At 49.3% G+C, this 72,089-nt stretch overlaps 1 pseudogene; it reads left to right on the top strand.

The window, feature by feature from the left end:
* Positions 1 to 28,728: 28,728 nt before the first annotated feature.
* Positions 28,729 to 38,855, top strand: LOC103628334 (uncharacterized; annotated as a pseudogene).
* The last annotated feature ends 33,234 nt before the right edge of the window (positions 38,856 to 72,089 follow it).

Raw genomic sequence — 72,089 nt, 5'->3', positions numbered from 1 at the left:
TAGTCCATGTGTTTTTGTTGGTTGTCAACCACCAAAATTAATTATGGGAAATGGTTAACCCAATTTTCCTTTCAATATTCTATATATGTGACTTTCATATAGTAAAAATAGGATATTTTATAATTATTTTTTATATTCATATAGTACTCATGAGATGTATTATAATGTATTATAGTTAGATTAGTCAAATAGTATTTATGTGATGTTCTTCTTAGTTTTCCTCTATTTCATGTTTTTTATTTCCATTACGCTTTATTATATCTTTTATTATGTTTATTTATTTATGTTTTTTATCTCTTTCTATGTGTCATCATGGTATGACATTAAGGAACCCTAAGTACCGAGAAAGAAAAAGTTTATGAATTATGGAAGGAGCACATGTTAGAGGGACGTTGATATATAAGTGCACCCTAGTTACCAGCACACAGACATTTTATAGAGGTTGGGGTCACAAGATGTATAATACCCTACATCTTCTTTGAGTGTGCTAGTTTAATGAATATAAAGGTGAACAAGATTACAAGCTTGTATATTAATTGAGCATCACTAAAAGGATCAAGATACCTCTAGGTGAATTGAGCTTTTCTAAAAAAATCATGATTTAAAACTTATAATCAAGTCCAACTTCACACTTTGTGTCTAATAATGTGGTAAAGAGTTTGGTACCCTAAGTTCCAATTCTATGCTAGCATGGCACTTGTAGCAATATAAACCTTTGAAAGAAATTGTTCAAATGTAAATGCGTAAAGTACAGATAGGATTAGGAACTCTCCGATATATAGTCGAGGTATCAGAGAGTCACCATTGTCTACTAGTTCTCGTTGGAGCACCCACGCAAGGGTGTTTACTCCTCTTGATCTGCGTAAGGACCAAGTGCTCACTACAAGCTAGTATTTCGCTGCACCAGCACGATGAACCACTCATAAGCATGTACAAGATCGAGTTCGATTACACATAGGCTTTTTGTATGATCATTGTACTCTCACTTCCTACCAAACTAACTAGATGATACTGATCGCCAAGAATAACAAGCAAAAACTTATTACTTGACCTAACCAAGGCTAATGAGACATTGGTGTACACTAGCTACTCTCAATGTGCCAACAAGGTCGCTAACCAAGTGGTTATCAATTCTCAAGTTCTTCATTAGGCAAAGATTCTTTCTCACAGGCAAATGTATTTTCTTTAGCTATTAGAATGTGCAAGAGAGCTAGAATGGATAAGTTATGGTGTAATTAAAACCCGCAACCAACCAATTATCCATTATAGTAACTCTAGGCAAAATCAGTGGAAGTCGATGGAGCTCTCTTTCCACATTCTATGAGAGGACTCATGGTATACTTTTTATTTAGAATATTTTTATAAGGTATAATATATTTAATCGTACTTAAGCCCCGCTTGGTTCAGTTGTAAATTTCTTAAAATCTTAGTCTAGTTTAAAATTATGAGGAAGTTGCTCTAAGATGGCAGCATGACACCTTGATAGGAGAGGCATCATGGCTTCTCAGGAGAGCCTATTTGACAATGTGCTATCACTGATGAGGGGTGATACGTCGTGTCATGGAGCTCTACTCCCACAGCGCTAGATCCAAACATCGTGGTTGTAGTCACACCCACTCTAGTGTGTGTATGGCACCCTACATGAGTAACACGTATGACAGTGACAACAACTAAAGTGATAGTTGTTGCATCATGGTATTCTATGGGGATGCAACTTTGTCGTCACCAAACACTAGAGTATATGTAGAGGGTGCTAAAAGGACAACATCAGACGAGAACATGAGGAGTGGATATTGGACGATGAGCTACGCTGAAAGATTAATGGGAAAGAGATGTGGTTGTCTAGGGGTGACTGAGCCATATCGCAAGTCGTTTAGAGTCAGGTGCAAAAAGATTGTGGTTGTCGGGGACCATAATTAGGGGTACCCCCAAGACTCCTAAACTCGGCTGGTAACCACCATCAGCACATGCTGCAAAGGCCTGATGGGTGCAATACAAGTCAAGGCTCCGTCCACTCAAGGGACACAATCTCGCCTCACCCGAACCCAGCCTCGGGCAGGAACAGTAGACCCAGGTGGATTCACGCCTCGCCCGAAGGCCTCCTCAAGCAACGGGCGCACCTTCGACTCGCCCGAGGCCCAGCTTGGGCAGGCTTCGCGGAGAAGCAACCTTGGCCAGATAGTCTCGCCAACCGATCGTATCGCAGGAGCATTCAATGCAAGGATCGCCTGACACCTTATCCTGACGCACGTTCTTCAGTCGACAGGGCCGAAGTGACCGCAGTCATTTCGCCCCTCCACTGACTGACCTGACAGGAAAACAGCGCCACCTGCCCTGCTCCGACTGTTGTGCCACCCGCCAGGGTGAGGCTGACAGCAGCCAAGCCCAGCCTCAGGCGCCATAGGAAGCTCCGCCTCGCCCGACCCTAGGGCTTGGCCCCCGCCTCGACCTCGGACGACGGACTCCGCCTCGCCCGACCCCAGGGCTCAGACTCAACCTCGACCTCGGAAGACGGTCTCTGCCTCGCCCGACCCCAGGGCTCGGACTCAGCCTCGACCTCGGAGGAGTCACCGCCTCGCCCCACCTTGGGCTCGGACCGACCACGTTACAAGGGGGCCCATCATTACCCTACCCCTAGCTAGCTCAGGCTACAGGGAACAAGACCGGCGTCCCATCTGGCTCGCCTCGGTAAACAGGTAATGATGGCACCCCGCGTGCTCTCATGATGACGGCGGTTCTCAGCCCCTTACGGAAGCAAGGAGACGTCAGTAAGGACCCGACAGCCCCGACAACTGTGCTTCTACAGGGCTCAAGCGCTCCTCCGACGACCACGACATCACATGAACAGCGCACCAACACCTCTCCAACAGCCACGTCGGCATGTACATAAGGCTCTGGCTCCTCTCTGCTAAACACGTTAGCACATTGCTACACTCCCCATTGTACACCTGGACCCTCTCCTTACATCTATAAAAGGAAGGTCCAGGGCCCTCGTACGTAAGGTGGCCGCGCGGGAGGACGGGCTGACGAACGAGGCTCTCTCCCTCTCTCGCGAACGCTTGTAACCCCCTATTGCAAGCGCATCCGCCCTGGGCGCAGGATAACACGAAGCCGCAGTTTTCCCCCTTGTGTTCCATCTCGCGCTGACCCATCTGGGCTGGGACACGCAGCGACAATTTACTCGTCGGTCCAGGGACCCCCGGGGTCGAAACGACGACAGTTGGCGCGCCAGGTAGGGGCCTGCAGCGTGTTGACGAACAGCTTCCCGTCAAGCTCCAGATGGGTAGTCTCCAGCAACCTCTCCAGCCCGGGACGCTGCTCCGTTTTGGGAGTCTCGAGTTCATGTCCCTCGACGGCAGCTATGACATGGTACTCCTTCCTCCGCCGCGCGACAACGACAATGGCGGCCGTCAGCCCGCCCGCCGGCGGCGGAATCGACGACGTCTTTCCCCCATGGCGGAAGAACAGAATCCAGGCCTGTCCCATCACCTTCCCCGCCGCAGGAGGAGGAGGCGGAGCAACCATGGCCAAGCAGGAGGCGGCACCTCGTCGGCTGTCGAGCGAGTCGACGACGTCGGCGCCCCAGCGGGGGACACGTCGGGCGTTGACCTCGCGTCTGAGTCAAATATGAGTGTCGTTTCCCCGCAACACGCCAACCCCAAGCGGACGGATGACGCCAGCACGCTCGTGAAGGACTTGCTAGGCGTTAGCCTCGTACCTGAGATCACGGTGCAGTCTGTCCTAGACGCGACTTCGTCACCATCCGTCGATCAAGAGGTACCGTCCGTTTTCCACCCTGTGCCTTTTAGATTCAGCTTCGACCCACCAAGCGACCCCGCTTCGGTGGACGCTTTCATAAAGGCATATCCTAACCTTCCGGGGTACCATATGTGGTCAACCTGGGACCGACTGACGGCCGTCTCGACCTACGGGCCCCCGGGTTCCGAGGAAGATGACGAGCCCGACTCTGGTTGGGATTTCTCCGGGCTCGGTAACCCTAGTGCCATGTGAGACTTCATGGCCGCATGTGACTACTGCCTCTCCGATTACTCCGATGATGGCCACAGCCTTGACGACGAGGACTGTGGTCCAAGTCGCGAATGTTTCCACGTCGATCTAGGGGGTCTCGACGAAGGCAACCACCTTGGTATGCCGGAGGACGGCGATCCCCCTAGGCCTGCGCCTCGCGTTGACATCCTTCGGGAGCTAGCTGTGGTCCCAGTCCCTATGGGGGGTCAGGACACACAGCTCGAGCAAATCCCGAGATGCAGGCCAGGCTCGATGAGGAAGCAGGACAACTTGTGCAGCTCCGGCAGAACATCGGCCAGGAGTGGGCAGGTCGAGCACCAGCCGAAGAAGCGCGTCATCTGGCCCAGGACGTCCAGCACCGCATCACCGACGATGCCAGGGCAAGGCTGCCCCCGGCTTCCAGTGGGGTCAGCCAGAACCTGGCTGCAGCAGCAATACTACTTCGAGCGATGCTGGAGCCATCCACCACCGAGGGGCGGCATATCCAGGGAGAGCTCAAGAATCTCCTGGAGGATGCCGCGGTCCGGCGGGCCGAAAGCTCTGCCTCCCGAAGGCAAGGGTACCCCCGAAGCATCACGTCGCGACTTCCCCATTCATGCGGGAAGCCTCGGTCCACACCGGGCGCACGCGGGACGCAACGCCTGCAGCCCCGGGTCGCTTCGGCAACGAGCACCACCGCCGCAACCGTCGAGCCCACCTCGACGAGAAGGTGCGTCGAAGCTACCACCCCAGGCGTGGGGGACGCTACGACAGCGGGGAGGATCGGAGCCCCTCGCCCGAACCACCCGGTCCACAAGCTTTCAACCGGGCCATACGACGGGCGTCGTTCCCGACCCGGTTCCGAACCCCGAGTACCATCACCAAGTATTCGGGGGAAACAAGGTCGGAACTGTGGCTCACGAACTACCGACTGGCCTGCCAGCTGGGTGGAACGGACGATGGTAACCTCATCATCCGCAACCCCCCTGTTCCTCTCCGACGCCGCCCGAGCCTAGCTGGAGCATCTGCCTCCTGTGCAGATCTCCAACTGGGACGACCTGGTCAAAGCCTTCGCCGGCAACTTCCAGGGCACATTCGTGTGCCCTAGGAACTCCTGGGATCTCCGAAGCTGCCGCCAGTAGCCGGGAGAATCCCTGCGGGACTACATCCGGTGATTTTCGAAACAGCGCACCGAGCTGCCCAACATCACCGACTCAGATGTCATCGGCGCGTTCCTCGCCGGCACCACTTGCCGCGACCTGGTGAGCAAGCTGGGTCGCAAGACTCCCACCAGGGTGAGCGAGCTGATGGACATCGCCACCAAGTTCACCTCTGGTCAGGAGGCGGTCGAGGCCATCTTCCGGAAGGACAAGCAGCCTCAGGGTCGCCAGCAAGAAGACGTCCCCGAGGCGTCCGCTCAGCGCGGCACCAAGAAGAAGGGCAAGAAGAAGTCGCAAGCGAAACGCGACACCGCCGACGCAGACCTTGTCGCCGCCGCTGAGCACAGGAACCTTCGGAAGCCTCCCGGAGGCGCCAACCTGTTCGACAAGATGCTCAAGAAGTTGTGCCCCTATCATCAGGGTCCTGTCAAGCACACCCTTGAGGAGTGCGTCATGCTTCGGCGCTACTTCACAAGGTCGGGCCCCCGGCGGAAGGTGGCAGAGGCCACGACAACGGCAAGAAGGAGGGCCACAAGGCAGAGGAGTTCCCCGAGGTCCACGACTGCTTCATGATCTACGGTGGGCAAGTGGCGAACGCCTCGGCTCGGCACCGCAAGCAAGAGCGCCGGGAGGTCTGCTCGGTGAAAGTGGCGGCGCCAGTCTTCCTAGACTGGTCCGACAAGCCCATCACCTTCGACCAAGGCGACCACCCCGACCGCGTGCCGAGCCCGGGGAAGTACCCGCTCGTTGTCGATCCCGTCATCGGCAACATCAGGCTTACCAAGGTCCTCATGGACGGAGGCAGCAGCCTCAACATCATCTACGCTGATACCCTCGGGCTCTTGCAGATCGATCTGTCCGCGATCCAGGCCGGTGCGGCGCCCTTTCACGGAATCATCCCCGAGAAGCGCGTCCAACCCCTTGGGCAACTCGATCTGCCCGTCTGCTTCGGGACTCCCTCCAACTTCCGAAAGGAAACCCTCACGTTCGAGATGGTCGGGTTCCAAGGAACCTACCATGCAGTACTAGGGAGACCATGCTACGCCAAGTTCATGGTCGTCCCTAACTACACCTACCTCAAGCTCAAGATGTCGGGCCCCAACGGGGTCATCACCATCGGATCCACGTACCGACACGCGTACGAATGCGACGTGGAGTGCATGGAGTACGCTGAGGCCCTCGCCGAATCCGAGGCCCTCATCGCCGACCTGGAGAGCCTCTCCAAGGAGGTGCCAGATGCGAAGCGCCACACCGGCAACTTCAAGCCAGCTGAGGCGGTTAAGTCCGTCCCTCTCGACCCCAGCAACAACACCTCCAAGCAAGTCCGGATCGGCTCCGAGCTCGACCCCAAATAGGAAGCAGTGCTCGTCGACCTTCTCTGCGCGAATGCCGAGGTTTTTGCGTGGAGTCCCTCGGACATGCCTAGCATACCGAGGGATGTCGCCGAGCACTCGCTGGATATCCGAGCTGGAGCCCGACCCGTGAAGCAGCCTCTGCGCCGATTCGACGAAGAAAAGCGCAGAGCCATAGGCGAGGAAATCCATAAGCTGATGGCTGCAGGGTTCATCAAAGAGGTATTCCATCCCGAATGGCTAGCCAACCCTGTGCTTGTGAAAAAGAAAGGTGGGAAATGGAGGATGTGTGTAGACTACACTGGTCTAAACAAAGCATGTCCGAAGGTTCCCTACCCTCTGCCTCGCATCGATCAAATCGTGGATTCCACTGCTGGGTGCAAAACCCTGTCGTTCCTCGATGTTTACTCAGGGTATCACCAAATCAGGATGAAAGAGTCCGACCAGCTTGCGACTTCTTTCATCACACCCTTTGGCATGTACTGCTATATTACTATGCCATTCGGTTTGAGGAATGTGGGTGCGACATACCAAAGGTGCATGAACCACGTGTTCGGAGAGCACATTGGTCGAACAGTCGAGGCTTACGTCGATGACATCGTAGTCAAGACGAGGAAGGCCTCCGACCTCCTCTCTGACCTTGAAATGACATTCAAGTGTCTGAAGGCGAAAGGCGTAAAACTCAATCCCGAGAAGTGTGTCTTCGGAGTCCCCCGAGGCATGCTCCTGGGGTTCATCGTCTCCGAGCGGGGCATCAAGGCCAACCCGGAGAAAATCGCGGCCATCACCAACATGGGGCCTATCAAGGACTTGAAAGGAGTACAGAGGGTCATGGGATGCCTTGCGGCTCTGAGCCGCTTCATCTCGCGCCTCGGCGCAAGAGGCCTACCCCTGTACCGCCTCTTAAGGAAGACCGAGCGCTTCACTTGGACCCCCAAGGCCGAGGAAGCCCTCTGGAACCTAAAGGCGCTCCTTACAAGCGCGCCCATCCTAGTGCCCCCCGCTGCCGGAGAAGCCGTCTTGATCTACGTAGCCGCAACCACTCAGGTGGTCAGCGCCGCGATCGTAGTTGAGAGACGAGAAGAAAGGCATGCATTGCTCGTCCAGAGGCCGGTCTACTTCATCAGTGAGGTACTGTCCGAAACCAAAATCCGCTACCCGCAAATTCAGAAGCTACTGTACGCGGTAATTCTGACGTGGCGAAAGTTGCGACACTACTTCGAGTCTCATCCGGTGACTGTGGTGTCATCCTTCCCCCTGGGGGAGATCATCCAGTCCCGAGAGGCCTCGGGTAGGATTGCAAAGTGGGCGGTGGAGATCATGGGCGAGACAATCTCGTTCGCTCCTCGGAAGGCCATCAAGTCCCAAGTCTTGGCGGACTTTGTGGCTCAATGGGTCGACACCTAGCTTCCAGCAGCTCCGATCCAACCGGAACTCTAGACCATGTTTTTTGACGAGTTGCTGATGAAAACAGGAGCGGGCGTGGGCCTGCTCTTCATCTCACCCCTCAGGAAGCACCTCCGCTACGTACTGCGCCTCCATTTCCCGGCGTCCAACAACATGGCCGAGTACGAGGCCCTGGTTAACGGGTTGCGCATCGCCATCGAGCTAGGGGTCCGGCGCCTCGACGCTCGTGGCGACTCGTAGCTTGTCATCAACCAGGTCATGAAGAACTCCCATTGCCGCGACCCGAAGATGGAAGCCTACTGCGACGAGGTTCGGCGCCTGAAAGACAAGTTTTACGGGCTCGAGCTCAACCACGTCGCTCGACGATACAACGAGACTGCGGACGAGCTGGCTAAAATAGCCTCGGGGCGGACAACGGTTCCCCCGGACGTCTTCTCTCGAGACCTACATCAACCCTCCGTCAAGACCGACGACACGCCCGAGCCCGGGGAGTCCTCGGCCCAGCCCGAGGCACCCTCGGCCCCCGAGGGTGAGGCTTTGCGCGTCGAGGAAGAGTGGAATGGGGTCGCGCCTAATCGAAACTGGCATACCCCGTACCTGTAATATCTCCACCGAGGAGAGCTACCCCTCGACAGAGCCGAAGCTCGGCGACTGGCGCGACACGCCAGGTCGTTTGTCTTGCTGGGTGAAGAAAAGGAGCTCTACCACCGTAGCCTCTCAGGCATCCTCCAGTGATTGTAAGTGCAATCAACCCCAAGTGAGGGTTTTGGTGATTTAATGACAAAACAAAAAAGGGTACTAACAGTTTTTGTTCTCAGTGTTTGATTAGAAGGAAACAGGAACTTAAGGAAGCACCAAGGACTTCATGCAACAGACGTATAAAATTTATGTAAAATCTTGTGTTGCATGATGTAATTCTTCCTTGTTCTTTTCCGCACAGGTACAGGTGTTTGCTATAGCTCAAGTCCTCTAATTCAAAAGCTATTTTTGAAAACCAAAAATCACTTTAACATTATTTGGTTGACCATGGTTTGGGTTGAGAAACCTAGAGTGTTCTTGCTGAAAAGCAGCTAAACTTCTTCAACTGCAGCTGAGCTTTCCAGCTGAACTTAACTTCAGCTGTGATGAGCTTCTTCAGCTGCAGCTGAGCTTTTCAGCTGAGCTAGACTTCAGCTGAACTCCAGCTGAACTTCAACTTCAGCTATGGACCTCTCTGACCATACCCAGCTGAACTTGCCCTCGGGCAGCTGAGCTGGGGTTTTCTCTCCAAAACTCTCTGGTCTAGACCAGCTGAACTGGTCCTGGGGGGCAGCTCAACTGGTCTCTGACCCTCTGACTTCTGATCTGCAGTCTGCCAGTCAGACTGGCAGTCAGGTCGCCAGGGGTGTCAGGGGGCGGTTCAACCGGTCCTGGCCTGTCTGACCCGCCTGCAGGTCAGTCTGCCAGTCAGTCTGGCAGTCAGACTGGCAGACAGACTGCTGACCTGTCAGGGGGTGGTTCAACCGCCCTAGGGGGCGGTTCAACCGGTTTTCAGAGGGTTTTTGGTCAAACGGCTAGTTTTTGAGCCGTGACTATAAATAGACCCTCCTCTCTCTCTCTTCTTCAAGACGGCTGAACACTCACTCATTTATTGCTCACCTAACTTGAGACAAAGCACTCATCTCTCCATCTCTCTCACACTTAAATCTTCCTCAAGATTCAACCTTGTTGGAGGAGCTCTTGGGTGTGAGGTTTCTGCTTGTGCTCACGATTTGGTTTTCCTCTCCCATCTTTTTTACAAAGACTTGAGCTTGTGCAAACCCCTCTTGTGCGTTCTTGGTGTTCTTGAAACCCTAGGTTTCAAGATCTTTTGAGGTTGCTTGGGAGTCTCCAAATTTGTGGACGACCCTAAGAAGTTTGTATCACCCGCTCTTTGAGCTAAGATAAGAAGAGATTGCCTTGACCTTTGTGGTCGGCTTTTGGAGGATTAGGGTAGAAAAAGACCCGGTCCTTTGTGGACTCCTCAACGGGGAGTAGGACACCTTTGTGGTGTGGCCGAACCTCGGATTAAATCTTGTGTCTTGTGTTCTTGCTTGTTTTAACTTGAGATATTTTTACTTGCAAGGTTGACATAAAGATTTTTCCGTAGAGTTTATCTAGAAGTAAAATAGCCTTTACATATTCATCTTTTCATCCTCACTTAGCTATATCTTACTTCTCTCAAGAACTTGCGAAATACTTTTTCGAGTAGATTTTAGTCTAAAGTTTATAAAACAGTTGGATTGGTTCAGAGTGGTTCAACTTGCGCACGTAGCTGTTGAACCGGCCTGCACCAGTCGAACTGTGTATCTAACAATCTTTCGAAGTTTGTTGTGAAAATTTTCAGATTAGCCTATTCACCCCCCCTCTAGGCTACTTTCAATTGGTATCAAAGCTTCGTACCTCGTTTTACGCTTAACCGCGTGAGGAAACGATCATGTCTACTCAACGGGACCATGTGGATCCTCTCCTCGAGGAAATCCCCATCACATCTTCCGGTGAGGAAGTGGACCCCAAGGTCCTCGACCTTGCCATGAAGATTGCCGAGAGAATGTTCCTCAAAATGAAAGAGGAAGATGCTAAGAAAAAGGCCGAAGAAGAAGAATCAAGAAGAAAGGCCGAAGAAGATAAAGGTAAGGGAACATTTGATTACAATGACGATCTAGTGGATCTTTTGGTGTCTAAGGTATTGAGAAAGGTAAGTCTCAACACCGAAGGATCATCTACCAAAAGCAAAGGTAACAAATTTAGCAAAGTTCAATTCGATTACTCTAGGAATTATATTCCCAACTTCTCTTCCGCCCCACTTGGAAAGTTACCAACTCTCAGTGAGTTGAACTATGACGAGTGGGCCGACAAGATGAAGTCGCATTTAATCGGTGTGCATCCTAGTCTTTGGGAGATTGTTAATGTAGGTATGTATAAGCCCGCCCAAGGAGAAGAGATGACTCCGGAAATGATGCAAGAGGTTCATCGCAATGCTCAAGGAAGTCTTTGTCCGGAAGAATACCGGAAAGTTCAAGGAAGAGAAGATGCCCGTGACATTTGGAATATTCTTAAAATGTCACATGAAGGAGATCCCAAAGCTAAGAGACATAGAGTTGAAGCTTTGGAAAGTGAGCTTGCAAGATATGATTGGACAAAGGGTGAGTCGCTTCAATCACTCTTTGATCGGTTGATGGTGTTGGTCAACAAAATAAGAGTACTTGGGAGTGAAGATTGGAGTGACTCCAAGGTCACAAGATTATTCATGAGAGCATATAAAGAAAAGGATAAGAGTCTTGCAAGGATGATTAGGGATCGTGATGACTATGAGGATATGACGCCTCATCAATTATTTGCAAAGATTCAACAACACGAGTCCGAAGAAGCCCCTATCAAGTCAAGGGACTCTCATGCCTTGATCACTAATGAACAAGACAACCCCAAGAAGAACAAAGACCACAAAGCAAAGAAAGTGGTCGAGACCTCAAGTGATGAAGATAGCTCAAGTGATGAAGACACAGCTCTGTTCATCAAAACATTCAAGAAATTTGTAAGGAAAAATGACAAGTTCCAAAGGAAAGGAAAGAAGAGGGCATGCTATGAATGTGGCCAAACCGGTCATTTCATAGCGGATTGTCCTAACAAGAAGGAACAAGAAGCTAAGAAGGAATACAAGAAGGACAAGTTCAAAAAGGGAGGCAAGACCAAGGGATACTTCAAGAAGAAGAAATATGGTCAAGCCCATATTGGTGAAGAATGGAACTCCGATGAAGAGAGTTCTAGCTCCGAGGAAGAGGAAGTGGTGGCAAACGTGGCCATCCAATCTACATCAAGCTCGCAACTCTTCACCAACCTACAAGACGACTCCTGCACTCCAACTTGCCTCATGGCAAAAGGAGATAAGGTAACCTTATTTAGTAATGATTTTCCAAATGATGATGATGATGAACAAATTGCCATGAAAAATAAAATGATTAAAGAATTTGGCTTGAATGGATACAATGTTATCACCAAATTAATGGAGAAGCTAGATAAAAGAAAAGCAACTCTTGATGCTCAAGAAGACTTGCTTATCCTTGAAAAGGAAAGAAACCTAGAGCTTCAAGAATTGCTTCACAATAAAGATGAAATGCTAGATGTCTTGACTAAGGAAGTATCTTTAGTCAAGATAACTATAGAGAATAAAGATAAAGAAGTAATTAATATGAAAACCTCAATAGCTAATCTTGCAAATGAAAAGAATGCACTTGAAACAAGCATGTTAAGCTTGAATGTTCAAAATCAAGAACTTCAAGTGCAACTTGAAAATTGCAAGAACATCAATGCCTCATCTTTAGTGATTGAATCTAAGTCTAGCTCCTTAAATGATAATTTTTGCAAACATTGTGCCAAATATCATGCTTCTTGTTGTCTAACTAACCATGCAAGGAAGAATAGCCCACAGGTGAAGGTCAAAGGAATTTTGAAAAGATGCTCTAGCAATGATGGGTTAAAGAAAGTTGAACCCAAGTTCAAGTCCCTAAAGCCCAACAATGGAAGAAGGGGGCTTGGGTTCAACTCATCCAAGGAAAACCCTAGCACAGTGCATAAGGGGTGGAGATCCCCCAAGTTCATAGAGGGAACCACCCTATATGATGCCTTGGGGAGGATTCACTCCTCAAATGACAAGTCACCTCAAGTAAAGGTAAACTTGAGTTTCACAAAGAGTAAGATGAAGGAAGTGGGATCCTCAAGTGGACAACAATTTAATGCTCCCATTTCTCACTCTTATCTTTATGATTATATGTTGACTTGGGATTTAGGGAAATTGGTTGTCAAATATGTGGGTGCCTACACTAAAAGAAAAGTCATGAAAAGAAGTGTATGGGTACCCAAAGCTATAACTAACACTGTAGGACCCAATTCAATTTGGGTACCTAAAAGCATAGCCTAAACTTGTTTTGCAGGTCTACTCCTCTGGTGGGTCAAGTTGGGTGCTTGATAGTGGATGTACAAATCACATGACCGGGGAGAAAGACATGTTTCATTCATTGCAACTAACTCAAGAAGCACAAGAAATTGTGTTTGGAGATAGTGGCAAGAGTAAGGTGATTGGTATTGGTAAAATTCCTATCTCTGACCAACAATCACTTTCAAATGTTTTATTGGTAGATTCTTTAAGCTATAATTTGTTGTCCGTTTCACAACTTTGTGGAATGGGTTATAATTGTTTATTTTCTGATTGGATGTGAAGATCCTTAGAAGGGAGGACTCCTTAGTTGCCTTTACTGGTCGCTTGAAGGGCAAGCTTTATCTTGTTGATTTCACAACAAGTAAAGTGATGCCTGAGACTTGTTTAGTGGCAAAGTCCGACAAGGGTTGGCTATGGCATCGCCAGCTAGCCCATGTCAGTATGAGGAATTTGGCCAAACTTCAAAAGGATAATCACATCATTGGACTAACAAATGTTGTATTTGAGAAAGATAGGGTTTGTGGCGCATGCCAAGGAGGAAAGCAACATGGAGTCCCACATCAATCAAAGAATGTGGCACAACAAAGAGGCCATTGGAGCTTCTTCACATGGACCTCTTCGGACCTGTGGCCTACATTAGTATTGGTGGTAGTAAGTATGGTTTAGTCATTGTTGATGATTTTTCTCGATTCACCTGGGTTTTCTTTTTGAGTGATAAAGGTGAAACTCAAGAAATATTGAAGAAATTCATGAGGAGAGCTCAAAATGAATTTGAGCTCAAAATCAAGAAAGTGAGAAGTGATAATGGGACGGAATTCAAGAACACAGGTGTCGAAGAATTCTTAGGCGAAGAAGGAATCAAACATGAGTTCTCGGTTCCTTACACTCCACAACAAAATGGTGTTGTGGAAAGAAAGAACCGAACTCTAATTGAAGCTGCAAGAACCATGTTGGATGAGTACAAGACACCTGACAATTTTTGGGCAGAGGCGGTCAACACCGCCTGTCATGCAATCAACCGTCTCTATCTTCATAAGATCTACAAAAAGACTGCTTATGAGCTTCTCACCGGTAACAAACCTAAAGTTGATTATTTTAGAGTATTTGGTTGTAAGTGTTTTATTCTTAACAAGAAAGTCAAGAGCTCAAAGTTTGCTCCTAGAGTGGACGAGGGCTTCTTGCTTGGTTATGCATCAAATGCGCATGGATGTCGTGTTTTCAACAATACCACCGGTCTTGTTGAAATAGCGATAGACGTGACATTTGATGAGTCTAATGGCTCGCAAGGGCATGTTTCTAATGTCACTGCAGGAAATGAAGAACTACCTTGTGAAGCCATAAAGAAACTTGCAATAGGTGAAGTGAGACCTCAAGAAAAGGATGATGAGGAAGGAACTTTCTGGATGACCAATGAGGGTGTTGATGTGGGTGCAAAGGTGGTGAGTGACAAAGTCTCCACCCAAGCAAACCCATCAACCTCAAGTCATCCAAGCCATGAAGAAAATCATCAAAGGATGCCAACAGTGGTAGAAGATGAACACGAAAGTATTGATGATGAAGTGCCTCTTGATCAAGTGAATGATGAGGAGGAGCAAATACAAAGACAACCATCAGTGCCTCATCCTAGAGTCCATCATACAATTCAAAGGGATCATCCGGTGGACAACATCCTGGGTAGCATCAGGAGAGGGGTAACAACTCGATCTCGTTTAGCTAATTTTTGTGAATTTTACTCGTTTGTTTCCTCTCTTGAAACACTTAAGGTTGAAGAAGCATTGGGTGATCCAAATTTGGATAATTGCCATGCAAGAGGAGTTGAACAACTTCACCCGGAATGAAGTCTGGTCCTTAGTCCAAAGGCCCAAACAAAATGTGATTGGGACTAAATGGGTCTTTAGGAACAAACAAGATGAACATGGTGTGGTTACAAGAAACAAGGCACGGTTGGTTGCCCAAGGCTATACTCAAGTGGAAGGACTTGATTTTGGTGAAACATATGCGCCGGTAGCAAGGTTAGAATCAATTAGAATATTAATTGCATATGCTACTAACCATGATTTCAAGCTATATCAAATGGATGTCAAGAGCGCATTTCTAAATGGACCACTACAAGAGAGAGTATATGTGGAGCAACCACCGGGTTTTGAAGATCCAAAGAAGCCAAATCATGTTTATCTACTTCACAAGGCACTCTACGGGCTTAAACAAGCCCCTAGAGCTTGGTATGACTGTCTTAAAGATTTTTTAATTAAGAATGGGTTTACAATAGGAAAAGCTGACTCTACCTTATTTACTAGAAAAGTTGACAATGAATTATTTGTGTGCCAAATATATGTTGATGACTTTATATTTGGTAGTACTAATGAAAAATTTTGTGAAGAGTTTAGCAAAGTAATGACGAACAGGTTTGAGATGTCTATGATGGGCGAGCTTAAATACTTCCTGGGATTTCAAGTCAAACAGCTCAAGGAAGGTACTTTTCTATGCCAAACCAAATATACACAAGATATGCTCAAGAAGTTTGGCATGGAAAAGGCAAAACACGCCAAGACTCCAATGTCATCAAATGGACATCTCGACCTAAATGAGGAAGGTAAACCTGTAGATCAAAAATTATATAGATCAATGATAGGATCACTGCTTTACTTATGTGCATCTAGACCTGATATAATGTTGAGTGTTTGCATGTGTGCACGTTTTCAAGCAAACCCTAAAGATTGCCCTCTTGTAGCAGTTAAGAGAATTCTAAGATACTTAGTTCACACCCAAAACCTAGGATTATGGTATCCCAAAGGCTCCCTTTTCGATTTACTTGGCTATTCTGACTCAGATTATGCCGGTTGCAAAGTAGATCGAAAAAGCACTACTGGGACCTGCCAATTCCTTGGGCGATCCTTAGTATCATGGAGTTCCAAGAAACAAAATTGTGTTGCACTTTCCACTGCAGAAGCTGAGTACATAGCAGCTGGGGCATGTTGTGCACAGTTGTTATGGATGAAGCAAACCCTTAGAGACTTTGGTTGTGAGTTTAACAAAATTCCACTTTTGTGTGACAATGAGAGTGCCATAAAACTTGCAAACAACCCTGTGCAACACTCTAGAACTAAACATATTGACATCAGACACCATTTCTTGAGAGACCACGAAGCCAAAGGAGATATCGAATTGTTTCATGTGAGCACCGAAAATCAACTAGCCGATATCTTCACAAAACCCCTCAATGAGACTAGGTTTTGCTTTCTTAGGAGTGAATTAAATATCTTGGATTCTCGTAACTTAACTTGAAAACGGACACACAGATTGTTTGATTCACTATTTTTGATTGATAGTCTTAAAGCTTTGTGATGATCTTTCAAAAACTTGGTGGAAATGTTAAAATTTGAATGAATTTTAGTGCTAAGATTTTTTTTAAGGGCTCAACTGGCTTGACCAGCTGAACTTTCTAGTTCAGCTGGAGGAGGCTAGCTGAACTTCGGAGCTGAACTTCAGCTCAGCTGTTTTTAACCAGATTTCACCAGGACCATCCTGGTCAAAACCGGTTGAACCGGCGTTGTGGACCGGTTGAACCGGTCTCTGACCGGTCAGTGCAGTTCTGTCCGCGCAGGTCTGTGAGCTGCAGCTTTTTCAGTCGCGCAGTATTTTTCTTTGTTTTTCAGCGCAGCATGCCATGCAGACTCTTTTCTTTTGTCCGGTCCAATCCACTATGCATGACGCGCAGCATTTTTTTTTACCGGTCACTTCCACTCTGCTGGGCGCGCAGATTACTATTTTTTTTCCGCTCGCTGCCGCTCAGCAGCGTCTGTGCGCGCAACTTTTTTTATCCGGTCAGCAGCTCTTTTTTTTTATTTCATCCAGCAGTGCATGAAATGTCAGGGCGCGCGCAGAACCTTTTTTTGGACGCTTCTGCACAGCGTTGTCAGCCCGCGCGCCAGAAATTTTTATTTGGGGCTGTCCGGTCAGCAGCTGCTGCGCATGCAGAAACTTTTTTTTTCTCTGTCCGGTCGCTTCAACTCTGCAGGGGAGCCAGTGATTCTTTTATTTTTTTTCCTCTGTCCGGTCGCTTCAACTCTGCAGGGGAGCCAGCGATTCTTTTATTTTTTTTTCCTCTGTCCGGTCGCTTCAACTCTGCAGGGGAGCCAGCGATTCTTTTTTTTTGCCCAAGTCGCTTCCGGTCAACAGCTGCTGCGCGCACAGATTTTTTTGACCGGTCACAGCCACACTCTACTGTCGAGCCATGCTGATTTTTGTTTTTTATCCACAGCCATGCTCAAATGCAGGGCGCGCAGAACTTTTCTTTTGCGCAGTTTTTTTCTTTTGCCGTCCGGTCTCATCTGCTCAGACACTTTGTTTTGATTTTTTGTGGCGCATGGAATCTCTGCAGTACACTTTTTCAGAATCCAGCGTCAGAAATTTGAATTTTTGGCGTCTTCCCTCTGCTGTTTCTGGCTCTCTGACCACACTGGTCAGAACCAGTTGAACTGGCCCATGGGGGCGGTTGAACCGGTCCTGAGGACCAGCTCATCTGCCTATATATATTTGACACTCCCCTTCTCTTCTCCCACTTCATCCACTCTCGCCTTAGTCGCTTCACAACATTTAGAGCCTCTCTTTCACACACCTCAACCGGTTCACAGTTTCACCACCTTTTCAATCATGGTGCGTCGTCGCAACCCTTCAGTGATTGAGTTTAGCAGCGACTCGGACGAGATTCAGGAGGAATCTCCCGTCCCCTCTCCTCCGCCTCGTCGCTCCCTCTCTAAGAGAGGACATGGCTCTGGTCGGATGGATGGTGAGGGCTCTTCCATGCCCTCGCAGCCGACTCGCGGGAGACGCCAAAAGGTTGGCGCCTCTCGTCCTCGTCGTAGCACGTCTTCCTCTGGGTATGCTCCCTGCCAGGAGGAGGATGGGGCTTTCGACGACTTCGTCGACCTTCCGGCGCCTCATGCTCTCTACGTCACCGGACTGCACATGCATCCGGCGAACGTCACCCGCGGTCCGCATGAACCTCCCGTCGACTTCTCTCTGAAGGGAATAGACACCTTTCAGCGCCTGAGGTTCACCAACCCTACTCTCACTCCTCGTCATCCTAGTGTCCAGGACCCTCGGTTCTGGAATCTTTTACAGGCTGACTTCTACAATTCTGACATTCTTTCCAAGAAACACCCAGTCGTCAGACATAGGTTTATTGACTGGGAGGGTTGTGAGAATATGGGAGATGCTGACATGACGTCAGCTCTCGAAAACTTAGAGAGAAAGGGGTTACGAAACATTATGACCATGGAATACCCCTGGAACGACGAGGTGGTAGCTCAGTTCTATGCCACCCTCTGGATAAACAAAGTAGATGAGGAAGCCGATGGGTATGATTACCCAGTCATGTATTTCTTCATCCAGGGTAACTGGCACAAAGTCAGTTATCGTCGTTTTGCCCATATTCTGGGCTTCTCTGATGCAGATATTTAGGGCAGCAACATGCGAGTGCATGACATTCGGCTGCCCATGCGGGAAGAGACGGAATTTATTCATGTCTCTAATGAGCGGGAGTTCTGGACGACCGCTAACATGCATAGGTACTACAGGTACCTTAATTCTTTGTCCCGGATGACCGTTCTCCCGAAGGGCGGAAATCAAATGAACGTCCTTGGGGAGAGTCGCGTCTTCCTCCTCCTCCTTGCTCCAAACAGTCTCGCCCGCATCAATGTGTTTGACATGATCTAGGAAGAGATCGTCTGTGCTTCCTGGTCTCCTCTCAGAGGGTGTCTTCATGCACCCTTTATCATGAAGATGATCGAAGTGGTCACCCAGACCCACTTCGAAAAACCCGTCAAACACTCCCGCTACGTACCCTACTGGGTTGATTCCTCCAACCTAGCTGCTCGTACGAAGCGGGCTCCCTCACGGTCTGGAGGCCCTGCCTCCTCCACTGAGCCACCTTCCTAGCCTCCCCATCATCCATCTTCCTCTCACCCCGCTGCTGCCTCGCATCCCTCTCCTGGCCGCGGATCTCCCATGCCACGTGCTCGTGGTCGTGGTCGAGGTCGTGGCCGAGGGATGGGTGCTCGCTTGGTCCATGGGTTTGCGGCATTTTTCTCCATGTGCCGCAACATTTCTGCTGATGTCCATGAGGTGGCACGTTGTGAGAGGGAGACTGACGACAATCTTCGTCGTCAAGCTTCCACCATGGGCATGCCTTTTGTCCCTCGTTCGCCTGATGTGCCTCTCCATCCTCCTCCCCCGGAGATCAATGAGTGGCACCAGCAGGCCTACGGGGTGCCTTTTATGTCTGCAGACGATGACGAAGAAGAAGCCTATGTTGATGATCGCGAGGAGTTTGCCCCGCCTCCCTACCATGGGGATCCGAGTCAATCATCCTCCCACCCTCCGCTTCCTTACCCGGGTCCGGGACCCATTCCTGGTGACCCTAGGCCATCCGGCTCTAGTTACCACCACCACCCTCCACCTCCTCCTGATCATCGTACATCTTCGGCATCTGTTTTTTCTGCGGCTGATGAGCCACCTCGGGACTCCACTTTTGAGGAGGACGCGATGAGGACCTTCTTCCCTGACTACACTTCATATCCTCCATCATATCCTCCGTCATATCCTCCTCCTGGAGGATATTGATTCTTGTATCCTTGTCTCTCTCTCCGTTTTTGGTACTTGTTGCCAAAAAGGGGGAGAAAATCTAACCTCTAGTTTGTGGTTCTTTCTAGTTTGTGGTTCTTTCGGTTTTCTTTTGGATTATTTTTGTTTTTGGCCACTGTTGTGGCTTGTACCCTTTTTACCATTGTATGAAATAAAACTGTTGGATTGTTATTCAAAGTAATATGATGGTCTTCTGGCCATCATCTTTTGTCCTATCAGTTTGTAATGACTACTCTGCTATGAAGTAAAAATAATGTGTTTTTAGAGATAGTCATGTGCATCACAACTCCTGTTATGACACTCTTGCACCCCTCGGATGATTGTATTTAGTATGGTTTTTGTCACTATCTCTAAATGTGTTGCTCACATGACATATTATGTCAAAACGTTGGATTCACAATCGTGCACACATTTAGGGGGAGCCATCTACATACAATCATTCAAAAGAAATTTTCTATTGCAAATATATATCTTTTTGACCTTAATTGTTTTGGCATCAATCACCAAAAAGGGGGAGATTGTAAGTGCAATCAACCCCAGGTGAGGGTTTTGGTGATTTAATGACAAAACAAATAAGGGTACTAACAGTTTTTGTTCTCAGTGTTTGATTAGAAGGAAACAGGAACTTAAGGAAGCACCAAGGACTTCATGCAACGGACGTATAAAATTTATGTAAAATCTTGTGTTGCATGATGTAATTCTTCCTTGTTCTTTTCCGCACAGGTACAGGTGTTTGCTATAGCTCAAGTCCTCTAATTCAAAAGCTATTTTTGAAAACCAAAAATCACTTTAACATTATTTGGTTGACCATGGTTTGGGTTGAGAAACCTAGAGTGTTCTTGCTGAAAAGCAGCTAAACTTCTTCAACTGCAGCTGAGCTTTCCAGCTGAACTTAACTTCAGCTGTGATGAGCTTCTTCAGCTGCAGCTGAGCTTTTCAGCTGAGCTGGACTTCAGCTGAGTTGAACTTTCAACTCCAGCTGAACTTCAACTTCAGCTATGGACCTCTCTGACCATACCCAGCTGAACTTGCCCTCGGGCAGCTGAGCTGGGGTTTTCTCTCCAAAACTCTCTGGTCTAGACCAGCTGAACTGGTCCTGGGGGGCAGCTCAACTGGTCTCTGACCCTCTGACTTCTGATCTACAGTCTGCCAGTCAGACTGGCAGTCAGGTCGCCAGGGGTGTCAGGGGGCGGTTCAACCGGTCCTGGCCTGTCTGACCCGCCTGCAGGTCAGTCTGTCAGTCAGTCTGGCAGTCAGACTGGCAGACAGACTGCTGACCTGTCAGGGGGCGGTTCAACCGGTTTTCAGCGAGGTTTTTGGTCAAACGGCTAGTTTTTGAGCCGTGACTATAAATAGACCCCCCTCTCTCTCTCTTCTTCAAGACGGCTGAACACTCACTCATTTATTGCTCACCTAACTTGAGACAAAGCACTCATCTCTCCATCTCTCTCACACTTAAATCTTCCTCAAGATTCAACCTTGTTGGAGGAGCTCTTGGGTGTGAGGTTTGTGCTTGTGCTCACGATTTGGTTTTCCTCTCCCATCTCTTTTACAAAGACTTGAGCTTGTGCAAACCCCTCTTGTGCGTTCTTGGTGTTCTTGAAACCCTAGGTTTCAAGATCTTTTGAGGTTGCTTGGGAGTCTCCAAATTTGTGGACGACCCTAAGAAGTTTGTATCACCCGCTCTTTGAGCTAAGATAAGAAGAGATTGCCTTGACCTTTGTGGTCGGCTTTTGGAGGATTAGGGTTGAAAAAGACCCGGCCCTTTGTGGGCTCCTCAACGGGGAGTAGGACACCTTTGTGGTGTGGCCGAACCTCAGATTAAATCTTGTGTCTTGTGTTCTTGCTTGTTTTAACTTGAGATATTTTTACTTGCAAGGTTGACATAAAGATTTTTCCGTAGAGTTTATCTAGAAGTAAAATAGCCTTTACATATTCATCTTTTCATCCTCACTTAGCTATATCTTACTTCTCTCAAGAACTTGCGAAATACTTTTTCGAGTAGATTTTAGTCTAAAGTTTATAAAACAGTTGGATTGGTTCAGAGTGGTTCAACTTGCGCACGTAGCTGTTGAACCGGCCTGCACCAGTCGAACTGTGTATCTAACAATCTTTCGAAGTTTGTTGTGAAATTTTTCAGATTAGCCTATTCACCCCCCCCCCTCTAGGCTACTTTCAGTGATGCATATCCATCGCCGAAGGTCAGGAGCTATTACAAGAAATACACTCGGGGGCTTGCGGTCATCACGCAGCACCTCGAGCCCTCGTTGGAAACGCCTTCCGACAAGGTTTCTACTGGCCAACCGCGATGGCCGACGCCACTAGGATTGTACGCACCTGCCAAGGGTGTCAATTCTACGCAAGGCAGACACACCTGCCCGCTCAGGCCTTGCAAACAATACCCATCACCTGGTCGTTTGCTGTGTGGGGTCTGGACCTCGTCGGTCCCTTGCAGAAGGCACCCGGGGGCTTCACGCACCTGCTGGTCGCTATCGACAAATTCTCCAAGTGGATTGAGGTCCGACCCCTAAACAGCATCAGGTCCGAACAGGCGGTGGCGTTCTTCACCAACATCATCCATCGCTTTGGGGTCCCGAACTCCATCATCACCGAAAATGGCACCCAGTTCACTGGCAGGAAGTTCCTGGACTTCTGTGAGGACCACCACATCCAGGTGGACTGGGCCGCCGTAGCTCACCCCATGACGAATGGGCAGGTAGAGCGTGCCAACGGCATGATTTTGCAGGGACTCAAGCCGAGGATCTACAATGACCTCAACAAGTTCAGTAGGTGATGGATGAAGGAACTCCCCTCGGTGGTCTAGAATCTGAGGACGACGCCAAGCCGAGCCACGGGCTTCACGCCGTTCTTTCTAGTCTATGGGGTCGAGGCTATCTTGCCCACAGACTTAGAATGCGGTTCCCCGAGGACAAGGGCGTACGACGACCGAAGCAACCAGACCAGCCGAGAAGACTCACTGGACTAGCTAGAAGAGGCTCGGGAAATGGCCTTACTACACTCGGCACGGTATCAGCAGTCTCTGCGACGCTACCACGCCCGAGGGGTTCGGTCCCGAGACCTCCAGGTGGGGGACTTGGTGCTTCGGCTATGACAAGACGCCCGAGGGCGCCACAAGCTCACACCTCCCTGGGAAGGGTCGTTCATCATCGCCAAGATTTTGAAGCCCAGAACATACAAGCTGGCCAACAGTCAAGGCGGGGTCTACAGCAACGCTTGGAACATCCGACAGCTACGTCGCTTTTACCCTTAAGATGTTTTCAAGTCGTTCATATACCTCGTTCTCTTTACATACGCAAAAAGAGTCTAACCGTCAAGGAAGGGTCAGTCTTGCCTCGGCAAAGCCCGACCCTCCCTCGGGGGCTAGAAGGGGGGAACCACCTCTAAGTCAAAATTTTCCTCGAAAAAAGTCTTTCTGTCAGAACATCTTTCGCGCTTTTCGACTACTTTGATAGTGGAATCCTGAAAACAACGGAGCACACGTAAGCGGCAAGGCCGACCGAGCCGAGGGACTCCTACGCCTCCAGGATACGGATACCTCACTCATCACCTTCTGCGATAAGTAACTCTCGCTCGGATAAGCGATTCTGCTGCCGAACAAGTTTTAACGCTCAAAAACCTTCCTGGCAGAATGATTTTTCGTGCCTTCTCGACTGTATCGATAACAGAATCCTACGGACGAGTAAGAGTACACGTAAGCGGCAAGGCCGACCGAGCCGAGGAACTCCTATGCCTCCGGGATACGAATACCTCACTCATCACCTTCCGTGAAAAGTAACTCTCGCTTGGATAAACGATTCTGCTACCGACGAACAAGTCCTGATACTCGAAACAAGGCGAAAAGAAACGTAACTCTATAACACGACGATGATATGTTTGGGCCTCGGCGGCCACAAAAAACATACGCACACTACAGATAAACTGATCGTGCAGGTTCAGACATCAATAGGGGGGCAACAACACCCTCGGCATCGACTCCACCCTCGGCGGAATCCGACCCGGCCTCGACAAGCAACACGGTCGGAGGATCTCCACCTCGAAGGAAGATGTCAGCACCGTGCCTGGGCGATCGCCGCCAGGGTCTCCTCCAGGAACCCGGCCCGAGCAGACGGCTCGACCGGCCGTTCCGTAGCCTCAGCCAGTTGACCCCCGAGGACATCAGCCCGGCTCATGGCCTCGGCAGCCCGACTCCAGGGTTGGTCCCGCCAGTGGACGACCTGGCCAGGTTCCAGCCGCCACTGCTACGCCTCCTCGGCCTGGGAAGTCCCCTGCTCTTGGGCCGACGAAGTTTCTTCTCCAGCCGACTCCGCCTCTGTCCACGCTGACACCGCTGCCTTCGGCTCCGGCTCATCGCAAAGCGGCCGAGGGTTTTCTTTAATTGAGCAAGAGAAGCCTCGGGCGGCAAGGCCGGTCGAGCCAAGGGACTCCTACGCCTCCGGGATACGGATACCTCACTTGTCACCTTCCGCACGGGGCAACCCACACTTGGTTAAGCGGTTTAGCTAGCCGACAGGTGAGACCTGGTGCTCGAAATGAGGAAGAAACACGGTATTGCACCCAAAATACCTAGATGTTCAGGCCCCGACAGCCACAATGAACATACACCGGCACTCAAAATGCCATTACAAATGGAACTCCGGTTCCACTCCCGCGGGTATGAACAACCTCCACATCGGAGAGCCTGCGGGACGACAAGCTCCGGGTGGCTCGCCGGCGACCTCTGCAGCAGCAGCGATGGTCCCAGGGCGGACGCTACCGCTGGAAGGCTCTCGTTCGCGTCCCCACTCGAGGGACGAGAACCAGACATTAAAGCCAAAGAGCCGGAGGTCAGTCCGCGGGTGGCGCTGACGGTCTCATCGGCGGAGAAGCTTTCTCCAGCTGCCATCACCTCAGCACCGGCGGCGGCGTCCACCTGCCCACCAACACCGCACCAGCGGGCGCCGGCCGCCCCAAAGCGCACCGGCAGGTCCTCACTCCCGTCCTCGCCACGAAAACGAGAATGTGACCGTCCCAGAACACGAGTACCGCCCTCGTGGCGTACGACGTGTTGTGAGACCCCCCGGTGCGGCTGGCCACCGTCGCCCAGACAGAGGACGGAATGCTGCACCCTGGCTGGGCAGCAGCAGTTCGCCTTCCCCGGCATGGCAGGAGGACGCCTCCTCCGCAGAGCTGGAGGATGGTTTCCACCCCCAGAAGCCGGAGGAAGAAGCGGGACGCCAGCTCACACGAAGGCAGGCCCCGGCTCGCCTCGCCCTCCTCCCCAGCAAGGATGATGAAGATCCTTGAAGCTGAGGGCGGGGCAGAGGCCGCAGCCCGGCTTGCTTCTCCCCACCATCGAACTGGTGGTCACCGTCTTGGGTGACCATTGGTGAGGGGATGCAGCCGGGCTGCCTGATGAAAATCCTTGAAGCCGAGCGATGGCTGAAAGGTGCCAACCTCCACGAGGTTGCGCTCCTCCCACAACGGGATGAAAGCAACGCGGGCGCTCCCCATCCGGGGGCTCGGAAGGCAGAAGGACGCAATGCATGAGGAGAGACAGAAGGCATGGCTACCACCCGGGGGGTCGATCCCTTTTTAAAGGCGACTCTCCTCACTCGCGTCCTCAGGCGTCGCGGACTAAGTCTTCACCAACGCGCTCCAAGGTCCTCCCCCTACGACACGGGGGCTGGGTCCCACACGCCATGCAAGCTGGCCAGGACAAAAGAAGCCAAACCGCCGCGCGCGGAGCGTTTAACCGCCCAGCGGTTACAAGTACTCCTCCATCTTCGCCTAAACCAGCGGGTGAAAGGGCGGACCGCCATGCAGGCGGCATGCAACTGCACCAAGGGGATGCACCCTTTCGACTTCGACGCATCCAGCATGGCGGCCTAGGCCCACACGTCATGTAACTGGCGCGACAGTTACTACGTGCGAAAAACTGCACCGCCACTTACGCCAATGTCGCGCCTCCTCGACTGTGAAACCGGTGTCGCGACTCGAGGCAACCCTGCGCACGGCCCAGCAGTGCCAACCAAGCGCATCGATCATGGGTCAGTCAGCCGCGGGAGAAGGCGCGACGGTCGATATGGCCAAAAGTGGGCCGGCAGTAATGGCGGCAGCAGACAGACGGAAGCAGCAGCCAAATCATCTGCAGGCTCACGTTCCCTCCTGGAGCAGCAGGGGAGCCCTCTCCCACGGCGTGAAGACGACGCGCCCGTGTTCCGTTCCTCGAACGGCTCACACAACGGCTGCCCCGCGAACCACTCGTCCCGTCGCATTGACTCCGCGGCAGGGCAGGTGACACCTTTGGCAGGCGAAGCGGGCGACGCTTCACCTCCGCCATAATGACCGCGTCAAAAAAGGTGTGCCATATCGTTCAATTTCGTATCCTTTTCCTCTTCCCCTTTCTCTCTCTTGCTACAGGGACCGGGAAAGGGGATACTCCGAAAGGGATCCTTCTCTGCGAAGGAAGCGGGCCCCGAGCCCTCCTACTAATCAGAGGTTCGAAGGCTGGCCCCTCGGAAGGGTTCGACAGCCGCCTCAGAGCACTCGGGCTCCGTGCCCACTACTGGTCAGAGGTTCAAAGGCTGGCCCCTCGGAAGGGTTCGACAGCCGCCTCAGGCCACTCGGGCTTCGCGCCCACTACTGATCAGGGGTTCGAAGGCTGGCCCCCCGAAGGGTTCGACAGCCGCCTCAAAACACGCAGAGCGAGGGATGACTCTGGGTATGTCCGATACATGGCCGAGGCTCGGGCTACGCTCCCGAGGTACCCTAGGACATTTCCGAGACCAGCAGGAGCGATTCTGTAACGGAATCCCATCAGAGGGAGGCATCGAGCCCTCGGACCCTATCAAACGGGACCGGGTCCGGCAAATCACCTGCAGGTACTTTTGGAGCGCGCCTCTCGGCCACTAGCCAACCCTTATCGAACGGGGCACGGGCGTCCACTCGGATCACCCGTTAGCAACTCACTGGAGACACCATGTTCGACGCCCTCCGAGGGCAACATGGCGCTTCCCCCCTCCTCCTCCTTGCGAAAAGGCGACAAAGGGGTGTATGATAAAAGCCGAGTCAGTCCTTGACCGTCCTCTCGCTCTGTGCGGAGGCTCGGGGGTTGCTCTCGCAAACCCGGCTCCGGCCAAACCGTTGACAGCGTCAACATACCAGCCCGAGAACTCGGAACCTGACCATGCACCCGGACTACGATCAGATCGCATGAGGGAACAACCAGACCGGCCGAGGCATCACGAAAGGCGCTAAGACCTCGGGGGAGTCAAACCACTCCTCCGAGGCCTCGGGGGCTACACCCGGCGGGTGCGCTCGCACGCACCCACCGGAACAGAATGTAACCGAGAAAGGTCGGTCCCCTTGCAAAAAAGTGCGATAAAGCCTCCAAGCGAGTACCAACACTCCCTTTGAGGCTCGGGGGCTACTGTCGGGGACCATAATTAGGGGTACCCCCAAGACTCCTAAACTCGGCTGGTAACCACCATCAGCACAAGCTGCAAAGGCCTGATGGGCGCAATACAGGTCAAGGCTCCATCCACTCAAGGGACACGATCTCGCCTCGCCCGAACCCAGCCTCGGGCGGGAACAGTAGACCCAGGTGGATTCACGCCTCGCCCGAAGGCCTCCTCAAGCAACGGGCGCACCTTCGACTCGCCCGAGGCCCAGCTCGGGCAGGCTTCGCGGAGAAGCAACCTTGGCCAGATCGCCTCGCCAACCGACCGTATCGCAGGAGCATTCAATGCAAGGATCGCCTGACACCTTATCCTGACGCACGTTCCTCAGTCGACAGGGCCGAAGTGACCGCAGTCATTTTGCCCCTCCACTGACTGGTCTGACAGGAAGACAGCGTCGCCTGCCCTGCTCCGACTGCTGTGCCACCCGCCAGGGTGAGGCTGGCAGCAGCCAAGCCCAGCCTCAGGCGCCATAGGAAGCTCCGCCTCGCCCGACCCCAGGGCTCGGCCCTCGCCTCGACCTCAGACGACAGACTCCGCCTCGCCCGACCCCAGGGCTCGGACTCAACCTCGACCTCAGAAGACGGTCTCCGCCTCGTCCGACCTCAGGGCTCGGACTTAGCCTCGACCTCGGAGGAGTCACCGCCTCGCCCGACCTTGGGCTCGGACCGACCACGTTACAAGGGGGCCCATCATTACCCTACCCCTAGCTAGCTCAGGCTACAGGGAACAAGATCGGCGTCCCATCTGGCTCGCCCCGGTAAACAGGTAATGATGGCACCCCGCGTGCTCTCATGACGACGGCGGTTCTCAGCCCCTTACGGAAGCAAGGAGACGTCAGCAAGGACCCGACAGCCCCGATAGCTATGCTTCTACAGGGCTCAAGCGCTCCTCCGACGGCCACGACATCACATGAACAGGGCACCAACACCTCTCCAACAGCCACGTCGGCATGTACATAAGGCTCTGGCTCCTCTCTGCTAGACACGTTAGAACATTGCTACACTCCCCATTGTACACCTGGACCCTCTCCTTACATCTATAAAAGGAAGGTCCAGGGCCTCGTACGTAAGGTGGCCGCGCGGGAGGATGGGCTGACGAACGAGGCTCTCTCCCTCTCTCGCGAACGCTTGTAACCCCCTACTGCAAGCGCATCCGCCCTGGGTGCAGGATAACATGAAGTCGCGGTTTTCCCCCTTGTGTTCCATCTCGCGCCGACCCATCTGGGCTGGGACACGCAGCGACAATTTACTCGTCGGTCCAGGGACCCCCCGGGGTCGAAACGCCGACAGTAGTCATCTTAGTCGTTGTTGGAAGGTGCCATTAGGCAGGAGCCAAACAACGAGCTGAGCGTGGAGGTGGAGCTCTCATCTCAACAGAAGCGGACGGGGCGGGCATCGCACGGAAGTGAGTCCGTTGGTGTGGATGTGTGGTGCTAGGTGCCAACCGGTCTATGTAAAGTAGACTCCAGCAATTCACCCAAAGTTTACCTATAAACATTGTTTTGTAATGTTTCACACTGTTCGCAGAGTGAAGTTTAAATATGGGTATGAATATGAGTAACTACTAAAGATAGTTTAACGACTCGCGGCTAGTTAGGAAGGCGCGGGGCAGTTCCAACAAAACCAACGAACCTACACGCGGCAGCAGCGGAATTGCGTCGCATAAAGCCACACACTCGAGGCTCGAGACTGACCTCTTCTTAAAAAAGTTATATGCCTTCCTCCCTCCCCGTGCTTGCTCGCATGTCGTGTCCTCCTCTTCCCTACTTATCCGCATTCATCACCCACCCACCCCCAACACCTCCAAATCTAACAACAAAGGTCCAGAACCTTCTCACCCACCTAGGGTATGGGTTGGCGTTGGGCATTGCGTACGTGGACCACGCCTTCTCCATCTGCGACGAGGATGACCTCGTCGTCAGCGTCATCAGGAGCTCGCGCGGGGCGCATGTCAAGGAGATCCCCTTCGCCATCGTGCTACTGGCCTTCGGGGCGCTCGACGCCATCGGTAGGCTCCTCATGGCTGTCAACCGCGTCGGAGGGGACCGCACCCACAGTCAGTCCAAGGTCGCCGTCCCCACCCATTACTCTTCTTCGTTTCCTCCACCTCTACCTTTATATCTCTCATCTAGATGCTGAAAGGGAATTACGCTTACACCTATTTCCTAAATGATTTTGGTGGTTGAATTGCCCAACACAAATAATTGGACTAACTAGTTTGCTCTAGTCTATAAGTTATACAGGTGCCAAAGATTCACACTTAGCCAATAAAAAGACCAAGAAATGGGTTCAACCAAAAGAGCAAGGGACAACCGAAGGCTGCCCTGGTCTGGCGCATCGGACTGTCCGGTGTGCCACCGGACAGTGTCCGGTGCACCAGGGGACTTCAAGCCAAACTTCGCACCTTCGGGAATTTTCAGAGGAGCTTCGCTATAATTCACCGGACTGTCTAGTGTACCACCGGACAGTGTCCGGTGCTCCAGAGGAGAGCGACTCTGAACTCGCCAGCTTCGGATTTCCGCTCCGCTATAATTCACCGGACATGTCCGGTGCACACCGGACTGTCCGGTGAGCCAGCGGAGCAACGGCTACTTCGCGCCAACGGTCGACTGCAACGCATTAAATGCGCGCCAGCGCGCGCAGAGGAGCAGGGCACGCGCGGGTGGCACACCGGACAGTCTACAGGACTTGTCCGGTGCACCACCGGACAGCCAGGCGGGCCCACAAGTCAGAACTCCAACGGTCGGAACCGAACGGCCTGGAGACGTGGCTGGCGCACCGGACTGTCCGGTGCGCCATGCGACAGCAGCCTCCACCAAACGGCTAGTTTGGTGGTTGGGGTTATAAATACCCCCAACCACCCCACATTCAAGTCATCCAAGTTTTCCACCTTCCAACCACTTACAAGAGCTATGCATTCAATACAAGACACACCCAAGTGATCAAATCCTCTCCCAATTCCACAAAAGCTTTAGTGTTAAGCGAGAGTGATTTGTTGTGTTCTTTTGAGCTCTTGCGCTTGGATTGCTTTCTTTCTCATTCTTTCTTGAGATCAAACTCATTTGTAATTGAGGCAAGAGACACCAATCGTGTGGTGATCCTTGTGGGAACTTTGTGTTCCAAGTGATTGAGAAAAAAAGCTCACTCGGTCCGAGGGACTGTTTGAGAGAGGGAAAGGGTTGAAAGAGACCCGGTCTTTGTGACCACCTCAACGGGGAGTAGGTTTGCGAGAACCGAACCTCGGTAAAACAAATCCGCGTGTCACACTTTTTGTTCGCTTCTGATTTGTTTTGCACCCTCTCTCACGGACTCGATTATATTTCTAACGCTAACCCGGCTTGTAGTTGTGATTAATTTTGTAAATTTCAGTTTCGCCCTATTCACCCCCCTCTAGGCGACTTTCAATTGGTATCAGAGCCCGGTGCTTCATTAGAGCCTAACCGCTCGAAGTGATGTCGGGAGATCACGCCAAGAAGGAGATGGAGACCGGCGACAAGCCCACTACAAGCCACGGGAAAGCTTCATCGGAAGAGTCTCGCAAAAAGGGGAAAGGGAAGGAGAAGAAAGCCTCTTCCCACAAGTCGCATCGGAGTGGCGACAAGAAAAAGAAGATGAGGAAGGTGGTCTACTACGAGACCGATACTTCATCACCTTCCACCTCCAGCTCTGACGCGCCCTCGTAACTTCTAAGCGCCATGAGCGCAAGAAGTTTAGTAAGATCCTCTTACGCTATCCTCGCATTCCTAAACATACGCCTTTACTTTCCGTCCCATTAGGCAAACCACCAACTTTTGATGCTGAAGATTATGCAAGGTGGAGTGATTTAATGCGATTTCATCTAACCTCACTCCACAAAAGTATATGGGATGTTGTTGAGTTTGGTGTACAGGTACCATCCGTAGGGGATGAGGATTACGATGAGGACGAGGTGGCACAAATCGAGCACTTCAACTCCCAAGCCACAACTATACTCCTCGCTTCTCTAAGTCGAGAGGAGTATAACAAGGTGCAAGGATTAAAGAGCGCCAAGGAAGTTTGGGACGTGCTCAAGACCGCGCACGAGGGAGATGAGCTAACCAAGATCACCAAGCGGGAGACGATCGAGGGGGAGCTCGGTCGCTTCCGGCTTCGCAAAGGGGAAGAGCCACAAGACATGTACAACCGGCTCAAAACCTTGGTGAACCAAGTGCGCAACCTCGGGAGCAAAAAGTGGGATGACCACGAGATGGTTAAGGTTATTCTTAGATCACTTATTTTCCTTAACCCTACTCAAGTTCAATTAATTCATGGTAATCCTAGATATACACTAATGACTCCCGAGGAAGTAATCGGGAATTTTGTGAGCTTTGAGTACATGATCAAGGGCTCAAAGAAAATCAATGAGCTAGATGATCCCTCCACATCTGAAGCACAACCGGTCGCATTTAAGGCGACGAAGGAGAAGAAGGAGGAGTCTACACCGAGTAGACAACCAATCGACGCCTCAAAGCTCGACAACGAGGAAATGGCGCTCGTCATCAAGAGCTTCCGCCAAATCCTCAAGCAAAGGAGGGGGAAAGATTACAAGCCCCGCTCCAAGAAGGTTTGCTACAAGTGTGGTAAGCCCGGTCACTTTATAGCAAAATGTCATATTTCTAGTGACAGTGACAGGGGCGACGACAAGAAGGGGAGAAGAAAGGAGAAGAAGAAATACTACAAGAAGAAGGGTGGCGAAGCCCATGTATGCCGCGAGTGGGACTCGGATGAGAGCTCCTCCAACTCCTCCGACGAGGACGCCGCCAACATCGCCATCACCAAGGGACTTCTCTTCCACAACGTCGGCCACAAGTGCCTCATGGCAAAGGACGGCAAAAAGAAGAAGGTTAAATCCAAATCCTCCACTAGATATGAGTCCTCTAGCGATGATAATGCTAGTGATGAGGAAGATAATTTGCGCACTCTTTTTGCCAACTTAAACATGCAACAAAAAGAAAAATTAAATGAATTGATTAGTGCTATCCATGAGAAGGATGATCTCTTGGACTCCCAAGAGGACTTCCTTATTAAAGAAAACAAGAAACATGTTAAAGTTAAAAATGCTTACGCTCTAGAAGTAGAAAAAGGTGAAAAACTATCTAGTGAGCTAAGCACTTGCCATGAGACTATTGACAACCTTAGAAATAAAAATTGCTTGCTAAGGCTAAAGATTTTGATGTTTGCAATGCTACTATTTCCAACCTTAGAAGTAAAAATGATATATTGCATGCTAAGGTTGTAGAATTAAAATCTTGCAAACCATCTACATCTACCGTTGAGCACACTTCTATTTGTACTAGATGTAGAGATGTTGATATTAATGCTATTCATGATCACATGGATTTAATTAAACAACAAAATGATCATATAGCAAAATTAGATGCTAAAATTGCCGAGCATGAACTTGAAAATAAAAAATTTAAACTTGCTCGTAGTATGCTTTATAGTGGGAGACGCCCTGGCATCAAGGATGGCATTGGCTTCCAAAAGGGGGACAATGTCAAACTTAATGCCCCTCCTAAGAAATTATCTAACTTTGTTAAGGGCAAGGCTCCCATGCCTCAAGATAACGAGGGTTACATTTTGTACCCTGCCGGTTATCCTGAGAGCAAAATTAGGAAAATTCATTCTAGGAAATCTCACTCTGGCCCTAACCATGCATTTATGTATAAGGGTGAGACATCTAGCTCTAGGCAACCAACCCGTGCTAAGTTGCCTAAGAAGAAAACTCCTAGTGCATCAAATGACCATAGCATTTCATTTAAAACTTTTGATGCCTCTTATGTGTTAACTAACAAATCCGGCAAAGTAGTTGCCAATTATGTTGGGGGAAAACACAAGGGATCAAAGACTTGTGTTTGGGTACCCAAAGTTCTTGTGTCTAATGCCAAAGGACCCAAAACCATTTGGGTACCTAAAGTCAAGAACTAAAATTGTTTTGTAGGTTTATGCATCCGGGGGCTCAAGTTGGATCATCGATAGCGGGTGCACAAACCACATGACTGGAGAGAAGAAGATGTTCTCCTCCTACGAGAAAAACCAAGATCCCCAACGAGCTATCACATTCGGGGATGGTAACCAAGGTTTGGTCAAAGGATTGGGTAAAATTGCTATATCTCCTGACCATTCTATTTCAAATGTTTTTCTTGTAGATTCATTAGATTACAATTTGCTTTCTGTTTCTCAATTATGCAAAATGGGCTACAACTGTCTTTTTACTGATGAAGGTGTCACTGTCTTTAGAAGAAGTGATGATTCAATAGCATTTAAGGGTGTGTTAGAAGGTCAGCTATACTTAGTAGATTTTGATAGAGCTGAACTCGACACATGCTTAATTGCTAAGACTAACATGGGTTGGCTCTGGCACCGCCGACTAGCCCATGTTGGGATGAAGAATCTTCATAAGCTTCTAAAGGGAGAGCACATTTTAGGATTAACAAATGTTCATTTTGAGAAAGATAGGATTTGTAGCGCATGCCAAGCAGGGAAGCAAGTTGGTGTTCATCATCCACACAAGAACATCATGACGACTGACAGGCCACTGGAGCTCCTTCACATGGATCTATTTGGCCCGATAGCTTACATAAGCATCGGCGGGAGTAAGTACTGTCTAGTTATTGTGGATGATTATTCTCGCTTCACTTGGGTGTTCTTTTTGCAGGAAAAATCTCATACCCAAGAGACCTTAAAGGGATTCTTGAGACGGGCTCAAAACGAGTTCGGCTTAAGGATCAAGAAAATTAGAAGCGACAACGGGACGGAGTTCAAGAACTCTCAAATTGAAGGCTTCCTTGAGGAGGAGGGCATCAAGCATGAGTTCTCTTCTCCCTACACGCCACAACAAAATGGTGTAGTGGAGAGGAAGAATAGAACTCTATTGGATATGGCAAGAACCATGCTTGATGAATACAAGACGTCGGATCGGTTTTGGGCCGAGGCGGTCAATACCGCTTGCTACGCCATCAACCGGTTATATCTACACCGAATCCTCAAGAAGACATCATACGAACTCCTAACCTGTAAAAAGCCCAACATTTCATATTTTAGAGTCTTTGGTAGCAAATGCTTTATTCTTGTCAAAAGAGGTAGAAAATCTAAGTTTGCTCCTAAGACTGTAGAAGGCTTTTTACTAGGATATGATTCAAACACAAGGGCATATAGAGTCTTTAACAAGTCCTCCGGACAAGTTGAAGTTTCTTGTGACGTTGTGTTTGATGAGACTAACGGCTCTCAAGTAGAGCAAGTTGATCTTGATGAGATAGGTGTTGAAGAGGCTCCATGCATCGCGCTAAGGAACATGTCCATTGGGGATGTGTGTCCTAAGGAATCAGAAGAGCCTCTAAATACACAAGATCAACCATCCTCCTCCACGCAAGCATCTCCACCAACTCAAAATGAGGATGAGGCTCAAGTTGATGAAGGAGAAGATCAAAGAAATGAGTCACCTCAAGATGACGGCAATGATCAAGGGGGAGATGCAAATGATCAAGACAAGGAGGATGAAGAACCAAGGCCGCCACACCCAAGAGTCCACCAAGCAATCCAACGAGATCACCCTGTCGACACCATCCTCGGTGACATTCATAAGGGGGTAACCACTAGATCTCGTGTTGCACATTTTTGTGAGCATTACTCTTTTGTTTCCTCTATTGAGCCACACAGGGTAGAGGAAGCACTTCAAGATTCGGATTGGGTGGTGGCGATGCAAGAGGAGCTCAACAACTTCACTAGAAATGAGGTATGGCACTTAGTTCCACGTCCTAATCAAAATGTTGTAGGAACCAAATGGGTCTTCCGCAACAAACAAGACGAGCATGGTGTGGTGACAAGGAACAAAGCTCGACTTGTGGCCAAAGGATACTCCCAAGTTGAAGGTTTGGATTTTGGTGAAACCTATGCACCCGTAGCTAGACTTGAGTCAATTCGTATATTATTAGCCTATGCTACTTACCATGGCTTCAAGCTTTATCAAATGGACGTGAAGAGTGCCTTCCTCAATGGACCGATCAAGGAAGAGGTCTATGTTGAGCAACCTCCCGGCTTTGAAGATAGTGAGTACCCTAACCATGTCTATAAACTCTCTAAGGCGCTTTATGGGCTCAAGCAAGCCCCAAGAGCATGGTATGAATGCCTTAGGGATTTCCTTATCACTAATGGATTCAAAGTCGGAAAGGCCGATCCTACACTCTTTACCAAAACACTTGAAAATGATTTGTTTGTATGTCAAATTTATGTTGATGATATTATATTTGGGTCTACTAACGAATCTACATGTGAAGAATTTAGTAGGATCATGACACAAAAATTCGAGATGTCTATGATGGGGGAGTTGAAGTACTTCTTAGGATTTCAAGTGAAGCAACTCCAAGAAGGCACCTTCCTAAGCCAAACGAAATATACTCAAGATATTCTAAGCAAGTTTGGGATGAAGGATGCCAAACCCATCAAGACACCCATGGGAACCAATGGGCATCTCAACCTCGACACGGAAGGTAAGTCCGTGGATCAAAAGGTATATCGGTCGATGATAGGCTCTCTACTCTATTTATGTGCATCTCAACCGGATATTATGCTTTCCGTATGCATGTGTGCAAGATTCCAAGCCGACCCTAAGGAAGCTCACCTTACGGCCGTAAAACGAATCTTGAGATATTTGGCTTATACTCCTAAGTTTGGGCTTTGGTATCCTAGGGGATCCACTTTTGATTTAATTGGTTATTCGGATGCCGATTGGGCGGGGTGTAAAATTAATATGAAGAGCACATCGGGGACTTGCCAGTTCTTGGGAAGATCCTTGGTGTCTTGGGCTTCAAAGAAGCAAAATTCCGTAGCTCTTTCTACCGCCGAAGCCGAGTACATTGCCGCAGGCCACTATTGCGCGCAACTACTTTGGATGAGGCAAACCCTTAGGGACTACGGTTACAAATTAACCAAAGTTCCTCTTCTATGTGATAATGAGAGCGCAATCCGCATGTCGGATAATCCCGTTGAGCATAGCCGCACTAAACACATAGCCATTCGGTATCATTTTCTAAGGGATCACCAACAAAAGGGAGATATCGAGATTGCATATATTAACACTAAAGATTAATTAGCCGATATCTTTACCAAGCCCCTTGATGAACAAACTTTTAACAAACTTAGGCATGAGCTATATTCTTGATTCTAGGAACTTCTTTTGTTGATTTGCACACGTAGCTCATTCATATACCTTTGATCATGTCTCTTTTATATGTGTTATGACTCATGTGTTTTCAAGTATATTTCAAACCAAGTCGTAGGTGTATTGAAAGGGAATTGGAGTCTTCGGCAAAGACAAAGGCTTCCACTCCGTAACTCATCCTTCGTCGTCGCTCCAAGCATCTCTCCGGCTTTGGTATAATCTTCATTCATATGTTCTATTTGCCAAAGGGGAGAAAGTAGTTATGAAAGGGCTCTAATGATTCCGTTTTTGGCGATTAATGCCAAAGGGGGAGAGAGAGCATGAGCCCAAAGCAAAAGGACCGCACCACCACCAATTTCAAAATTTTAGTCTTTCAATTGGTTTTAAAGAAGGATTTTCAAATTGGTATCTTATTTGTGATATAATTTCAAACTAGTATACCCTCTTCAAAAATAACATCAAAACCCTCTTGAACACTAAGAGGAGGAATTTATTAAGGGGGAGTTTTGTTAAGTCAAAGGAAAAAGCATTTGAAACAAGGGGAGAAGATTTCAAATCTCGAAAATGCTTCTAAAACTTTTATTCATTTACCTTTGACTATTTGCAAAAAGAACTTTGAAAAGGGTTTACAAAAGAATTTGCAAAAACAAAACATGTGGTGCAAGCGTGGTCCAAAATGTAAAATCAAACAATCCATGCGTATTCTATAAGTATTTATATTGGCTCAATTCAAAGCAATCTTTGCACTTACATTATGCAAACTAGTTCAGTTATGCACTTCTATATTTGCTTTGGTTTGTGTTGGCATCAATCACCAAAAAGGGGGAGATTGAAAGGGAATTAGGCTTACACCTATTTCCTAAATGATTTTGGTGGTTGAATTGCCCAACACAAATAATTGGACTAACTAGTTTGCTCTAGTCTATAAGTTATACAGGTGCCAAAGGTTCACACTTAGCCAATAAAAAGACCAAGAAATGGGTTCAACCAAAAGAGCAAGGGACAACCGAAGGCTGCCCTGGTCTGGCGCACCGGACTGTCCGGTGTGCCACCGGACAGTGTCCGGTGCACCAGGGGACTTCAAGCCAAACTTCGCACCTTCGGGAATTTTCAGAGGAGCTTCGCTATAATTCACCGGACTGTCTAGTGTACCACCGGACAGTGTCCGGTGCTCCAGAGGAGAGCGACTCTGAACTCGCCAGCTTCGGATTTCCGCTCCGCTATAATTCACCGGACATGTCCGGTGCACACCGGACTGTCCGGTGAGCCAGCGGAGCAACGGCTACTTCGCGCCAACGGTCGACTGCAACGCATTAAATGCGCGCCAGCGCGTGCAGAGGAGCAGGGCACGCGCGGGTGGCACACCGGACAGTCTACAGGACTTGTCCGGTGCACCACCGGACAGTCAGGCGGGCCCACAAGTCAGAACTCCAACGGTCGGAACCCAACGGCCTGGTGACGTGGCTGGCGCACCGGACAGTGTCTGGTGGTGCACCGGACTGTCCGGTGCGCCATGCGACAGCAGCCTCCACCAAACGGCTAGTTTGGTGGTTGGGGTTATAAATACCCCCAACCACCCCACATTCAAGTCATCCAAGGTTTCCACCTTCCAACCACTTACAAGAGCTATGCATTCAATACAAGACACACCCAAGTGATCAAATCCTCTCCCAATTCCACAAAAGCTTTAGTGTTAAGCGAGAGTGATTTGTTGTGTTCTTTTGAGCTCTTGTGCTTGGATTGCTTTCTTTCTCATTCTTTCTTGAGATCAAACTCATTTGTAATTGAGGCAAGAGACACCAATCGTGTGGTGATCCTTGTGGGAACTTTGTGTTCCAAGTGATTGAGAAGAAAAGCTCACTCGGTCCGAGGGACCGTTTGAGAGAGGGAAAGGGTTGAAAGAGACCCGGTCTTTGTGACCACCTCAACGGAGAGTAGGTTTGCGAGAACCGAACCTCGATAAAACAAATCCGCGTGTCACACTCTTTGTTCGCTTCCGATTTGTTTTGCACCCTCTCTTGCGGACTCGATTATATTTCTAACGCTAACCCGGCTTGTAGTTGTGATTAATTTTGTAAATTTCAATTTTGCCCTATTCACCCCCCCTCTAGGCGACTTTCAGATGTGAGAAGCTCGAGTTCGCTTTCTTGCGAGTTCCCTTGGTATTTCAGGAACTCACCGCCTGTTAATGCTGCTTCTGCGAGTAATATGACTTTACAAAGAGATGCGACTTATTTTCCTACAATTACCTATCATTAGGATGACATCGATCTTCGATTTGGATGGGATGCTTAGGCAGGCTTAGGGTTGATTGTGCATCGCCGTAGTTTGGGTGCCAATTTGGTTGAACTAGCCTATATCCGCTGTAGGAAATTACTGATTTTTTGTCTGCCTATGGCCTATAGGGTAGTGTGTCAACAAACCATCACAGTACCGAGTGCATTTGATTGCCTCGAAGTTGCATACACGACATGGGTTTAGGTATAGTTTCATTTGAACGCGGGGGTGGGAAATACCACAACAGTTATCGCATGTTTTCCTGATGTACACCCCTTTATGTTGTATCATGAATTTTCTTCATGATGTTGGGCGTTGTCATGTTCATCCTTGGGTTCTATTACACAAGAATCGCGCCTACTATGCTTACAAGGGTTACAAGGGCTTCTCTTTTTCGAACATCCCACCGATCTGAAGGAGTGTGTTGTCTTCTGGATATGAAGCGGTGTCGCTGGTTAAGAGTCCATCATCGGCTCTATAGACACCCTTGTTCTACATCTTTCTGTGTCCACTCTCTATGAACACTGTAGAATGAGCTGGTGGATGTGTACGGATAAATGAGTTGCGCTCTATTGCGGTTTTGGAAGGTTGTTTGTTTTTTTAGTGTGACCATGTACATCATTCTATAAGCAGTGTTCAGTTACCAACACCACCTAATATCATTTTTGTCAACTAACTATTGCATTCAAACAAACCCTAGGATCTCGTTGTTCTAACTGTGAACAATATATTAGTACTTGTGAAATACTGTCGTTTTTTTTGTCAGGGACTTTAACCTCCGATGCCCTTGTTAATGGATACAAGCTCAGATGGCCGATTTCTAAAATTATCCAGCTTAGCAGCGTTTCTGTCTGCTAATGCTAAGTGATTGTTGAAGTAAAGATGTAACACAATAACTTTACATATAAGGGCTTGTTCGTTTTGGTGATAATCCACATGTATTGGGTGGGATTGAGCCGGTTTAAATCCATAACAAGTCAAAATTCATCTCAATCATTACCCAATACACTCCAATACACATGTAATATCAATAACCGAACAAGGCCTAAAGTGTAATCAGTTCGTCGTCTCTCTTGTTTCAGTTGAGAACGCATTATTCACTAATCCCCTCCATTAACTGCATCATCTCGTAGTTTTCCATAAGTAACTAATTCGAAATCATATGTATAACATAGAAAATTTTAGTTTTCCCTGTACAACGTATTATTCACACGATTTGAGGGAGACCTGATAGGGGTTGTGTGGTACTTAGCCTCATCGAAATCGAAGAACATAGCTGCAATTAGAGAGACCAAGCAGTCAGTAACGAACGAATATATACAAACAATCAATACTCAGAATATATCTCATCAAATAGAGGAGTCCAACATTACAAAAAGGTAGCCATAGCTAAGATAACAAGGTACTTGTCATACAGCTAAAAAGCACCCACAAATCCACTCCCAGCAAAATTGGTTTGGTTACATGAGATATTTGTTTCACAGTATACAAACTTATTGAAGAGCAGTGCTCCAGCTTCAAAACATCTGTAAAAGTGTTCCTTCTTGGGTTATAAATCTGTAGTAATCCCTTCTCTTCCATACATATGACTAGCCTCTAGTCATCTAGGACCAACACGGGATGCGCAGGAGCAGGATAGGTTGATCAAATGTTATGCTATACGGCTTGATCCAGTCACCATTGGTAGTGTCCGTCAAAATCCATGTCCATAGTAGGGACTAGGCCATACCCGCACACAACAGCTAAAGAGCCATTCAGGTAAGCCTCCTCAGCATTATAGAACCTGTTTGGTTTATATCCCCGTCTAATAATCTCGTTACTTTACAAGAAACTGTTGTTGTTGTTGGAGGGCAAACTTTGCTCACAGTTTAGCTTGATTAGAGCTGAAAATTTGATCCAGCTGTTGAGCCCGAGCCTCTGCGATGCCTTCTCTACTAGTATTATACAGAATGTTACGCACGTATTTTACAAATTACCATTTGGACTATCTGAAGCTACTATCTAAACCATGGTAAGTTGTAGGGCGGATGGTACGACGATATCTCTCACTGGGGTCGACGGCAGCGGCGTATGGGGATGGCGGTGGCGTCGGGCTGCAGCGGTGGAGGACCAGCGGAGACAGGATGCCGGCGAGACATCGGCGTGCCCTACCGGGGCGAGGCATCTCGCGGCGGTCGCAGGTCGATGGGGAGAAATTGTCAATACTAATTAGAGCGTTTGTCTCTCAATCCATATGGATTTAGTGGAATTAGGTGGATTTCTCTTTTATAATTGATAAGAATAATTGAATAAAGTGTTAGCTGGTTTTAGCCGGTGTGAGGTAGCTAGAAACTAATGAATATTTGAGATATAACTAATTATAAGTTGCAACGACGTTTGGATACACATAACTAATATTAGTAAGTAACTATTGACTTTAGTCCATTCAAAACACCTCTCTATGAGGTCACTGTTGTATACAAGCTCAAATGGACGATTTCTAAAATTTTCCAGCTTAGCAGTCTTTCTATCTGCTATATAAGGTGTAATCATTTCGTCATCTCTACTGTTTCAGTTGAGAACGCATTATTCACAAATCCCCTCCATTAGCTGTAGTTCTAGGTTAAATGTTTTACGTAATCCATTTCGTAGATTCCATAAGTAATTAATTCGAAATCATATGTATCACATTGCAAATTTTAGTTTTTGCAGAATGCCTTAACCAATCGCTGACGCAACGTTCCAGATTAACAGATGTGAATCACGTTTCTCAGATCCGTTACATTTCATTAACTGTTTCAGTTGCAAAAACAAAAGAAAAAACTGATGCGACACAGAGGAACCGAACCGCCGAACAAGAAATAGAAAAAGGAAACCGGATCGACAGATGATATAGCCATATGAAATTTGGACGAGGCAGAAACGTACATGACGCTTGATGCCCCTCGTCCAATCGTGTGTAGGCGTCTATCTGGGCACCTTGCAAAGGGCAAAAACCTCCATGGATCGCCGGAGGGCACCCGTTCGTCTAATGATGCCGTCCCAAGAACCAGATCCAAGAAACCAAAACAAAAAAACAAAACAAAAAACCAAAACAAACTCGGATTCCGAACGCAAAAGAGACGAAGCTACTTGGGCGAGGCGAGCTTGCGCCGAGGTGTGGCCAGGTATTGTGGCTTGGAACTAAAAGGAAGATGGATCTCCAAACAATCTTCTCCTGGCTTGGGCGTCACTCTGGGCTCCACGCGGCAGTCAGGACGCCATCGAACGGCGCCTGCTGTTGACTCATAATATAGAGCCGGGTTTGATTCAGACGAAAAAATTCAGAAAGCATACATCTTTGCAACTACTTCATACCGAAAAGAAAAACACAGATGGAAATTTCAAACGAACAAATCCAACAGATTTTCCACCGGACCGCGAATTTCCTCCCAGATTCAAAATCCGAAAGAGATGGAGAAAAGATAAGCGAGGAGAAATTCTGCGACGACGAGGCGGCGGTGGCCGGCGGGCGGCGCAGGCGGCTGGAGGTAGCGAGCACGGTGGATTTGGTTAGGGTTTATCAACCACCGCCCTTTTATAGCCGGCTGCCGCAGGGAGCTGCGCTGGCTGCTGGGTGAGCGCTGACTCTACTTGGGCGGTTGGGCCTCGCGTCACGAGCCGTTGGGCTTCAGGCCCAACGGCGTGGCAGGCAGCAGCCACAAAACTCACTGGATCCTCGTTTCGGCGACCTAGTCAAATTCCGTCGTTACTGATCTGATTTGACCGTTGCATGAGCACAAAGGAAACAAGATGAATTTGCGATGCAAAAAGAAAGGTTGGCAGGAACTTGGTCAGTTGCATGTACAAAGCACGACGAGTCGTTGGTGAGCTAAAAGGGCCTAAAGCTATGTACAACCGTTGTGGTTACTGACGCACTGGTGGCCAGTTTGGTACTTTGGTTTATGGATGTGGAAGAAATTAAAAGGTAGTGACAGGGCTACTGATTCTACGAAGAACCTTTTAAGGATCATGCGCTGGATGAAAAGGTACTTTTTGACTTGGTAGTCAATGTATAGTTACGCCATTGGTGGAGTCTAGGGAGATGGATAATCCGGCGGGTACACAACGTATTGATCTCTGTCACAAAACTAAAGTTAAAGTTTGATCTCTATCACATCGAATATTTGAATGATAATTACGATATCAAATATAATCTAATTATAAAACTAATTACACAGATAAAAACTAAAAGAAAAAATATTAAATCTTATTAAATGTATATTTAATATTCAAACATTGATATAACACGAACTGAACTTACTAAAAAGACCAAACACCCTTTTTGTCACCGAGGGTTAAAAAGAGAGTGCTAGCCACTACCACTGTCTACTATTGAGTCGTGGTCGCGGCGCAATTCCTTTGCTTCCTGTCACCGGTCCTCCAAGGCGGACCTAGAACAAAAATAAGAGTGAGAGCATTAAGAATGGCAATAGACTCTAAATTTTACACTATAAAATTAAAGGATAGAATTATGATCATGCTCTATTTATTTTCATTTTTGTACTAAAATTATTTTTGGGGCCTAAGAAATTGTGAATAAACATTTGGATCGTGATCCATTACCACACCTAGAGAGCACTCCTTGAGCATCTCTAAGAGAGAGTCTTAAAAATAGGTCCTAAATCTATACTTTTACTATATTAAAGCTGCAAGGGGTAGCCTGTCACCCCCTTGTTTTGCCTCCCATGGATCTATGACGTCTATATATAGCCATCAAATCAAGATTGTTCGTACGTGCACCTCAGCCCTCCACTTGTTTAATCTGCCAACAATCAATGTCCTCGTCTCCCAGTCCGAGCTGCTACCCGCTCCTTCCGACGCAACTGCCGACTCATCCGCCCTCCCACCCCATGTGCGCATCCGCTGCCAGCAGACTCATTCGTCAAGCTCATAGAATATCTAACAACTGTGCTACTAAAGTCTCTCCTTTTGAGCTTGTTTATGGATAGGAGGTTGTCTTGTATGTGGATATAAGTATAAATGTTGTTAAGTTTGCTAGTGAAAGGGAAATAGGGTCAAACCTTTTCCTATATAATTTTGGTGGTTGAATTGACCAACACAAACAATTGGACTAACTAGTTTGCTCTAGATTATATGTTATACAGGGGCCATAGGTTCAACAAAAACCAATAAAAAGATCTGAGTTAGGGTTCAAAAAGAAAGGAGCAAAAGAAACCGAAGGGTGCCCTGGTCTGGCGCACCGGACTGTCCGGTGTGCCACCGGACAGGGTGGATCAACTCGAACTCGCCACCTTCAGGTTTCTAGAAAAGCCACTCTGCTATAATTCACCGGACTGTCCGGTGTAGCACCTAAAAGTCGCCTAGAGGGGGGTGAATAGGCAAATCTGATATTTATAAACTTTAAGCACCACTACAAGCCGGGGTTAGCGTTAGAAATAAAAGTGAGTCCGAAAGAGAGGGGCGAAAACAAATCACAAGCAAATGAAGAGTGTGACACGGTGATTTGTTTTACGGAGGTTCGGTTCTTGCAAACCTACTCCCCGTTGAGGTGGTCACAAAGACCGGGTCTCTTTCAACCCTTTCCCTCTCTCAAACGGTCACCTAGACCGAGTGAGCTTTTCTCCTCAATCAATTGGGACACTTAGTCCCCACAAGGACCACCACACAATTGGTGTCTCTTGCTTTTATTACAAAGATGTTGAGAACAAGAAATGGGGAAGAAGAAAAGCGATCCAAGCGCAAGAGCTCAAGGAACACGGGCAAAACTCTCTCTTCTAGTCACTAATTGCTTTGAGTGGAATTGGGACTTGGAGAGGCTTTGATTCAATCTAATTGTGTCTTGTATTGAATGCACTAGCTCTTGTATTGAATGTGTTGGCTGAAAAACTTGGATGACTTGAAGTGTGGTGGTTGGGGTATTTATAGCCCCAACCACAAAAGTGGTCGTTGGGGAAGGTTGTTGTCGAAGGGCGCAACAGACAGTCCGGTGCGCCACCGGACACTGTCCGGTGCGCCAGCCACGTCACCCAACCGTTAGGGTTCGACCGTTGGAGCTCTGACATGTGGGGCCACCAGACAGTCTGGTGGTGCACCGGACAGGTACTGTTCACTGTCCGGTGCGCCTTCTGGCGCCTGCTCTGACTCTGCGCGCGCAGTCCGCACACTGTAGCGTTGTCAGCCGACCGTTGAACTCGACCGTTGCGCTGGCGACCGTTGCTCCGCTTGGCACACCGGACAGTCTGATGAATTATAGCGGAGTGGCTCCCCAGAAACCCGAAACTGAGCAGTTCAGAGTGGATCTCCCTGGTGCACCGGACACTGTCCGGTGCGCCAGACCAGGGCAGCCTTTGGTTGCTTTGCTCCTTTCTTTTTGAACCCTTTCTTTTAACTTTGTATTGGTTTATTGTGAACCTTTGGCACCTGTAGATGAGAGCACCTAGAGGGGGGGTGTGTAACGCCCTGAATTTGGGGGTAGATTTTTTTCTTCTTTTCTCTCACCAAATTCAGGCGTTACTCTTTCCTTTTCCCTTTTCTTCTCGCTAAGCCTTGATCTGTTCCAAAGTCGCAGCGGGTTTTGGCTTTAGACCTCGTGTGAAGCAAAACCTTAAAACACTTTATTTTCTGTGATGCACCATGCCAAACCATGCATATTTTTTTGATTGATTAAAATGTGAAAGCATTCATCCAAAGAAAATTAGATTTTAGAAAAAGAAAACCCTTTTCTTTTTCTCTCACTCTCTCCCTTTCCCATTTCGGCCCAAGCCGCCCCCCCCCCCCCTCTCCCCCCCCCCCCCCCCCCCCCCCCCCGCGTGGGCCTCCTGGCCGGCCCAAGCCGCCTCCCCCTCCTAGGGATGGCAATGGGTCGGGTTCGGATCGGGTAGAGTAAATACCCGCCCGCGACCATACCCGCGGGGATTATCCATATCCGCCTATGACTATATCCACGGGTAAAATTTTGTACCCGTGCCCGTACCCATCGGGTATCGGGCGGATATCGGGTATCCGTCGGGTATAGCAGCTTGGTGCATTCTCCCTAAATGAAGTCTAGTGCAGTTCTGAGTGTCGCACATCGCCATGATCATCGGAGGCACATAATGTTATTGCACAGTGCAGTCATGTAGTTGTAGCCCTGGACATGTGTTGCTAATGTTTTTTGTTAATAAACTTCCAACTCGTCAAAATCGGAGGGTAGCTAGCATAGTCGTCTGGTGTATTAACACTCTCTTAGCTCAAGTACTTGTACTAGATAGCACTGGTACTACGTACTGGCACTTTATCAAATGTACTAGCACTAGTACTAGAACCAGATCAGAAGCATCAGCAGACAGGGAGGGATGGCAGTAGGATGAGTTGTCGAGGGTGGATGGCTAGCTAGCGTACTGGTAGGTTGAAAATCTAAAATCACTATTTTCGGATATCCATCGGGTACCCGCGGGTAAGAAATCAAATCCGTACCCAACCCATAATAAAATCGGGTCGGGTACGGGTAAGACCCACGGGTCAAATTTCGTGCCCGAACCTGTACCCGACGGGTCGGATATCCGACGGATATCCGAACCCGCGGGTAAAATTGCCATCCCTACCCCCTACCCTCCCGCGTGGGCCTCCCGGCCGGCCCACCCGCGCGCCCCCCTTCCCCCCCTTTGGGCCCAGCCGGCCCAGCCGCCCCCCACCTCTTTTCTTTTTTCCAAAAATCCTCCCGCGGGCCCCGCCCGTCATTCCCTCTCCCTCTCTCTCCCCAAACCCTAACCGGCGCCCTCCCCCGCGCCCCGCGCCGCCGCCGCTCCCCGCCGCCGCCGCCGTTCTCCCCTCCGGTGAGGCCCCTCCCTCCTCCTCCCTCTCCCTCCTCCCTCTCCTCTCCCCGGCGCCCTCCCCCGCGCCGCCCGCCTTGGCCCCCGGCTCGGCCGGTCGCGCCCCCGCCGCTCGGCTCGGCCCGGCCGCTCGCGGCCATGGCGCCCGGCACACCGCCCCGTCCCGCGCCCGGCCCCGCGCTCCCCGTCCCCGGCCCCGCGCCTGCGCGCGCGCCGGCGAGCCGCCCGACCGCGCCCTCCCCTACCCCGCCCCGGCGCCCGCGCCCCGAGCTCGGCCGCCAAGCCGCGGCCCCGCCCCCTCCGGCGAGCTCGGCCGCCTCGGCCCCGCTCCGGCGACCCCGCCCGGCCCGCGTCCCCGGCGTCCCGCCCGGCCGCGCCCCGCCCTTCCCCGCGCCCGGCGAGCTCGGCCGCCCGCGCCCCCGGCGTCCCGCCCCTACCCCGCCCTGCCCCGCGCCCGGCCTCGACCGCTCGCGCCCGGCCTCGGCTGCCCCGGCCTCGGCTCGGCCGCTCGCGCCCCGGCCCGGCCCAACCGCCCCTCCCGGCGAGCTCGGCCGCCTCCCGGCGAGCTCGCCCCCCCCCCCCCCCCCGGTTCAACCGCCCCCGTGCCCCGGCTCGGCCGCCCATCCCCGCGTTCGGCCTCGCCCGGCCGTATCCTCGCTCGCCCGCGCTCGCTTTCCCCGGCGTGCTTGCCCGCTCGCCCCCGCCGTGCCTCGCTCGCGTCGTGTCGGCCCCTGCGTGGTCTTGAGCTTGGCCCAGCGTGCCTATGGCGCGCGGCTTTGAGCTCGGCTAGCGCACGGCTCCGACGTGCGTACGGTTAGTCCGCGGCGTGTGCGTGCGGCCTCGCGTGCGTGCCCGCGTAGTGCGCGTGCCTTGGCACGACTCGTCGTGCCTCGTCTACCCCCTAACCCCTCGTCTACCCCCCCCCCCCCCGTCTCCTATATGCGCTAATCACGTCGTTTATATTAATAAGATAGGAGTCTCAATTTGGAAATTGGTTACGTTAGTTAATTCGTATAACTAATCATCTATCTCGTTCAATGTTAATCTACTAAAAGTGGTTGCGATTACATTAGTGCATGTAGCTAATTCTTTTGTTAAAACTAATTAAAACTAGAGCACGTGACGTCTAGTCTTTCGTCTACCCGTAGTGTCCCTCGAGCATAAGCCTCAACCCCTGCGAAACTTTCCCTCGTTCCTTTCTAACCAAGGTAAATTCATTATCGTATGTGGTATTCTATGCATATTTGCTTTACTTGTTCTCTTGTATGGTGTACTGTTGGTTTCCTAATTTCGATGGATGGATGTATGTATGTTTGCACCCGCTTAGAGAACGATCCGGTTGAAGAGCCCGAGGAACTCGCAGGAGAAGCCCCTGAGCAGCAGTCGGTTGGTGGAGGCAAGTGTCCCCTGACCTATCTATGTCCTATTCATTATTTAATTCACCTCCCGCTTTACACATTTATGCCTAAGGATTGACTAGCTTTTGTTATCCATGTCCTTGTTTACCTATCTGGGTTGGATTATTACTGTTTAGCTTTATGCTATTGCTTAAACTCTAATCAATGAACATGATGAGATTATCTATGATACGCTGTTTTCCCTTCTCTTATTATGATGTGGTACTTGTGGTCATCAAGGGGGCTCGAGCGGTTTCTCGAGTGCCTCTCCGTAAGGACCTGTTCTATGGATGACCGCCCGGGAAAACAGTGCAACCATGAGGGTGGAATGGGGTGCCCTTAGCTGAATAATTAGAGGATCCGGGGTGTAGTTCACTTAGCCGTCGTGCCGTCAATGGGGCTCGGTGTATGCGGCTCGCTCTGCCAAGTTTGGGTTCGCCCCTTGGGGAGGAGTGCGGTGCATTTAGGAAACCTAACGGGTGGCTACAGCCCCGGGGAATCTTTGTAAAGGCTACGTAGTGATGCCCTGCTGGGTCACCTTGGTAGTGATCAATGGAGAGTCATGATCTCCGGGCAGAATGGGAATCACGGCTTGTGGGTAAAGTGCACAACCTCTGCAGAGTGTTTGAAAAACTGATATATCAGCCGTGCTCACGGTTATGAGCGGCCAAGGGAGCTCCAATGATTAGTGGTACTTGATCAGAGATGCTTTGGTACAGGTGGTTATGAGATTGATGGTTATGATCATGCTTATGGTAATGGTAAGTGGTACTCTTTCCGTTTGGAAAGGAGTACGTTTGGGTTAATAACTTGGGTTAGTGCTAAAACTTGGCTTTCTACTAGTAAGTAATAATCTGACCAACTAAAAGCAACTGCTTGACTTATCCCCACATAAAGCTAGTCCACCACAGCCAAACAGGATACTTGCTGAGTATGTTGATGTGTACTGACCCTTGCTCTACACACCAAACCCCCCCATCCCCAGGTTGTCAGCATTGCAACCACTGCTCAGGCGAAGATGAAGCTGTGGAAGGAGACTTCCAGGAGTTCCAAGATTACGACGAGTTCTAGGTGTGGGTTAGCGGCAACCCCCAGTCGGCTGCCTGTGAAGGCCGCGGTTATCTACGTTTCTTTTCCGCACTTTGATTTATTGTAAGGACTATATGGACGTCTCAGACGTATGATGTAATCGACTATTTCCCTTATTAATACTATTTTGAGCACTGTGTGATGATGTCCATATTATGTAACTGCTGTGTACGTGAATAACTGATCCTGGCACGTACATGGTTCGCATTCGGTTTGCCTTCTAAAACCGGGTGTGACATAAGTGGTATCAAAGCCGTGCTGACTGTAGGACCGCTAACCTAGAGTAGAATGGTCGTTCTAAGGACTATAGACCTCTGTCTCTGCCTTGACTTTGATATCCCTTCAAAAGTTGGTCATACCGACCAAACCTATGTTCTACTATATATTATACCTTGCTGAAAATCATGTTTTATTCTAATCCTTCATTTACTTATGATTCATTATTTGCTGGTCATATTAATTCTGTTCTCACCCTTTTGCTTGCGATGTCTTTTGTAGATGGCTCGACTTAGACACACTGCACGAAAGTCAGTCATCCCCTTCTTACCCTCCCGCCTCTTGTTGAGCGTCCGCTTCGCCGTCCCGTGGCCGGACAGTCCAGCCACTTGGAGAGACTACACCACCGCCTGCGTGAGGAGCAGGAGCGTCGACGACAGGAGCAGCAGAGCTCTTCCTTCTCGCTCCAGCAGGAGATAGAGTCTGTGAGGAGCTGCTCCCCTGTGCTTCCTCTGGAACCGCCCCCTGCACCACCACTGGGCGCCCCAGCTTCTGGAGTAGCTGCTGGAGGAGACCCAGACGACGGAGATGGCGACGACAGCTCGAGCCACGACACCGACTTCTCTGCTAACCCTGAGCCGAAAGGATGGGTTGCTCGACCCATCACTCGCGACGCTGCTCGCGGGTGTCACTTCCATGATGCGCTCGACACCCTGCTACGTCGGGCATTTAACCGGCATACTTGGTCCATCGAGTATCGCTGTGTGGTCTACCAGCACAGTCGCGGGGTCTACCCGGACCGCTGGGAGGCAACCTGCTTGGTGCGCTGCCCGGAGAACAGTCTCCAGGGTGCAGAGGTCTGTTCAGAGCACTATTCTATCTCTGAGCGGGACTCAGCTGAGGCAGCCATGCAAGATGCTGCACGGCGTGCGCTTTCGCACTACTGCTCGGTTTTCGGTGGGGCAGCTGACGGTCTTGACCTGAAGTATTACCCCCGCCGTCCATCTGGCAGCACAGGAGGCGTGATTGTCTCACCTGTCGGTGAGGGCAATCCTAGGTTGAGCAGCACAGTCAACCTAGCCGCCGTGCTAAACACGGAGCTGGACCATGCATTAGATGAGCTGAGTAGGGCTCGTGCTGAGATCGCCCTGCTTCGGGCTGAGCGCGCGGAACGTCGTCACCTGGATGGTGGTTCCCCCGCTCCCGTCGGGACTCAGCACCCGTACCGCTCACCTCAGCGTGGACACCAGTCTTATGGCAACCCCGACTGCAAGACCAAGATAACTCTAGAACCATAGATCGTTAGAGTTGGATCTTGTAATTAATACGAAATATATACGTAGAAGCTTCAGTCCTAGCGTTGGTTTCGGTCTTAGTTAGTCTTAGTTAGACAGGGTAGTTTGCTATATCCTGTGCATTTATGTTTGTCATGATGAACTATGTTTGGTTTGGATCTTTGTAATGACTGTTACTAGAGTGTGGGTATCCCCTGCATTTTGGTTTATCTATTATGTTAATGGAGTTAGTTATATAGTTGGGAAACCCCTTTTATTCCACTTTCCTTTCTATCTGAGAAGTTGTGTGGTCTGTGTTGGAGATCAGTGAAGATGCTCATCTGTTCAGTGTTGTTGAAGAATTCTATTCTCTTTTCTTATGCTGCAAGATTTGCCAGATCAGTTCTGATGTGTGGTTGCATTCTGCAGATGTCAGAGAACAGGCGCAGAGGAGGAAGGCGTGCTCAGCAGGAGCGAGCCGCTCAACAGGAGGAGGTGCCCCAGCAGCAGCACCTGCCGCCCCCGCCCCCGATGTCCATCGAGCAGATGTTTCTGATGCAGACTCAGGCAGTTCAAGCCATCGGTCAGACTTTGGCCGCCATTCAGCAGCAGCAGCAGCAACAGCAGCAGGCCCCACCTCAGCCTCAGATGCCTCAGATGCCCAGAGACAAGCGTGCTGAATTCATGAGAGGTCATCCACCAACGTTCGCTCATTCTTCTGACCCTATGGATGCTGAAGATTGGCTGCGCACTGTGGAGCAGGAGTTGCATACCACTCAGTGCGATGACAGGGAGAAAGTCCTGTATGGTCCCCGTCTGTTGAGAGGAGCAGCCCAATCATGGTGGGAGTCTTACCTCGCCACCCATGCCCATCCTGACGCCATCACCTGGGAAGAGTTCAGAGGTAGCTTTCGTCAGTACCATGTGCCTGCAGGTGTGATGACAGTGAAGAAGGAGGAGTTCCTGGCCCTCAAGCAAGGACCATTGTCTGTCAGTGAGTACCGAGACAGGTTTCTGCAGTTGTCTCGCTATGCTCCTGAAGATGTCAACACCGACGCCAAGCGACAGTACCGTTTCCTGAGAGGCTTGGTTGACCCTCTGCAGTACCAACTGATGAATCACACCTTCCCGACATTCCAACACCTGATTGACAGAGCAATCATGACAGAGAGAAAGAGGAAGGAGATGGAAGATCGTAAGCGCAAGATCAGTGGACCCCAGCCTGGAAGCAGCAATCGTCCTCGTTTCTCAGGCAATCAACCTCAGCAGTTCAGGCAGAACCAGCGTCCACCTCAGCAGCATCAGCAGTTCCAAAGGCAGTATCCTCAGCACCAGTACCGGAACCGTCAGAGCAATCAGTCAGGAGGTCAGTTTCAAAGGCAGAATCAGCAGGCACCTCGCCTTCCTGCCCCAGCAAACCAGCAGAACAGTCAGGCAGCACCAGCTCAGGTTGGAAACAGAGCATGTTTCCACTATGGAGAGCAAGGCCACTAGGTGATGCAATGTCCGAAGAAGGCAGCCCAGCAGCAGTCAGGCCCCAATGCCCCAGCAAAGCAGAATGTGTCTCAGCCTGGATCAGGCAACCGCTCTCAGCCGCGCTATAATCATGGAAGACTGAACCACTTGGAGGCTGAAGCAGTTCAGGAGACCCCCGGCATGATAGTAGGTATGTTCCCAGTCGACTACCATATTGCAGAAGTGTTATTTGATACTGGAGCAACGCATTCTTTCATTACTGCATCATGGGTAGAAGCACATAATCTTCCAATTACTACCATGTCAACCCCCATTCAAATTGACTCAGCCGGTGGTAGAATTCGAGCCGATAGCATTTGTTTGAATATAAGTGTGGAAATAAGGGGGATAGCGTTTCCCGCCAACCTTATAGTAATGGGTACTCAGGGAATAGATGTCATCCTAGGGATGAATTGGCTAGATAAGTATCAGGCAGTTATCAGTTGTGATAAAAGGACAATCAAGTTGGTGTCCCCACTAGGAGAGGAAGTGGTAACCGAGTTAGTCCCGCCTGAGCCAAAGAAAGGAAGTTGTTATCAGATGGCTGTTGATAGCAGTGAAGCAGACCCGATCGAGAGTATCAAGGTTGTGTCCGAGTTCCCAGATGTGTTTCCGAAAGACTTACCGGGTATGCCACCAGAGCGGAAAGTTGAATTTGCCATAGAGCTTCTTCCCGGAACCACCCCTATCTTCAAGAGAGCTTACAGAATATCTGGACCAGAGTTGGTTGAGCTTAAGGAGCAGATTGATGAGCTGTCAGAGAAAGGTTACATTCGGCCAAGCACCTCGCCTTGGGCCGCCCCTGTCCTATTTGTGGAGAAGAAAGATGGCACCAAGAGGATGTGCATCGATTATCGAGCTTTGAATGAGGTCACGATCAAGAACAAGTATCCCTTGCCCAGAATAGAAGATCTGTTCGACCAGTTGAGAGGAGCCAGCGTGTTCTCCAAGATTGATCTGAGGTCAGGTTATCATCAGCTCAGGATCCGACCCTCGGACATTCCGAAGACGGCATTCATTTCCAAGTATGGTTTGTACGAGTTCACAGTGATGTCTTTTGGTTTGACCAATGCGCCAGCGTTCTTCATGAACTTGATGAATAGTGTATTCATGGATTATCTCGATAAGTTTGTGGTGGTATTCATTGATGACATTCTGGTTTATTCTCAAAGCGAAGAAGAGCATGAAGATCATTTGAGGATGGTATTGCAGAGATTGCGAGAGCACCAGTTGTATGCAAAGTTGAGCAAGTGTGAGTTCTGGATCAGTGAAGTCCTGTTCTTGGGTCACATAATCAACAAAGAAGGATTGGCTGTGGATCCGAAGAAAGTGGCAGACATTTTGAACTGGAAAGCGCCAACAGATGCTAGAGGAATCAAGAGTTTCATTGGAATGGCCGGATATTATCGGCGATTCATTGAAGGGTTTTCGAAGATTGCGAAACCAATGACAGCGTTGCTAGGCAACAAAGTTGAGTTCAAGTGGACCCAGAAATGCCAAGAGGCCTTTGAAGCGCTGAAAGAGAAGTTGACTACAACACCTGTCCTAGTCTTGCCTGATGTGCACAAGCCCTTCTCGGTGTATTGCGATGCTTGTTACACAGGTTTGGGATGTGTGTTGATGCAAGAAGGAAGAGTTGTGGCTTACTCGTCCCGACAGTTGAAGGTTCATGAGAAGAATTACCCAATCCATGATCTAGAGTTGGCAGCAGTGGTTCACGCACTGAAGACATGGAGGCACTATCTGTATGGACAGAAATGCGATGTTTACACAGATCACAAGAGTCTGAAGTACATATTCACTCAGTCAGAGTTGAACATGAGGCAACGAAGATGGTTAGAGTTGATCAGAGACTATGAGTTGGAGATCCATTACCATCCAGGCAAAGCAAATGTAGTGGCGGATGCTTTGAGCAGAAAGAGTCAAGTCAATCTGATGGTCGCTCGTCCGATGCCTTATGAGTTGGCTAAGGAGTTTGACAGGTTGAGTCTCGGATTTTTGAATAATTCGCGAGGAGTCACAGTTGAGTTGGAACCTACCTTGGAGCGCGAAATCAAAGAAGCGTAGAAGAATGATGAGAAAATCAGTGAGATTCGGTGACTGATTCTAGATGGCAGAGGCAAAGATTTTCGAGAAGATGCAGAAGGCGTGATATGGTTCAAAGACCGCTTGTGTGTTCCCAATGTCCAGTCCATTCGGGAATTGATTCTTAAGGAAGCTCATGAGACAGCTTATTCGATTCACCCTGGCAGTGAGAAGATGTATCAGGATCTGAAGAAGAAATTCCGGTGGTACGGAATGAAGAGGGAAATCGCAGAGCATGTGGCTATGTGCGATAGTTGCAGAAGAATTAAGGCAGAGCACCAGAGACCTGCCGGATTGTTGCAACCGTTGCAGATCCCTCAGTGGAAATGGGATGAAATTGGTATGGATTTCATAGTCGGATTGCCTCGCACTCGAGCCGGCTACGATTCCATCTGGGTAGTAGTGGACCGTCTGACCAAGTCAGCCCACTTCATACCTGTCAAGACCAACTACAGCAGTGCAATATTGGCAGAGTTGTATATGTCTCGGATCGTTTGTCTTCATGGTGTGCCGAAGAAGATAGTGTCAGACAGAGGAACGCAGTTCACCTCTCATTTCTGGCAGCAGTTGCATGAAGCTTTGGGCACCCATCTGAATTTCAGTTCAGCTTATCACCCGCAGACAGATGGCCAGACCGAAAGGACCAATCAAATTCTTGAAGACATGTTGAGAGCCTGTGCGTTGCAAGATCAGTCCGGATGGGATAAGAGATTGCCTTATGCAGAGTTTTCCTATAACAACAGTTACCAGGCCAGTTTGAAGATGTCACCATTTCAGGCGCTCTATGGAAGGAGTTGCAGAACTCCGTTGCAGTGGGATCAGCCTGGAGAAAAGCAAGTGTTTGGGCCAGACATTTTGCTTGAAGCCGAAGAGAACATCAAGATGGTCCGAGAGAATCTGAAGATAGCGCAATCGAGGCAGCGAAGCTATGCAGACACAAGAAGAAGAGAGCTGAGTTTCGAAGTCGGAGACTTTGTCTATCTGAAAGTGTCACCGATCAGAGGAGTCAAGAGGTTCGGAGTCAAAGGCAAGCTAGCACCCCGCTACATTGGTCTGTATCAGGTTCTTGCAAGACGTGGAGAAGTGGCTTATCAGCTCAGTTTGCCCGAGAATTTGTCAGCTGTGCATGATGTCTTTCATGTGTCTCAGTTGAAGAAGTGCTTGCGTGTGCCAGAAGAGCAGTTGCCAGTGGAAGGTCTTGAAGTCCAGGAAGACTTGACCTACGTTGAGAAGCCAGTGCAAATCCTTGAGGTTGCAGACCGAGTCACCCGAAGGAAGACCATCAGAATGTGCAAAGTCAGATGGGATCATCACTCTAAGGAAGAAGCAACCTGGGAGCGTGAAGACGATCTGATGGCTAAATACCCTGAGCTCTTTGCTAGCCAACCCTGAATCTCGAGGGCGAGATTCTTTTAAGGGGATAGGTTTGTAACGCCCTGAATTTGGGGGTAGATTTTTTTTCTTCTTTTCTCTCACCAAATTCAGGCGTTACTCTTTCCTTTTCCCTTTTCTTCTCGCTAAGCCTTGATCTGTTCCAAAGTCGCAGCGGGTTTTGGCTTTAGACCTCGTGTGAAGCAAAACCTTAAAACACTTTATTTTCTGTGATGCACCATGCCAAACCATGCATATTTTTTTGATTGATTAAAATGTGAAAGCATTCATCCAAAGAAAATTAGATTTTAGAAAAAGAAAACCCTTTTCTTTTTCTCTCACTCTCTCCCTTTCCCATTTCGGCCCAAGCGATCCCCCCCTCTCCCCCCCGCGTGGGCCTCCTGGCCGGCCCAAGCCGCCTCCCCCTCCCCTCCCGCGTGGGCCTCCCGGCCGGCCCACCCGCGCGCCCCCCTTCCCCCCCTTTGGGCCCAGCCGGCCCAGCCGCCCCCCACCTCTTTTCTTTTTTCCAAAAATCCTCCCGCGGGCCCCGCCCGTCATTCCCTCTCCCTCTCTCTCCCCAAACCCTAACCGGCGCCCTCCCCCGCGCCCCGCGCCGCCGCCGCTCCCCGCCGCCGCCGCCGTTCTCCCCTCCGGTGAGGCCCCTCCCTCCTCCTCCCTCTCCCTCCTCCCTCTCCTCTCCCCGGCGCCCTCCCCCGCTGAAAGGGAAATGTGCCCTTGGGCCATTTCTAAGTATTTTGGTGATTGAGTGCAAACACAAGGGCCTAAATGTGAAAATATGCTCATGGATGAACAAAGTGTAAATCACAAGTAAAGGTATGTTTCTAAGCCTTAGTACATTAGTTTTGTGTACTAATATATTTGTCTAAGTGTTAGAAACAGATAGAAGAAGAGAAGAGAAGACTTGGCTGTGTACAGCCAAGGGGCTGCTTCGGTCTGGGGCACCGGACTGTCCGGTGGTGCACCGGACAGTGTCCGGTGGTGCACCGGACAGTGTCCGGTGGTGCACCGGACAGTGTCCGGTGCGCCAGGCTGCCTCGGCCGAAGAGGCCGCTCTCGGGTTTTTCTCCGGCGACTTCGGCTAAAATTCACCGGACTGTCCGGTGTGCACCGGACTGTCCGGTGAGCCAACGGTCGGCCGGGCCAACGGTCGGCCGCGCGATCGGCGCGCGACACGTGGCCGAGCCAACGGTCGGAAGGGAGCACCGGACTGTCCGGTGTGCACCGGACTGTCCGGTGCGCCAGATCTGCAACGGTCGGCAACGGTCGGCTTCGCTTTCTATGGAAACAAATCGGGCACCGGACAGTGTCCGGTGTGCACCGGACTGTCCGGTGCGCCACGATACAGAAGGCAAAGATGGCCTTCCAGATTTGTTCCCAACGGCTCCTAGCTGCCTTGGGGCTATAAAAGGGACCCCTTGGCGCATGGAGGAGTATACCAAGCATTCCTTGAGCACTCTTGATCACTCACACATCAATCTCGCGCACTTGTTCGACATTCTAGTGATTTGAGCTCCGTTCTAGTGTGCTAGTCTTTTGAGCTCAAGTCTGGGTCTTGTGTGTGCGTATTCGCTGTGATCTTTGTGTCGTGTGTGAGTTGCTAATCCCTCCTTTGCTCTGTGATTCTCTGTGAACATCTTTTGTAAGGGCGAGAGGCTCCAAGTTGTGGAGATTCCTCGCAAACGGGATTGAGAAAAGAAAAGCAAGAACACCGTGGTATTCAAGTTGATCATTGGATCACTTGAGAGGAGTTGAGTGCAACTCTCGTCCGTTGGGACGCCACAACGTGGAGTAGGCAAGTTTTGTACTTGGCCGAACCACGGGATAACCACTGTGTCATCTCTGTGATTGGATTCTTGTGGTTATTGTGTTTTGACTCCTCTCTAGCCACTTGGCATAAACTGTGCTAACAACTAATCAAGTTTTGTGGCTATAAGTTTAAGTTTTTACAGGATCACCTATTCACCCCCCCCCTCTAGGTGCTCTCAATTGGTATCGGAGCCGTTCTCTTCAAGAAAGGGACTAACCGCCCGAAGAGATGGATCCTAAGGGGAAGGGAATTGTGATCAACGACAAGGAGAAGGAGTCCTTCGTCAACGAGCCAAGGGATGACAAGTCCAATGACTCGGACTCGGGCCACAAGCGAAGAGATGGGAAGAAGAAGAAGACAAGACGCATCAAGGAGATCGTCTACTACGACAGCGATGAGTCCTCTTCTTCCCAAAAGGACGACGACCACGACAGACAAAGGAAACCGGTTAATTCTAACTTTTCTTTTGACTACTCTCGTATTCCGCAAAGTTCAAATTCACATTTGCTTTCTATTCCACTCGGCAAGCCCCCACACTTTGATGGGGAGGACTACGGATTTTGGAGCCACAAAATGCGTAGTCACCTATTCTCTCTCCATCCTAGCATATGGGAGATTGTAGATAGTGGAATGCACTTTAATAGTTCGGATAGTCCTATATTCATTAATGAGCAAATCCATAAGAATGCACAAGCTACTACTGTTCTTCTAGCCTCATTGTGCAGGGATGAATATAATAAAGTGAGTGGCTTGGATAATGCCAAGCAAATCTGGGATACCCTCAAGATCTCTCATGAGGGAAATGACGCTACCTTGCTCACCAAAATGGAGTTGGTGGAGGGCGAGCTTGGACGGTTCGCGATGATAAGGGGCGAGGAGCCAACTCAGACATACAACCGGCTCAAGACCCTTATCAACAAAATAAGGAGCTACGGAAGCACGCGATGGACGGACCACGACGTCGTCCGACTAATGCTCAGGTCCTTTACCGTTCTTGATCCTCATTTGGTGAATAATATTCGTGAGAATCCCAGGTACACCAAAATGTCGCCCGAAGAAGTACTAGGAAAATTCGTCAGCGGGCGAATGATGATCAAGGAGGCAAGGTATGTGGACGACGCCTTGAATGGACCGATCAACGAGCCGCAACCTTTTGCTCTCAAAGCCACAGGGAACAAGGAGGCGCTACCCAGCAAGGTGGCGCAAATTGAGGCGGCCGGTCTTAATGAAGAAGAAATGGCCCTCATTATCAAGAGATTCAAGACGGTGCTAAAGGGTCGCAATGGACAGCCGAGCAAGACTAAGACCAAGGGGAAGCGATCATGCTTCAAATGCGGTAAGCTTGGTCATTTTATTGCTAACTGTCCTGATAATGATAGTGACCAGGAAAAGGGGAACAAGAGGGAAAAGAAGAAGCATTACAAGAAGGCAAAGGGCGAGGCGCATCTAGGCAAGGAGTGGGACTCGGATTGCTCCTCGTCCGACTCCGACAATGAAGGACTCGCCGCCACCGCCTTCAACAAATCAACCCTCTTCCCCAACGAGCGTCACACATGCCTTATGGCAAGAGAGAAGAAGGTATGTACTCGCAACTCTACCTATGCTTCTTCAAGTGAGGACGAATCTAGTGATGAGGATGAAGTAGATTATTCATGTTTGTTCAAGGGCTTAGATAGATCTAAGATAGACAAAATTAATGAATTAATTGATGCCTTGAATGAAAAGAATATACTTTTAGAAAAGCAAGAGGATTTGTTGTATGAAGAGCATGATAAATTTGTTGAGGCACAAAAATCCTATGCTTTAGAAGTTAAGAGAAATGAAATGCTTTCTTTTGAACTATCTACTTGTCATGAAACCATTTCTACTTTGAAAGGTGTCAACAATGATTTAAATGCTAAATTAGAAGTAGCAAACAAATCCAATTCTTGTGTAGAACATGTTGAAATTTGTACTAGGTGTAAAGACTTTGACATTAATGCTTGTAGTGAACACCTAGTTTCAATTTTCAAGCTTAATGATGAACTGGCTAGTCTTAATGCTCAACTTAAGACTAGCAAGAATGATTTCGATAAGCTAAAATTTGCAAGGGATGCCTACACAATTGGTAGACACCCCTCAATTAAGGATGGACTTGGCTTCAAGAGAGAAGCTAAGAACTTAACAAGCCATAAGGCTCCCATTCCCGCCAAGGAGAAAGGGAAGGCCCCTATGGCTACTAGTGCTAAAAGGAACCATGCATTTTTGTATCATGATAGAAGACAAACTAGAAATGTAAGTCATGATGCTTATGATTCATATGTTTATGATTCTCATACCATGTTTGCTCCTAGTTCCTCTTATGTGTATGATAGAAATGTTACTAGGAGAAATGTTGTTCCTAAAAGAAATGCTATTCATCATGTGCCTAGAAGGAATGTTATTCATGCTCCTAGGAAAATAGCAAATGAACCTTCCACAATTTATTATGCTTTAAATGCTTCCTTTGCTATTTGTAGAAAGGATAAGAAAATTGTTGCTAGGAAGTTAGGGGCAAAATGCAAGGGAGACAAAACTTGCATTTGGGTCCCTAAGGATATTTGCACTAACCTTGTAGGACCCAACATGAGTTGGGTACCTAAGACCCAAGCCTAAATTTGCCTTGCAGGTTTATGCATCCGGGGGTTCAAGCTGGATTATTGATAGCGGATGCACAAACCATATGACGGGGGAGAAGAAGATGTTCACCTCCTACGTCAAGAATAAGGATTCCCAAGATTCAATCATATTCGGTGATGGGAATCAAGGCAAGGTAAAAGGGTTAGGTAAAATTGCAATTTCTAATGAGCACTCTATCTCTAATGTGTTTTTAGTAGAGTCACTAGGATATAATTTACTATCTGTTAGTCAATTGTGCAATATGGGATATAACTGTCTGTTTACAAATATAGATGTGTCTGTCTTTAGAAGAAGTGATGGTTCACTAGCTTTTAAGGGTGTATTAGACGGCAAACTTTATTTAGTTGATTTTGCAAAAGAAGAGGCCGGTCTAGATGCATGCTTAATGGCTAAGACTTGCATGGGCTGGCTGTGGCATCGCCGCTTAGCACATGTGGGGATGAAGAACCTTCACAAGCTTCTAAAGGGAGAACACGTGATAGGTCTAACCAATGTTCAATTCGAAAAAGATAGACCTTGTGCAGCTTGTCAAGCAGGGAAACAGGTGGGAGGAGCGCATCACAGCAAGAATGTGATGACCACTTCAAGACCCCTGGAGCTGCTGCATATGGACCTCTTCGGACCCGTCGCCTATCTAAGCATAGGGGGAAGTAAGTATGGTTTAGTTATTGTTGATGATTTTTCCCGCTTCACTTGGGTGTTCTTTTTGCAGGATAAGTCTGAAACCCAAGGGACCCTCAAACGCTTCCTCAGGAGAGCTCAAAATGAGTTTGAGCTCAAAGTGAAAAAGATAAGAAGCGACAACGGGTCCGAGTTCAAGAACCTTCAAGTGGAGGAGTTCCTTGAAGAAGAAGGGATCAAGCACGAGTTCTCCGCTCCCTACACACCACAGCAAAATGGTGTGGTAGAGAGGAAGAACAGGACGCTAATCGACATGGCGAGGACTATGCTTGGAGAGTTCAAGACCCCCGAGCGTTTTTGGTCGGAAGCCGTGAACACGGCTTGCCACGCCATCAACAGGGTCTACCTTCATCGCCTCCTCAAGAAGACTTCGTATGAGCTACTAACCGGTAACAAACCCAATGTATCTTACTTTCGTGTATTTGGGAGCAAGTGCTACATTCTAGTGAAGAAAGGTAGAAATTCTAAGTTTGCTCCCAAAGCTGTAGAAGGGTTTTTGTTAGGTTATGACTCAAATACAAAGGCATATAGAGTCTTCAACAAATCATCGGGTTTGGTTGAAGTCTCTAGTGACGTTGTATTTGATGAGACTAATGGCTCTCCAGGAGAGCAAGTTATTGATTGTGATGATGTAGATGAAGAAGATGTTCCGACGACCGCTATACGAACTATGGCGATTGGAGAAGTGCGGCCACAGGAACAAGATGAGCAAGATCAACCCTCTTCCTCAATTATGGTGCATCCCCCTACTCAAGACGATGAACAGGTTCATCAAAAGGAGGCGTGTGATCAAGGGGGAGCACAAGATGATCACGTGATGGAGGAAGAAGCGCAACCGGCACCTCCAACCCAAGTTCGAGCGACGATCCAAAGGGATCATCCCGTCGACCAAATTCTGGGTGACATTAGCAAGGGAGTAACTACTCGATCTCGATTAGTTAATTTTTGTGAGCATTACTCCTTTGTCTCTTCTATTGAGCCTTTCAGGGTAGAAGAGGCCTTGCTAGATCCGGACTGGGTGTTGGCCATGCAAGAGGAGTTAAACAATTTCAAGCGCAATGAAGTTTGGACACTGGTGCCTCGTCCGAAGCAAAATGTTGTGGGAACCAAGTGGGTGTTCCGCAACAAACAGGACGAGCACGGGGTGGTGACGAGAAACAAGGCTCGACTTGTGGCAAAAGGTTATGCCCAAGTCGCAGGTTTGGATTTTGAGGAGACTTTTGCTCCTGTGGCTAGGCTAGAGTCAATTCGAATCTTGCTAGCATATGCCGCTCACCATTCTTTCAGGTTGTTCCAAATGGATGTGAAGAGCGCTTTCCTCAACGGGCCAATCAAGGAGGAGGTGTACGTGGAGCAACCCCCTGGCTTCGAGGATGAACGGTACCCCGACCATGTGTGTAAGCTCTCTAAGGCGCTCTATGGACTTAAGCAAGCCCCAAGAGCATGGTATGAATGCCTTAGAGATTTCTTAATTGCTAATGCTTTCAAGGTTGGGAAGGCCGATCCAACTCTTTTCACTAAGACATGTGATGGTGATTTGTTTGTGTGCCAAATTTATGTTGATGACATAATATTTGGTTCTACTAACCAAAAGTCTTGTGAAGAGTTTAGCAGGGTGATGACGCAGAAATTCGAGATGTCGATGATGGGCGAGTTGAACTACTTCCTTGGGTTCCAAGTGAAGCAACTCAAGGACGGCACCTTCATCTCCCAAACAAAGTACACGCAAGATCTGCTAAAGCGGTTTGGGATGAAGGACGCCAAGCCCGCAAAGACTCCGATGGGGACCGACGGACACACCGACCTCAACAAAGGAGGTAAGTCCGTTGATCAAAAAGCATACCGGTCAATGATAGGTTCTTTGCTTTATTTATGTGCTAGTAGACCGGATATTATGCTTAGCGTATGCATGTGTGCTAGATTTCAATCCGATCCTAAGGAGTGTCACTTAGTGGCGGTGAAGCGAATTCTTAGATATTTGGTTGCTACGCCTTGCTTCGGGCTCTGGTATCCAAAGGGGTCTACCTTTGACTTAGTTGGATACTCAGACTCCGACTATGCTGGATGTAAGGTCGATAGGAAGAGTACATCGGGGACGTGCCAATTCTTAGGAAGGTCCCTGGTGTCATGGAACTCTAAGAAACAAACTTCCGTTGCCCTATCCACCGCTGAGGCCGAGTATGTTGCCGCAGGACAGTGTTGCACGCAACTACTTTGGATGAGGCAAACCCTCAGGGACTTTGGCTACAATCTGAGCAAAGTCCCACTCCTATGTGATAATGAGAGTGCTATCCGCATGGCGGAAAATCCTGTTGAACACAGCCGCACAAAGCACATAGACATCCGGCATCACTTTTTGAGAGACCACCAGCAAAAGGGAGATATCGAAGTGTTTCATGTTAGCACCGAGAACCAGCTAGCCGATATCTTCACTAAGCCTCTAGATGAGAAGACCTTTTGCAGGTTGCGTAGTGAGCTAAATGTCTTAGATTCGCGGAACCTGGATTGAATTGTAGCATACATGTAGTTATGCTTTTGATCATGTTCCTTTTTGCATTATGTTGCTTATTATGGTGCTCAAGTTGTACAAACACTCCCTGGACCTCACAAGTCCGTTGCAAAGTGATGCACATGTGTAGGGGGAGATGTGTTACAACTTGACCCTTTGAGACTAACCATGTGCTTGAGTTTGATAATTTAGTCTCGAAGGAGGATTGAAAGGGAAAAGGTGGACTTGGACCATGAAAGACTTCCACTGCACTCCGATGAGAGGGTAACTAATTCCAAGTTCATCTCATGAAATCTTATTGCCATTTGCTCTTAATTGAAGACTTTGGTGAGGCAATGGGGTTAACAGGCCAAGATTGATCCCGTTTTGGTGCTTGATGCCAAAGGGGGAGAAAATAAAGGCCAAAGTGATAAATGGATCAGCTACCACTTGAGAGATTTTGAAAATAGTAGAATAGAGTTTTTGTTTTGTCAAAAGCTTTTATTGTCTCTTATTGTCTCTATTTTCAAAAGTTGGCTTCTTGTGGGGAGAAGTGTTGATTATGGGAAAAAGGGGGAGTTTTTGAAATCTTTGATCAATCTCTTTTGGAATGACTCTCTTTATACTTCAACATGAGTGTTTGACTTAGAGATAGAGATTTGAGTTTGATTTGCAAAAACAAACCAAGTAGTGGCAAAGGATGATCCATATATGCCAAAATTGAATAAAACCAATTTGAGTTTTTATTTAAAGTGATTTTGCACTTGTTCTAGTTGCTTTATATTGTGTTGGCATAAATCACCAAAAAGGGGGAGATTGAAAGGGAAATGTGCCCTTGGGCCATTTCTAAGTATTTTGGTGATTGAGTGCAAACACAAGGGCCTAAATGTGAAAATATGCTCATGGATGAACAAAGTGTAAATCACAAGTAAAGGTATGTTTCTAAGCCTTAGTACATTAGTTTTGTGTACTAATATATTTGTCTAAGTGTTAGAAACAGATAGAAGAAGAGAAGAGAAGACTTGGCTGTGTACAGCCAAGGGGCTGCTTCGGTCTGGGGCACCGGACTGTCCGGTGGTGCACCGGACAGTGTCCGGTGGTGCACCGGACAGTGTCCGGTGCGCCAGGCTGCCTCGGCCGAAGAGGCCGCTCTCGGGTTTTTCTCCGGCGACTTCGGCTAAAATTCACCGGACTGTCCGGTGTGCACCGGACTGTCCGGTGAGCCAACGGTCGGTCGGGCCAACGGTCGGCCGCGCGATCGGCGCGCGACACGTGGCCGAGCCAACGGTCGGAAGGGAGCACCGGACTGTCCGGTGTGCACCGGACTGTCCGGTGCGCCAGATCTGCAACGGTCGGCAACGGTCGGCTTCGCTTTCTATGGAAACAAATCGGGCACCGGACAGTGTCCGGTGTGCACCGGACTGTCCGGTGCGCCACGATACAGAAGGCAAAGATGGCCTTCCAGATTTGTTCCCAACGGCTCCTAGCTGCCTTGGGGCTATAAAAGGGACCCCTTGGCGCATGGAGGAGTATACCAAGCATTCCTTGAGCACTCTTGATCACTCACACATCAATCTCGCGCACTTGTTCGACATTCTAGTGATTTGAGCTCCGTTCTAGTGTGCTAGTCTTTTGAGCTCAAGTCTGGGTCTTGTGTGTGCGTATTCGCTGTGATCTTTGTGTCGTGTGTGAGTTGCTAATCCCTCCTTTGCTCTGTGATTCTCTGTGAACATCTTTTGTAAGGGCGAGAGGCTCCAAGTTGTGGAGATTCCTCGCAAACGGGATTGAGAAAAGAAAAGCAAGAACACCGTGGTATTCAAGTTGATCATTGGATCACTTGAGAGGAGTTGAGTGCAACTCTCGTCCGTTGGGACGCCACAACGTGGAGTAGGCAAGTTTTGTACTTGGCCGAACCACGGGATAACCACTGTGTCATCTCTGTGATTGGATTCTTGTGGTTATTGTGTTTTGACTCCTCTCTAGCCACTTGGCATAAACTGTGCTAACAACTAATCAAGTTTTGTGGCTATAAGTTTAAGTTTTTACAGGATCACCTATTCACCCCCCCCCTCTAGGTGCTCTCACCCGCGCCGCCCGCCTTGGCCCCCGGCTCGGCCGGTCGCGCCCCCGCCGCTCGGCTCGGCCCGGCCGCTCGCGGCCATGGCGCTCGCGGCCATGGCGCCCGGCACACCGCCCCGTCCCGCGCCCGGCCCCGCGCTCCCCGTCCCCGGCCCCGCGCCCGCGCGCGCGCCGGCGAGCCGCCCGACCGCGCCCTCCCCTACCCCGCCCCGGCGCCCGCGCCCCGAGCTCGGCCGCCAAGCCGCGCCCCCGCCCCCTCCGGCGAGCTCGGCCGCCTCGGCCCCGCTCCGGCGACCCCGCCCGGCCCGCGCCCCCGGCGTCCCGCCCGGCCGCGCCCCGCCCTTCCCCGCGCCCGGCGAGCTCGGCCGCCCGCTCCCGGCGAGCTCGGCCGCCCGCGCCCCCGGCGTCCCGCCTCTACCCCGCCCTGCCCCGCGCCCGGCCTCGACCGCTCGCGCCCGGCCTCGGCTGCCCCGGCCTCGGCTCGGCCGCTCGCGCCCCGGCCCGGCCCAACCGCCCCTCCCGGCGAGCTCGGCCGCCTCCCGGCGAGCTCGGCCGCCCCCCCCGGTTCAACCGCCCCCGTGCCCCGGCTCGGCCGCCCATCCCCGCGTTCGGCCTCGCCCGGCCGTATCCTCGCTCGCCCGCGCTCGCTTTCCCCGGCGTGCTTGCCCGCTCGCCCCCGCCGTGCCTCGCTCGCGTCGTGTCGGCCCCTGCGTGGTCTTGAGCTTGGCCCAGCGTGCCTATGGCGCGCGGCTTTGAGCTCGGCTAGCGCACGGCTCCGACGTGCGTACGGTTAGTCCGCGGCGTGTGCGTGCGGCCTCGCGTGCGTGCCCGCGTAGTGCGCGTGCCTTGGCACGACTCGTCGTGCCTCGTCTACCCCCTAACCCCTCGTCTACCCCCCCCCCCGTCTCCTATATGCGCTAATCACGTCGTTTATATTAATAAGATAGGAGTCTCAATTTGGAAATTGGTTACGTTAGTTAATTCGTATAACTAATCATCTATCTCGTTCAATGTTAATCTACTAAAAGTGGTTGCGATTACATTAGTGCATGTAGCTAATTCTTTTGTTAAAACTAATTAAAACTAGAGCACGTGACGTCTAGTCTTTCGTCTACCCGTAGTGTCCCTCGAGCATAAGCCTCAACCCCTGCGAAACTTTCCCTCATTCCTTTCTAACCAAGGTAAATTCATTATCGTATGTGGTATTCTATGCATATTTGCTTTACTTGTTCTCTTGTATGGTGTACTGTTGGTTTCCTAATTTCGATGGATGGATGTATGTATGTTTGCACCCGCTTAGAGAACGATCCGGTTGAAGAGCCCGAGGAACTCACAGGAGAAGCCCCTGAGCAGCAGTCGGTTGGTGGAGGCAAGTGTCCCCTGACCTATCTATGTCCTATTCATTATTTAATTCACCTCCCGCTTTACACATTTATGCCTAAGGATTGACTAGCTTTTGTTATCCATGTCCTTGTTTACCTATCTGGGTTGGATTATTACTGTTTAGCTTTATGCTATTGCTTAAACTCTAATCAATGAACATGATGAGATTATCTATGATACGCTGTTTTCCCTTCTCTTATTATGATGTGGTACTTGTGGTCATCAAGGGGGCTCGAGCGGTTTCTCGAGTGCCTCTCCGTAAGGACCTGTTCTATGGATGACCGCCCGGGAAAACAGTGCAACCATGAGGGTGGAATGGGGTGCCCTTAGCTGAATAATTAGAGGATCCGGGGTGTAGTTCACTTAGCCGTCGTGCCGTCAATGGGGCTCGGTGTATGCGGCTCGCTCTGCCAAGTTTGGGTTCGCCCCTTGGGGAGGAGTGCGGTGCATTTAGGAAACCTAACGAGTGGCTACAGCCCCTGGGAATCTTTGTAAAGGCTACGTAGTGATGCCCTGTTGGGTCACCTTGGTAGTGATCAATGGAGAGTCATGATCTCCGGGCAGAATGGGAATCACGACTTGTGGGTAAAGTGCACAACCTCTACAGAGTGTTTGAAAAACTGATATATCAGCCATGCTCACGGTTATGAGCGGCCAAGGGAGCTCCAATGATTAGTGGTACTTGATCAGAGATGCTTTGGTACAGGTGGTTATGAGATTGATGGTTATGATCATGCTTATGGTAATGGTAAGTGGTACTCTTTCCGTTTGGAAAGGAGTACGTTTGGGTTAATAACTTGGGTTAGTGCTAAAACTTGGCTTTCTACTAGTAAGTAATAATCTGACCAACTAAAAGCAACTGCTTGACTTATCCCCACATAAAGCTAGTCCACCACAGCCAAACAGGATACTTGCTGAGTATGTTGATGTGTACTGACCCTTGCTCTACACACCAAACCCCCCCATCCCCAGGTTGTCAGCATTGCAACCACTGCTCAGGCGAAGATGAAGCTGTGGAAGGAGACTTCCAGGAGTTCCAAGATTACGACGAGTTCTAGGTGTGGGTTAGCGGCAACCCCCAGTCGGCTGCCTGTGAAGGCCGCGGTTATCTACGTTTCTTTTCCGCACTTTGATTTATTGTAAGGACTATATGGACGTCTCAGACGTATGATGTAATCGACTATTTCCCTTATTAATACTATTTTGAGCACTGTGTGATGATGTCCATATTATGTAACTGCTGTGTACGTGAATAACTGATCCTGGCACGTACATGGTTCGCATTCGGTTTGCCTTCTAAAACCGGGTGTGACAGGGTGAATAGGTGATCCTGTAAAATTCAACACTAATAGCCACAAAACTTTGTTATGTAAGTTAGAACGGCTAAGTAGCTTGAAACGAGTTCTTGTGAACACAGATAATCAAGGTAAAGCACACAAGAGACACGCGATTTTTATCCCGTGGTTCGGCCAAGTAACACTTGCCTACTTCCACGTTGTGGCGTCCCAATGGACGAGGGTTGCACTCAACCCCTTTCAAGTGATCCGATGATCAACTTGAATACCACGATTTTTCCTTTCTTTGTCTTTCTCCCGTTTGCGAGGAATCTCCACAACTTGGAGCCTCTCGCCCTTACAATGAAGATCACAAAAGATGTACGGAAGTAAGAGAGGGGAGAGCAACACACACAAGGCTCAAAACACAGCACAATCACGCACACAAGTCACAACTTGAGCTCAAAACACAACTCTCAGAGTTCACAACTCAAATGGAGCTCAAGTCACTATCTCAAAGAATCAAATGCGCGAAGTTGGAGTCTTGGAGGCTTAGAATGTTTCTTGAATGCTTGGGTGGCTCCTCCATGCGCCTAGGGGTCCCTTTTATAGCCCCAAGGCAGCTAGGAGCCGTTGGAGGCCAACAAGGAAGGCTATCCTTGCCTTCTATCGGGTGGCGCACCGGACAGACACTGTTCATGTCCGGTGCGCGATCTCCCTCCTATTCTGGTGCAGCCGACCATTGCAGATTCGTGGCAGTTGGCGCACCGGACACTGTCCGGTGCACACCGGACAGTCTGGTGCCCCCTGCCGACCGTTGGCGCGGGCCACGCATCGCCTGCGGATTGCGCGACCGACCGTTGCGCTAGCGGCCGTTGGCTCACCGGACAGTCCGGTACACCACCGGACAGTCCGGTGAATTATAGTCGTACACCGCCAAATTCTCCCGAGAGCGGCCTGTTCACCGGAGTTCAGCCTGGCGCACCGGACACTGTCCGGTGCACCACTGGACAGTCAGGTGTGCCAAGCCGAGCTGGACTTTGGTTGTACCAAGCAAAGTCTTTTGCATCTCTTTTCTTTTCTTCGTTTCTCTATTTCTAGCACTTAGACAATATGTGTTAGTACTCAAAACAATGTACTAAGTCTAGAAACATACCTTGTTACATGATTTGCACCTTTTGCTTGTTTGGCACAATAATATCTCACTCATTATGTGTTGGACACTTAATCACCAAAATATTGTAGAAATGGCCCAAAGGCACATTTCCCTTTCAATCTCTCCCTTTTTGGTGATTTATGCCAACACATCAAAAAGCAATGCAAAACATGCAACATCGATTCAAATTGAAGACCAAATTGTTTTTTATTCTAATTTGGCATATTTGGATCCTTCTTTGCCACCACTTGGTTTGTTTTTGCAAATCAAATTCATTTTCCTATCTCTAAGTCAAACACACTTGTTTGGGCACAAAGAGAGATATTCCAATGGAAAATTTGATCAAGTGCCAAAAACTCCCCCTTTTTCCCATAATCATAAATTTTCCCACAAGAGACACCAAATTTTGCAATAAGAGTATTTTGACAAATCAAAAGTTCTAACTCTATGGTTTTCAAAAATTCACAAGTGGCAGCTGATCCATTTGCTTTGGCCTTAATTTCTCCCCCTTTGGCATTAAGCACAAAAACGGGATCATTTTTAGCCCTTTAACCCCATTGCCTCACCAAAATTGTCAATTAAGAGCAAAAAGGCAATAAGATCATAAGAATGAACTTGGAGGTGAGTACACTAATACCGGAGTGCAGTGGAAGTCTTTGCATGGTCCAAGTTCACCTTTCCCTTTCAATTCACCTTTGAGACTACATCAAGTACACTTAAACACAAAGGTTAGTCTCAAAGGGTCAAGTTGTAGCACTTCTCCCCCTAAATATGTGCATCATTCACACATGGACTTGTGAGGTTCGGGGATCCCTTGCACAACTTGAGCACCATAAATAAGCAATAAATCACATAAATGCATAATGTAACGTGATCAAAGGCATAAAACACATGTATGCTATAAATCAATCCAAGTTACGCGAATCTAAGACATTTAGCTCACTATGCAGCCTGCAAAAGGTTTTCTCATCTAATGGCTTGGTAAAGATATCGGCTAGCTGGTTCTCGGTGCTAATATGGAAAACCTTGATATCTCCCTTTTGTTGGTGGTCTCTCAGAAAGTGATGCCGGATGTCTATGTGCTTAGTGTGGCTGTGTTCAATAGGATTATCCGCCATGCGGATTGCACTCTCATTGTCACATAGGAGTGGGACTTCGCTCAGATTGTAGCCAAAGTCCCGGAGGGTTTGCCTCATCCAAAGTAGTTGCGCGCAACATTGTCCTGCAGCAACATACTCAGCCTCGGCGGTGGATAGGGCAACAGAGGTTTGTTTCTTTGAACTCCAAGACACCAGGGACCTTCCTAGGAATTGGCACGTCCCTGATGTACTCTTCCTATCAACCTTGCATCCAGCATAATCGGAGTCTGAATATCCAATCAAGTCAAAGGTAGACCCCTTTGGATACCAGATCCCGAAGCAAGGCGTAGCGACTAAATACCTAAGAATTCGCTTAACGGTTACAAGGTGACATTCCCTTGGGTCAGATTGAAATTTAGCACACATGCATACGCTAAGCATAATATCCGGTCTACTAGCACATAAGTAAAGTAATGACCCTATCATAGACCGGTATATCTTTTGATCAACGAACTTACCTCCTTTGTTGAGGTCGACATGTCTGTCGGTTCCCATAGGTGTCTTTGCGGGCTTGGCGTCCTTCATCCCAAACCGCTTGAGAAGATCTTGAGTGTACTTCGTTTGGGAGATGAAGGTGCCATCCTTGAGTTGCTTCACTTGGAATCCAAGAAAGTAGTTCAACTCACCCATCATCGACATCTCAAACTTTTGGGTGATCACCCTGCTAAACTCCTCACAAGACTTTTGGTTAGTAGAACCAAATATTATGTCATCGACATAAATTTGGCATACAAAAAGGTCACTGTCACAATTCTTAGTGAAAAGAGTGGGATCGACTTTCCTAACCTTGAAAGAATTGGCAATTAAGAAATCTCTAAGACATTCATACCATGCTCTTGGGGCTTGCTTAAGTCCATAGAGCGCCTTAGAGAGCTTACACACATAGTCAGGGTACCTGTCATCCTCAAAGCCAAGGGGTTGTTCCACGTACACCTCCTCCTTTATTGGCCCGTTAAGGAAAGCGCTCTTCACATCCATTTGAAACAACCTAAAAGAGTGGTGAGCGGCATAGGCTAATAATATTCTAATAGACTCTAGCCTAGCCACAGGAGCAAAAGTCTCCTCAAAATCCAAACCTGCGATTTGGGCATAACCTTTTGCCACAAGTCGAGCCTTGTTTCTTGTCACCACCCCGTGCTCATCTTGCTTGTTGCGGAACACCCACTTGGTTCCCACAACGTTTTGCTTTGGACGTGGCACTAGGCTCCAAACTTCATTCCTCTTGAAGTTGTTGAGCTCTTCCTGCATGGCCAACACCCAGTCCGGATCTTGCAAGGCCTCTTCTACCCTGAAAGGCTCAATAGAAGAGACAAACGAGTAATGCTCACAGAAATTAGCTAATATTGAGCGAGTAGTTACTCCCTTGCTTATGTCACCCAGAATCTGGTCAACGGGGTGATTCCTTTGAATCATCGCTTGGACTTGAGTTGGAGGGGCCAGTGGTGCTTCTTCCTCCAAATCTTGTTCTTCTTGTGCTCCCCCTTGATCACACGCCTCTTCTTGATGAACCTGTCCATCATCTTGAGTCGGGGGATGCACCATCGTTGAGGAAGAAGGTTGATCTTGCTCTTGTTGTTCCTGTGGTCGCACATCTCCAATCGCCATAGTGCGTATTGCGGCCGTCGGAACATCATCTTCATCTATATCATCAAGATCAACTTGCTCTCTTGGATAGCCATTAGTCTCATCAAATACAACGTCGCTAGAGACTTCAACCAAACCCGATGATTTGTTGAAGACTCTATACGCCTTTGTATTTGAGTCATACCCTAGTAAAAACCCTTCTACAGCTTTGGGAGCAAATTTGGAATGTCTACCTTTCTTCACCAAAATGTAGCATTTGCTCCCAACTACACGAAAGTAAGAGACATTGGGTTTGTTACCGGTAAGGAGTTTGTAGGAGGTCTTCTTGAGGAGACGATGCAGATAGAGCCGGTTTATGGCATGGCAAGCTATATTCACAGCTTCCGACCAAAACCGCTCGGGCGTCTTGAACTCTCCAAGCATCGTCCTCGCCATGTCGATAAGCGTCCTGTTCTTCCTCTCTACCACACCGTTTTGTTGTGGTGTGTAGGGAACGAAGAACTCATGCTTGACACCTTCCTCCTCAAGATACTCCTCAACTTGTAGATTCTTGAACTCGGACCCGTTGTCGCTCCTTATCTTTTTCACCTTTAGCTCAAATTCGTTTTGAGCCCTCCTTAGAAAGCGCTTGAGGGTCCC

The sequence above is a fragment of the Zea mays genome, chromosome 5 (genome assembly GCF_902167145.1).
Source record: "Zea mays cultivar B73 chromosome 5, Zm-B73-REFERENCE-NAM-5.0, whole genome shotgun sequence".
In the NCBI taxonomy this organism is placed as follows: domain Eukaryota; kingdom Viridiplantae; phylum Streptophyta; class Magnoliopsida; order Poales; family Poaceae; genus Zea; species Zea mays.
This window is presented reverse-complemented; position numbering and strand designations above follow the sequence as displayed.